Genomic DNA, 68672 nt, shown 5'->3' with positions numbered 1-68672 from the left:
CTTCTGTATAACTAAAATATGCATAGCTTATTTAGAAATTTATGCACTATTTATACGATATTAAATGTGGAATGAATTTTTTTTTTTTACAACTGTGGTGTCCGGGCTAGCTTGCGCGCACTTCGACTAATTCCACAGGATACCTGACACCTCCCACCAGCAACAGGGTTGGATAGATGGGAAGAAATCACTTAGTAATTGCATCTACTGAGATTTGATCCTGAAACCTCATGGTTCTCACCCACTTCATTGACCACTAGGCCACATCCTTGGGTGCAATATGAAATGAATACATATTTATTGGTAATACTAAAATTGAGCCTTCTGATTTGGTATTACAATATATGCAAAAGAAACTCATGTATATATTCATCTTATAGTATATATGTATTATTATTTATGACATAACTCCAAAATTAAAATTCACGCATAAAATGTAAATCACACAAATCAATAATGTATTACACTTCACTCTCCTTTTTTGTTTCAAGCCGAACCAAGCGAAGCCAAGCCAAGCCGAAACAAGTAAAGCCAAGTCGAGTCGAGCCGAGCCAAGCCGAATCGAGCCGAGCCAAGCCAAGCCAAATCAAGCTAAGCTAAGTTAGGTAATTAGTTTTAACTGAATAGGTATATATCTTAAATAATTTTTAAATAGGTGGAGAAGGATAATTATTTTAAGCTCGATGGGTATTTTACATAAATTGCTCACCAAATAGCAAAACCCAACCCTTGACCATTCCAGTCAGAGAAAACTAACCTATATAGCCCATCAAAATTTTAATAGCCCATGTTTTTGTCCATTGACACAAAATGGCCCTCCGGCCCAAACATATTACATCTAATAGCCCGAAATGTCTAATATGTATATTTTTTATATAGTAACAGTCCATTCTGTATAGTGACAATCTATTTTATATATTTTTTGTATAGTGACAGTCTATTTAGTATATATTTTGTATAGTGACAGTCTATTTTGTATATAATTTTGTATAGTGACAGTCTATTGTATATAAATTGTATAGTGACAGTCTATTTAGTATATTTTTGTATAGTGACAGTCTATTTTGTATATATTTTGTATAGTGACAGTCTATTTAATATATTTTTTGTATAACAGACTATTTTTGTATATATTTCAAGGTTATGCATAATGAATATTCAATGATATCCAGGTTTTTCTTTTTCATCTCCATATACAAACACACACTCATTCATCTCCAGATTCTTTGAAGCTAATTTGAGTTGAGTCGCCATTATCTATGTTATCTTATTTCCACTGAACAGCCTGCGCTCTATCGTCTACTTCTCTAACTCTCTCAAATACTTCCAAATTACTAAATGGAAGCTTTACAATCTTCATTTCTCTGCTCAACTCCACTGAAAAACCCCATCTCACAAAACCACCAAAAAACCCAAACCAAACCCCAACATATTCTTCTGCTCTGTTACACCATACCCATGGACACTCAGCGACGGCAATAACAAAAACCTAAACAAACAAAAAACCAAATCAAAACACGCCAAAAACTCACTTTCCGATGACAACTGATTTTGCATATGATTGGTGGAAGATTGGAACGCCTCGATGACAATAAAATCTACCGTATTTGAGCAAATTTAGGCTAGCCATTATAATTTATTTGGGGCTATAAATTGTATGACTTAATTCATGGCTAACGAATGATAATTGTTTTTACCGACGGGCTACCAATGAGATTTGCTCTTGCAGTTAACCAACTATCCACAGGCCCATGGTCTAAACAACTACTAGTCTTAGCGCCCACTTGGTCTTGACCCAAATTACAGGTCCATGGTCTAAGTAACTAGTGGTCCAAATGCCGGGAAAAAATAGAATAGCCAGATTTACAATTGGTAATTGAGAAATAGTCAAAATTTCAAAAGTAATCGAAATTTAATCATTTTTTTATGTAAAAAATAAAATTTGAATAAAAACACCCTTACAAATCCGAAAAAATTCCAGCATAATATGTTGGAGTTCAAATTTTTTACATATGAGATTTCAGCATAAATATGCTGGAATTTTATATTATGTTGGAGTTCCAAAATAATATGCTCGAAGTTTATACAAAAGAGCTCTATAATCCACCATATTATGCTGAAATTTTTCGTGTGCTGGAATTCCAACATAATATGCTTGAAGTTTATACGCAAGAGCTCTATAATCTAGCATATTATGCTGCAACTTTCTATGTTTCAGTAAAATAATGGCTATTTTTTAATGACTTTGTAAACGCTAGCATTTTTCAACTACCGGTCTGAAAACTGGCTAGTGCGTGCTATTTTCACTTAAATGCCCACTTGGTCTTGGCCCAAAATGCACCTCTTTTTTTAGGGAGTTTGGGAGCTTTACCCATAAAAATCAAACTAATTACCCTTACCTACTCATTTACTTTTGTACCTATCAAATTAACTATCTTTCCTACCAATTGTAGCTTTTATGGGTAGTTGACTCTCTTTTTTTAGTTATTTTTTGCTCTATCTCCCTTTCTATTATGTTTTTTCAATCATATTATTTTTTATTTTCTTTTTTTTAACCATAATTTGATTCCATACTCAATTTTGGCTCCTTTATTTTTATTTTGTTTCTTTCCCTTTGTTCATTTTTCTCTATTTCTTGTCCCTTTTCTAATTTTATTTAATTCTTTTTTTCCCTACATAATCTAATCACATTCAATTTTTTGGTTCCCTTTCTTTATTCATCTTTATTTTATACAATAATAAAAGATAACTAATATAGTAAATATTCATTCACTATTTTTTAATATAACTGATATAATATACCTTATGTCTTTTATCTCATTTTTTTTTTCTCTAAATCAATTATTATAACAACTTATACATAATACGTGATTTTTCTTCTCTTTTTTCATTGCACTTTTTTCTTTTCTCCTTTTCTAATATTATTTTTAAATTATTATTTCCTATTTTTTCTCATAATCTATTTCTACACATCTTTTGCCTCCTTTATTTTTGTTCTTTTCTCTCTCATTTTTTTACTACATCAATAAAAAAAAATAACTGATATAGTACATCATTTTATTTAATTTAATTTTTATTATACTAATTATCAGAAAATAACTTACTTTAGCATATAGTATACGAAAAATAGTATATTAGTAGCAGTTGAAGTGTATTGTTGTAGCATACTATGATACTCACATGTTATATTATCATACACTGACAGGGTATCATAGAGGCCTGGTTCATTCCTTCTAGAAATACACCCAGTTCTCTATGATACTTATATGGTCTATATCATATACTGACAGGATATAATGTGGAATTCCTTCCAAAATAACACTTAGTCTCGATGATACCAACCTGGTATATAGCATATGCTAGCATAGTCTTATAGAGGACTTGTTCATTCCTTCAACTAAAAAATACTCGCCAATACTCAATGATACCCACATGGTATATATTATATACTGACAAGACAGAGTTCCGGTTAATTTCCTCAAAAAAGAGCTCAATCCTCTATGATACTAAACTGATATACAAGTATACCATTTTGGTATACAATATAAATTCTTCTACTTCGCTACCTCGACTTAATTTCAACCCAAATTTCACAACTCTAGTGCAAAATTTTCACCAAATTAGCTTAAAATTTAACCACATCCTCCCTTCAACATTTCAAACTAAGTATTTTTTTTTAAGAAAAAATAAAATAAAAAAGGCATGAAAACTGTATTGAAACATTGAAAAAGGTTCCAATGAAAAAGATACCAACCTGGTATATATCATATACTAACAGAGTATCATAGAGGACTAGTTCATTCATTTAACAGAAAAAATACTCGTCAGTCCTCTATGATACCCACATGGTATATATTATATACTGATAAGATAGAGTTCTAGTTAATTCTTTCAAAAAAGAGCCCAATCCTCTATGATACCAAACTGATATACAAGTATACTATTTTGGTATACAATACAAATTCTTCTACTTCACTACCTCAACTTAATTTCAACCCAAATTTCACAGCTCTAATGCAAAATCTCCACCAAATTAGCTTAAAATTTAGCCACAACCTCCATTAAACATTTCAAACTAAGTATTTTTATTTAAGAAAAAAAAAAGGCATGAAAACTCGATTGAAAAATTGAAAAAGGTTCCAATGAAAAAGATACCAACCTGGTATATATCATATACTAACAGGGTATCATAGAGGACTAGTTCATTCCTTTAACAGAAAAAATACTCGTCATTCCTCTATGATACCCACATGGTATATATTATATATTGACAAAATAAAGTTTTGGTTAATTCATTCAAAAAAAAAGCCCAGTCCTCTATGATACCAAACTGATATACAAGTATACCATTTTGGTATACAATACAAATTCTTCTACGTCGCTACTTCAACTTAATTTCAACCTAAATTTCACAGCTCTAGTGTAAAATCTCCACCAAATTAGCATAAAATTTAGCCACAACCTCCATTTAACATTTCAAACTAAGTATTTTTTTAAGAAAACAATTTAAAAGGCGTGAAAACTCTACTGAAACGTTGAAAAAGGTTCTAATAAAAAAGATACCAACCTGGTATATATCATATACTAACAGAGTATCATAGAGGATTAGTTCATTCCTTTAACAGAAAAAAAGAATATTTGTCAGTCCTCTATGATACCCACATGGTATATATTATTTATTGACAAAATAGAATTTTGGTTAATTCTTTCAAAAAAAGAGCCTAGTCCTTTATGATACCAAACCGGTATACATGTATACTATTTTGGTATATAGTAAAGATTCATCTTCTTCGCTAGTTCAAGTCAATTTCAATCCAAATTTCACAACTCTAGTGCAAAAAATTCACCAAATTGGCTCAACATTTGACACAACCTCCATTCAACATTTAAAAGTAAATATTTTTGTTTAATAAAAATTTGAGAAAGGCATGAAAACTCCATTAAAATTTTAAAAAGATTCCAATGAAAATTTTCAATAAATTTAAAAAGGACCAAATTATAACGGTATAATATTACACTATACTGTATATTATAAGTGTATACTGTTGGAATAAATTGTATAAATTAAAAATTATATACTAAAGTGGTATACATGTATACCATTTTGTTATACAGCACAAATCCATCATCTTCGCTAATTTAATTTAATTTCAACCCAAATTTTACAACTCTATTGCAAAATCTCCATCAAATTGGCCAAACGTTTTCTACAACTTCTAGTCAATATTTCAAACAAACCCCAAGCAGAATCAGCTCAAAACAAGTACAAACTATACAAGCCCACTACATGAGTTTTCTGCTTCAAGGTCCTTCAATTGTGCATTTGATTTTTCCTAATAATAAATCTTCAAAAATCTCCGGTATGAACTTTCTAAAGATACTATAAATAACTTTTTAAAAATATCTACTTTGAATCAAACAACAAATGTTAAAGTTGAAATTTTAATTCAAAAATTTCAAACTCAACAATGGTGGGTCTCTAAAAATTCAATCCTAGGCACCTCAAATCAGCTCCAAATGAAACCAAATTTCAGTATGATTAATATTTTACTATAGCATAGCATCTTACTTAAAAATTACATTCGCGCTACAAGTATAAATGCTTAAATTCAGACCATTCCCTGTGAGAATTCACAAAAAGAATATATTTTCATCATATATGTTAGGACAGTAGTGATTTCTCCATAATCTCTAAAAATAGTTGTACTAATTAATGAATTAAGCACATAAGTGAGAAATGGGGGAAGATGGCCATAGCAACAATGGCGTCATGATTTGTGAATGCAACGCCTTGGCAAAAGATAAGTGAAGGGGCGGGTAATTATTTTTAACCGTATGGATAGTCTTTGTAATTAGTTTGAGGGTAGATAATTAGTTTAGATTTTATGGATATTTTATGTAGATTTCCCCTTTTTTAGAACACTATAAGTCCCAAACAAGTACTGACTTAACAAGAAAATGAAGTGTTCACAGCCATATCATTAAATACCAATAATAGATGAAATTGACAAAAATGTTGGTATTTTATGTTATTGTATTGGCACTTGGCAGTGAAGTGGAAAGAATCCTTTTCAGGAAATTAAATTACGATCCACATTTCATAATCACATTGGAACGGTGTTACTATGATAGACCTATCATAAAATATCTTTTTCAAATATTGCTTTATTCTAGTTGTGGCTTTTATTTTAAATTCCAGTAAACATGGTGTAAGAAATATTGCAAGTTTACTCAGAAAAATAAAAATAAAAACAGCAAACCGAGAAAACTAGTAATGCATCAACTTTGTAGCTAACCTTTTTTTCTTGACAAACAAGGGTGGGGTAAGTACTCATTCATACTTAATCAGAGTCTCGAGTTCGAGTCTTAGGTATAGAGTCGTCTTTGTAAATGAGCGTTTTACCCCCAATGTGAGATTTTCCGGCGCGAATCCGAATTTAGTCGGACCCCAATGCGACTACCGGACACTAAGTGGAAAAAAAAAAAAAACTGTTCTCTTGGCTTCAGAAATGGCATCGACTTCATAATTTGCATGAATAAATCAGTCTAATTAAGTGATGCTTGGCTCTATAAAAATTAGCAAAAATACATTATTTAAATCCATTGTTCACTTATTATTTGTTTATAGTCATCAAAATCAGTGTATATCATGAGTTAGAAACAATGAACAATTAATCTAAGCATCTGCCCATTTAATCGCTTAATTTAAAAATAATCAATATATATATATATATATATATATATATATACCTAATTTGTATATACAATCAAGAAAAAGTAAAATGAATCCGAATGACTATTTATGTAAAGCTCTCTAAAACAATCATGAGTGTACGAATATAGTGGAAGTGTACTTCGCACTAGCATATGAAAATTGTCAAATCCATACATCTTTGGGCCCAAAAACTTTCTAATTCGGCAAAGTGTATTATTTTGATTTGTTCCAAAAAAGTAATTAAAAGTAGTCCTAATCAGGAAAGATATTGGTCTCTTAGTAAACCAGCACTAGCAACAGAAATGCATTATTCACAACTTTTTGCTTTTGGTTTTATTCGAATGGCTATTTTAAAAATTTGTGTGGCTAAACGTTGCTCTATCCTCTCACTTTCTAATATACACTACATGCAATATCCCATCTCACCCTTGCATTTTTCTAAATTAGACTCTGGATTTATAGGTGTGGAGACTAATTTAGAATTTGAAGTCAGTTTAAAATATGAACCAAGCAGATTCAAAACGAATGTATACTTGTATATGTATATATTGTTTGAGCTGAAAGTAAAGGGTTATATACCAAAAGTTGGACTCTCAAAGTAAGAATAAAATGGCTATTTTATCAAGTAAAAGAATCTTGTCATGACCCAAATTCCCTCTGTATAACGTCGTGATGACACCTAGTTTCTATGACTAGATAAGCCTAACAAATTGCGAAAATAATAGTACGAAAGTAAAACTTATTAACTAACTGCAATAGATACTGAATAACCAATAACAATGCCGCTCGGTATGTACAACAATCAAAACATTAGACGTACGCACCTTCCCAAAATCCGGAACAACATGAGTCACAAGCTACAGAAGGAAAACTAGTATCTCTATACACCAGAGTCTAATAAAAAAAGTACGGAAGGTAAATGATATAGGAGAGAATAGAAGGGGACTTCGAGGTCCGCAGACGCGGCGGATATACCTTGAAGTCTCCGTACAACAACAAATACTCTCAGCTAGTAGCGAGGTTGATAAGAAGTACGTAGATTTGCACACAAAATATGTGCATAAGAGTAGCATGAGTACACCATAACGGTACCCAGTAAATACCAAGCCTAACCTCGGTAGAGTAGTAACGAGGTCAGGTCCGGGCCCTACTAGGATATAATAACAAGATAAATGATATAATAAAATGAAGTAAAACGGAGAATTTAACAGAAGGAATTCACAGAGGAATAACAACACACAAACAATGTGATAACAACAGGGGCTATCCCGAGATACCGTCTTGTAGTCCCAAAAGTAAATATGCAAGGAGATCTCCTAAGGTACCGCCTCGTAGTCTCAAAAGTAAATGTATATGGAGAACTCCCGAGGTACCGCCTCGTAGTCTCAAAAGTAAATATGTAGGGAGAACTCCCGAGAAACCGCCTCGTCGTCTCAAAAGTAAATATGTAGGGAGAACTCCCGAGGAACCGCCTTTCTCGTAGTCTCAAAAGTAAACACACATCTCAAACCGATAAATACAACAATTAACAACACGATTTCTACAGTTATACTGATAAAGAACAAGGAAAAATAGGAAATCAACTAGGCATGCTTGATAGAGTTCAAATAAGCAATTAAAGCATGTAGACATGCGATATTAGACTAAACAGGATAGCTACACATATTGGAAATAGCTCAATTAAGAAGAAAAAACAGACTAATACTCATTTAAACGGTATAACTCAAATTAAAGGAAAACAGATTACTATTCAGTAAAATAAATTGGGTTTTTACAACAAATAGCCTGTGTACGTACTCGTCACCTCACGTACACGGCGCTCACATATCAGAATAGTACCAAATCCTAAGGGGATCCCTCCCCCCCTTTCACAAGGTTAGGCAAGTCACTTACCTCGAACCAAGCTCAATCAATCGGCAACAATGCCTTTTCATGAATATCTGACTCCGAATGGTCCAAATCTAGCCAAAATTAATTACATATCATAAATATAACTATAAGAAACTAATCTAGTTAATGAAATCAAAGCTAAAGCAAGAAATTAGAAAATCGCCCCAAAAAGTTTTCCCAAGCCCACGTCTCGAAATCGGGTAAAAGTCACAAAATACGAACACCCATTCACTCACGAGTCCAACTATACAAAAATTATCCAAATCCGATGTCAAAATCTCAATCAAAACCCAAAAATCTTAGTTGAAGAACTTCTTCCCATTTTCCCCAAAATTTCAACCCAAATCCGAAATTAAATGATGAAATCAACCGTAGATTAGTGGAATATAGCCATAAAGGAGTTAAGAATCGTTACCCAAAAGCTTTCTCTGAAAAACCCTCAAAATAATCGCTCAATCCGAGCACTCAAAGTCCCAAAATTGGAAATGAGAAATCAACCCTCGAAATCCTATTTTTTGCCTAGCAAAGTACCGCACCTGTGGAAAACTCATTGCATGTACGAAATGACTTAAATGGTTGGGACCTCATCTGCGAGCTTTGGGCCGCACCTGCGAGCCCGCTCTTACAGTTTGAATTCCGCATCTGCGACCCTTGCCCAGGCCGCCCATACCGCTACTGCGACCATCACTCTGCATCTGCGGCTCCCTTCTCTCACCTGCGCTCATAGACCTTCTTGACCAAAAGCGCACCTGCGCCCTTCACTCCGCACGTGCGATCCTGCACCTGCGGTCTCTCCACCGCAAGTGCGAAAACATCAGAACTCATATAGCTTCAATAATTGCATAAGTCCAAAACTCAATTTGTTAAGCATCCGAAACACACCCGAGGACTCCGGGACCTCAACCAAACATACCAACTAGTCGTAAATCACCATACAGACTTAGTGGAGCCCTCAAATTACACCAAACAACACTAAAACACCATTCACCCTCCAATTCAAACTTAATAAACTTTGTAACTTCAAACTTCTACAACCGATGCCGAAACCTATCAAATCATGTCCGATTGACCTCAAATTTTGCACACAAGTTAATTTCGATATTACGGACCTACTACAACTTCCGGAATTAGATTCCGACCCCAATATCAAAAAGTCCACTACCGATCAAAATCTCCAAAAATTCGGCTTTCGCCATTTCAAGCCTAAATCAGCTACAGACCTTAAATTCACAGTCCGGACACGCTACTAAGTCCATCACCTAACGGAGCTAACGAAACTGACATAACTCCATTATGGAGTCGTCTTCACACTGTTCCGACTACGGTAAAAAATACTATGGCTTAATAAGCTTCCGTTTAGGGACTAATTGTCCCAAAATACTCCGAAACCAAAAACAAAACCTCCCGATAAGTCACATAAGCAGAAAAAGATACGGGGGAATCAATTAATAGGGGATCGGATCTATTACTCTCAAATCGACCGTCCTGGTCGTTACATCCTCTCCCTCTTAAAACAATCGTTCGTACTCGAACGAGCATAAAGACATACCTTAAGTGGTGAAAAGATGAGGATAAAGGCTGCGCATCCTACTCGGTCTCCCAAGTCGCCTCCTCGACCGGATGACCCCTCCACTGAACCTTCACAGAAGCAATGTTCTTTGACCTCAGCTATCGAACCTGCCTGTCCAAAATAACCACTGGCTCCTCAACATAAGATAGATCCTTGTCCAACTGGACTGAGCTGAAATTCAGCACATGAGACGGATCACCGTGATACTTCTCGAGCATAGAAACATGGAATACCGGATGAACTTATGCTAGACTGGGAGGTAAGGCAAGCTCATAAGCAACCTCCCCAACACGCTGCAACACCTCAAAGGGACCAATGAACCTTGGGCTCAGCTTGCCCTTCTTCCTGAACCTCATAACGCCCTTCATAGGCAAAATCATGAGCAAGACCCGCTCTCCAACCATGAATGCAACATCGCGAACCTTCCGATCCGCATAACTCTTCTGTCTGGACTGGGCTATGTGAAGTCAATCTTTAATCACCTTCACCTTATCCAGGACATCCTGAACCAAGTCCGTACCCAATAATCTAACCTCTTCAGGATCGAACCAACCCACCTGACCGCCTACCATATAGAGCCTCATACGGTGCCATCTGAATGCTCGGCTGATAACTGTTGTTGTAGGCAAACTCCGCAAGTGGAAAGAACTGATCCCAAGCACCCCAAAAATATATCATACAAAGCACAGAGCATATCATCTAGTATCTGAATAGTACACTCGAACTGTCCGTCCGTCTGAGGGTGAAATATTGTGCTCAACTCAATCCGAGTACCCAACTCCTGTTGTACAACCCTCCAGAACCGTGATGTAAACTGCGTACCCCGGTCAGAGATGATAGATACCGCTACGCCATGAAGCCTAACAATCTCACGGATATAAATTCGAGCCAACTGCTTGGAAGAATAGGTAGTCATCACAGGAATGAAATGAGCTGACTTGGTCAGCCTATCCACAATCATCCAAATTGCGTCAAACTTCCGCTAAGTTCGTGGAAGTCCAACAACGAAATCCATAGTGATCCGCTCCCATTTTCACTCTGGAATCTCTATCTTCCGAAGCAATCCACCTGGCCGCTGATGCTCATACTTAACCTGCTAGCAATTTAGACACCGAGCCACAAACTCTAATATGTCCTTCTTTATCCTCCTCTACCAGTAATGCTGCCTCAAGTCCTGGTACATCTTTGCGACCCGGATGAATGGAGTACCGCGAGATGTGAGCCTCCTAGAGAATCAACTAACGCAACCTATCTATATTGGGCACACATAGCCTGCCCTGCATCCTCAATGCACCATCATCTCTAATAGTGACCTCCTTAGCATCATCGTGCTGAACCGTGTACTTAAGGACAAGCAGATGGGGTTATCATACTGACGCTCCCTGATACGATCATAAAGAGAAGATCGAGAGACTACACAAGTCAATACTCGACTCGGCTCAGAAATATCCAATCTCACAAACTGGCTGGCTAAGGCCTGAACATCCAACGCCAATGGCCTCTATGTTATTGGTAGATATGCTAAACTCCCCAAACTCTCTGCCCGATGACTCAAAGCATTGGCCACCACATTGACCTTCCCCGGCTGACACAAAATGGTGATATCATAGTCCTTAAGTAGCTCCAACCACCTCCGCTGGCGCAAGTTAAGATCCTTCTATTTGAACAGATGCTGCAAACTCCGGTGATCGGTATAAATCTCACAACGGACACCATACAAATAGTGCCGCCAAATCTTCAAGACATGAACAATAGCTGCTAACTCAAGGTCGTGGACATGATAGTTCTTTTCATACACCTTCAGTTGTCTGGACGCATAGGCAAATCACCCTACTGTCCTTCATCAACACCGCACCGAGACCAATCCGCGATGCATCACAATATACAGTATAAGGCCCTGAACCTGTGGGCAATACCAATACTGGGGTTGTAGTCAAAGATGTCTTGAGCTTCTGAAAACTCTCCTCACACTCCTTTGTCCACCTGAACGGAGCACTCTTCTGGGTCAGCCTGGTCATAAGTGCTGCAATAGATGAGAATCCCTCTACAAAACGACGGTAATACCCCGCCAAACCAAAAAAACTCCAGATCTCCGTAGCTGATGACGGTCTAGGCCAACTCTGCACTGCTTCCACCTTCTTCAGATCCACCTGGATCCCATCACTCGATACTATATGACCCAAGAATGCCACTGAGTCTAGCTAGAACTCACACTTTGAAAATTTTGCATATAATTTCTTTTCTCTCAGGGTCTGAAGCACAATCATCAGGTACTTCTCGTGATCCTTCTGAGTCCGGGAGTACTCCAGAATGTCGTCAATAAATACAATGACGAATGAGTCAAGATAAGGCCGAAATACACTGTGCATCAAGTGCATAAAAGCTGCTGGGGCATTGGTCAACCCAAATGACATCGCAAGGAACTCGTAGTAACCATACTGAGTCCTGAAAGTAGTCTTCGAGATATCTGGCTCCCGAATCTTCAACTGATGATAGCCTAAACGTAAGTCAATCTTGGAAAAAACCCTGGCACCTTGTAGTTGATTAAATAAATCATTAATACGAGGTAATGGATACCTGTTCTTCACTATAACTTTGTTCAGCTGGCGATAATCAATGCACATACGTATAGAACCATCCTTCTTCTTCACAAATAAGACAGAAGCACCCCAAGGTGACACACTGGGCCAAATGAAGCCCTTATCAAGCAACTCCTGTAACTGCTCCTTCAACTGCTTCAATTTAGGAGGAGCCATACGATATGGAGGAATAGAGATGGACTGAGTGCCCGGTAACAAATCAATGCCAAAATCAATCTCTGTCGGGCGGCATGCCCGGAAGATCAGTTGAAAATACATCTGGAAAGTCCCTCACTACTGGGACTGACTCAACTGTAGGGGTATCAATACTGACATCTCTCACATAAGCTAGATACGCATCACACCCCTTCTCAACTATTCGTTGAGCTTTAAGATATAAAATAACACTAGTGAGAGTATATTCTAAGGTACCTCTCCACTCAAATCACGGTAAACCTGGCATAACCAGCGTCACGGTCATAGCGTGACAATCAAGAATAGCATAATGGGACGACAACTAGTTTATGCCCAAGATAACATCAAAGTCTATCATGATGAGTAATAATAAATCGGCTATGGTCTCAAAACCATTAAGAGCAATCAAACACGACCGATACATGCGGTCCACAATAAGAGAATCTCCCAAAGGAGTAGATGCATAAGCATGGGAACTCAAGGAATCCCGAGATACGCCCAAATACGGGGCAAAATAAGATGACACATAGGAATATGTAGAGCCTGGGTCAAATAATACCGACGCATCTCTATGACAGACCAGAACAATACCTGTAATGATAGAGTCGGAAGCAACTGCCTTTGTACGAGCCGGAAGAGCATAATATATGGCCTGGCCTCCCCCTCTAGGGCGACCTTGACCTCCCCGACCTCTACCTCGAGCTGGCTGAGTAGGTGGGGCAGTAACTGGTGCTGGAATCATAGCCTGAGGACCCGGTGGGATACGTGGTGGCTGAGAATTCTATGGAGGTGCACCCCTCCTAAATCAGGGGCAATCCCTCACCACATGGCAGGTGTCACCACACTCAAAACAACCCCTCAGAGGGCATGGCTGATGTGACTGACTCGGGCCAGGTCTGCTGGACTGGCCGCTAAAAGCACCCCAAGCAGGAAGCACACTAGATACTGGCGGTGCATAATAAGGCTCCTGGGGCCTAGATGGGGCCGGAATACCATTGGCGGCTGGAAGTGCTGAATGGACGGGGAGACTCTCATAGCCCCTACCATGGCGAACTGTAGCTGGGGCACGAGTACCGCTGTAAGTTCCAGACTCTCGAGACCTCTTGGCCTCCCTCTCCTCTCTATCCCGGGCAAGCATGCCCTCCAATCTCCTGACAATACTCACAACCTACTGATAAGAAATATCCATCTCCAACTCCCTGGCCATACTAATCCGGATACTGAGGTGGAGTCCCTCAATAAACCGACGAATCCTCTCTCGAACTGTGGCAACCAAGGCCGGTGCATGTCGGTCCAAATCACTGAAATGAACTGCATACTCTGACACAGTCATAGCACCTTGGCGCAGCTACTCAAACTCCATGCGCCATGCGTCCCTGAGGCTCTGAGGGACATACTCTCCCAAAAATATGTCCGAGAACTGAGTCCATGTAAGTGAGGATGCCTCGTCCGGACTACTCAACTCATAAGCATGCCACCACCGATAGGCTGCTCCTCTAAGCTGGAAGGTGGTAACAGAAACCCCACTCGTCTCCGCTACGCTCATAGTACAGAGAACACGATGATATTCCTCCAGAAAACCATGAGCATCATATGTAGCCAATCCGCTGAAGGTAGGTGGGTGGTACTGCTTGTACCTCTCAAGTCTGTGCTGCTCCACCTCAGAAGCGGTTGTCCTAGTCTCGTGCTGAACCGGAGCTACCGACTGCATAGGGATGAACTCTGGGGCCTGGTCGACCTAAGCTCGCTGCTCTAGAGTATCAGCGACAGGTGTCTATGCTCCTCCCCTAGCCTGAGATATGGCAGGAGCAAGTGTAATCAATCCGTCCTGAGTTAAGGAGCTGAACATGCTCAGAAACTGAGCTAGAGTCTCCTAGAGAGATGGTGCAGCAATAGGCACCGGACTGGAGCTACTGGGGGCTCCTCTGTAGCAGCTCGTGCGGGTGCTCTGGCTGCACCGCGTGGACGTCCTCGGCCTCTACCCCGGCCAGAGGCCTCTCGCGGCTCTAGCAGGGGGCGCGGGTGCCTGGTCATCAGATCCGCCTGTACGTGTCCTCACCATCTGTGAGAGAACAGAATATAGAAGTTTAGAATTTTTGATGTCAACAAATTTCGCACGACAAGGAATCAAAGAAGTATATTTTTTCCTAATAATTCCATAGCCTCCCAAAGATAAGTACAGACGTTTACGTACCGATCCACAAGACTCTAATAAACCGGCTTGTGACTCACGACACCTATGAACCTAGAGTTCTGATACCAACTTGTCATGACCCAAATTCCCTCTGTATAATATCGTGACGGCACCTAGTCTCTACGATTAGGTAAGCCTAACAAATTGCGAAAATACCAGTACGAAAGTAAAACTTATCAACTAAATGCAATAGATACTGAATAACCAATAACAATGCCGCTCGGCATGTACAACAATCAAAACGTTAGACGTACGCACCTTCTCAAAATCTGGAACATCATGAGTCATAAGATACAGAAGGAAAACTAGTATCTCTATACACCAGAGTCTAATTAAAGAAGTACGAAAGGTAAATGACATAGGAGAGAATAGAGGGGGACTTCGAGGTCCGCGGATGCGGCAGATGTACCTTAAAGTCTCCGTACAACAACAAGCACTCTCAGCTAGTAGCGAGGTTGATAAGAAGTATGTGGATCTACACACAAAACATGTGCATAAGAGTAGCATGAGTACATCACAATGGTACCCAGTAAATACCAAGCATAACCTCGGTAGAGTAGTGACGAGGTCAGGTCCGGGCCCTACTGAAATATAATAACAAGACAAATGATATAATAAAATGAAGTAAAACGGAGAATTTAACAGAAAGAATTCACAGAGGAATAACAACATACAAACAATGTGATAACAACAGGGGCTCTCCCGAGACACCGTCTCGTAGCCCCAAAAGTAAATATGCGAGGAGATCTCCTAAGGTACCGCCTCGTAGTCTCAAAAATAAATATATATGGAGAACTCCCGAGGTACCGGCTCGTAATCTCAAAAGTAAATGTGCAGGGAGAACTCCCGAGGAACCGCCTCGTAGTCTCAAAAGTAAATATGTAGGGAGAACTCCCGAGGAACCGCCTCGTAGTCTCAAAAGTAAATATGCAATGAGAACTCTCGAGGAACCGCCTCGTAGTCTCAAAAGTAAACACACATCTCAAACCGATAAATACAATAGTTAACAACACGATTTCTACAGTTATACTAATAAAGAACAAGGAAAAAGCAATTAAAGCATGTAGACATGCGATATTAGACTAAACAGGATAGCTACACATATTGAAATAGCTCAATTAAGAAGGAAAAACAGACTAATACTCATTTAAATGGTATAACTCAAATTAAAGGAAAACAGATTACTATTCAGTAAAATAAATCGGGTTTTTTTACAACAAATAGCCTGTGTACGTACTCGTCACCTCACGTACACGGCGCTCACATATCACAACAGTACCAAATCCTAAGGGAATTTTTCCCATAAGGTTAGGCAAGCCACTTACCTCGAACCAAGCTCAATCAATCGGCAACAATGCCTTTTCTACGAATATCTGACTCCGAATGGTCCAAATCTAGCCAAAATCAATTACATATCATAAATATAACTATAAGAAACTAATCTAGTTAATGAAATCAAAGCTAAAGCAAGAAATTAGAAAATCGCCCCAAAAAGTTTCCCCGGGCCCACGCCTCAAAATCGGGTAAAAGTCACAAAATACGAACACCCATTCACTCACGATTCCAACCATATAAAAATTATCTAAATCCGATGTCAAAATCTCAATCAAAACCCAAAAATCTTAGTTGAAGAACTTCTTCCCATTTTCCCCAAAATTTCAACCCAAATCCGAAATTAAATGATGAAATCAATCATATATTAGTGGAATATAGGCATAAAGGAGTTAAGAATCGTTACCCAAAAGCTTTCTCTGAAAATCTCTCAAAATAATCGCCCAATCCGAGCACTCAAAGTCTCAAAATTGGAAATGAGAATTCAACCCTCGAAATCCCATTTTCTGCCCAGCAAAGTACCGCACCTACGGAAAACTCATCACATGTGCGAAATGACTTAAATGGCTGGGACCGCATCTGCGAGCTTTGGGCCGCACCTGCGAGTTTAACTTCTGCATCTGCGACCCTTGCCCATGCCGCCCATACAGCTCTTGCGACCATCACTCTGCATCTGCGGATGCGTAGATGCGACTCCCTTCTCTCACATGCGCTCATAGACCTTCTTGACCAAAAGCGCACCTGCGCCCTTCACTCCGCACGTGCGATCCCGCACCTGCGGTGCGAAAACACCAGAACTCATATAGCTTCAACAATTGCATAAGTCCAAAACTCAATCTGTTAAGCATCCGAAATACACCCGAGGTCCCTCGGGACCTCAACCAAACATACCAACTAGTCTCAAGTCAAATCACATCAAACAACACTAAAAATACGAATCACCCTCCAATTCAAACTTAATGAACTTTGAAACTTAAAACTTCTACAACCGATGCCGAAACCTATCAAATCATGTCCGATTGACCTTAAATTTTGCACACAAGTCAATTTCGATATTACAGACCTACTACAACTTCCGGAATTAGATTCCGACCCCGATATCAAAAAGTCCACTACCGGTCAAAATCTCCAAAAATTCGACTTTCGCCATTTCAAGCCTAAATCAGTTACAGACCTCAAATTAACAGTCCAGACACGCTCCTAAGTCCAAAATCACCCAACGGAGCTAACAGAACCGACCGAACTCCATTCTGGAGTCTTCTTATTGTTATGACTACGGTAAAAAATTCTAAGACTTAAGCTTCCGTTTAGGGACTAAGTGTCCCAAAACACTCCGAAATCAAAAACAAAAATCTTCCGATAAGTCACATAAGCAGAAAAAAATACGGGGAAGCATTTAATAAGGGATCGAGGCTATTACTCTCAAAACGACCGACCGGATCGTTACAAATCTAAACATGCAAGATAATGCGTAAAATAACCCTAAACTTTTTATAGAACCTTTGAATGCTCTTATATAAAATGTGCAAATATTGTATATCTCCAATACTTCTACATCTTCCCCGTGTATAAAAATTCAACTTGCAAAGGACTAAGCAACCGAAGAATCTGCAGATACTTCCCCTGAAAAACCTTCAAACCAAACACCATAGCAACCTAATTATTGCAATAACATCTGGATTTGTGGGGATGCAAAATGAGTTTAAATTTTATGTACCGAATCTCTCACACACACACACACACACACACACACACACACACACACACACACACACACACACACACACACACACACACACACACACACACACACACACACACACACACACACACACACACACACACACACACACACACACATATATATATATATATATATATATATATATATATATATATATATATATATATATATATATATATATATATATAACTTAAATCCTTTAAAAATGTCCAATCATTGGATATGCGTGATCATGTTGGTAGCACAAGCAATGGAACTGAAAATACTCTAAAAATATTCTCAAGACATTTATACGCAGTTTTCTCTTAAAACTTGAGTATTAATAAGGATCTTATCATTGAAGATTTACCATAAGAAAATTTGCGTTTAAGAAATAATACTTCAACTTCCTAGTAAATATCCTTTTAAGCTATGATCAAAAGAAAATACTCCATAACTATAAGAAAATACTATTTTTTGGTTGAAAAAGAAATTACTCTTTCTACAACATGAAAATAAAGTAATCATTTTATTGAAATAAAAGAAAATACCTTTTCATACTCATTTGTTGAAATGAAAAAAATACTTTTTCTACATCATGAAAAAAAATTTAGTTTTTTTGTTGAAAAAGAAAATATTTTTTCTACATCATGAAAAGAAAATACTTTTTTTTATTAAAATAAAAAAAATACTTTTGTATATCATGAAAAGAAAATACTCATTTGTTGAAATGAAAAAAAAAACTATTTATAACATGAAAAGAAAGTACTATTAATAATATTTTTATTTAGGGTGTGGTGGGGAGCGAGGGTGGGGAGGGGGAGGGAAGGGTGGGGTGGGTTAGGTGTGGGTGTGGGGTGGGTTCGTGGGAATGGAGAATAGAGTGGGAAGGTTGATAAAGTATTTTAGAAAATATTTTCTTTTCTCTTGGTAGGGAAAATATTTTTCTCCAATTGAAGAAAAATGAGTTCACGAGGAAAATATTTTTTAAAACATTTAAGCCAACCAAACATAAAAAAATTAAAAAAATCTTCCGAAAAATATTTTCCTTCGTACCAAACACACACTATATATCAAGTTTGCTTATTTCAAAGCTTTTGGTCATCAACTTGGACAAGAAGGAGCGATTTGGAAATTGAAAATATAACACTCGATTTTTTTTAATTTTTGAGTATGTGATATTTTTTTTTTTTGCCAATCATATATTAAAAAACCAAATACATTTAATCAATGATAAAGTACAATTGAAAGACAATTCTGGTGAAATGACCAAAAATCATATCCCAAGTGGGGCAAAATCAACTTCACTTTTTCTTCAATATTCTTGACAAATTTTCCCCCTGAAACTTAAATGAAACATGTTCAATGCACACTTACATAAATTTCAAGAAAACAAAAGTAAAAATCCACATTGAAATCCTTTGGAGACTTGGACGCTTCAACTACTCTTTCCAACTATTCATCGGCAACAAGTAGGACCATCTCAAGGCACTCCAAAACAAAATCTCTTCGTTCCTTTTATTTATGAATTTAACTTATATTCACTTACAGTATGAAATTTTATGCAATTTACTTTTTTTCTTTTTACGAATCGTACTAACACTCAGGAGTGTGAGTATGGTCTCTCCTAGGGTCCCGACAATAATCATACACCTTATAGTTCCTCTGCACCCATAGCATGGCCGCTATTTGTTGGCGGCTCAGCCCACCAGCTCTAGACGGAGAGCTGGAGGGCGAGCGTCCGCACCAGGGGTTCTCATTAGCTGTACAACCAGCAATTTTAAAATTGTTATATTTTCCGACGAATGGTTGGTACCGATAATCGGCTTTAATTCTTCCTTCCTCTGTTGCCCAAGATGAAGCATCCCAAATTGAACCATACACATACATAGGTCTTTGTGGAAATGTAGCATCATTTTTCCTAGGGTATCTTCTGATTGGAACATCGTCGACAAAAAATCTACAAGTCAAAATCAAAGAAAACAATAGCAAAGACACGTTAGAAAAAAAACAACTAGTAAAAGAAAACATTTGCATGGGGCCTAAAGTGAGTTACATTAATGAATGAGAATACTTTTTGATATTTGACAAAAATAGCATAACTATATATTTTATGGATAGATACATATCAATATCTCTTGGCTTGTTGCTATTGAGTTTTACTCAATTCTATGTCTAGTTGAGTAGTTGCTTGTCAATCTTTAAATTAATCTCAACCATTTTGTAGTCGACAACATACTGTTAAACACACATGAATTACACCTTTATATGGAATTATATATGTTGTTCTTATCATGTGATAATTTTTGTTTGTGGAGTTAATTACTATACACTGAAGAATTTTTACGCTATCATATCACTCAAACGTTGTAAAGATTCTTTTTGCCTATCATGTATGAGACGAATCAAATACGTCATATGAATTATATATGTATATATACATGCATGCATGATGTTGATTTAAAGTTGATAAAAACGATATGGAAAAAGAAAAATATAAAAAAGACTAAAATAGACAATTAAATAAAAGACTAACATGATCTCATTGGGATCCCAAAGGATAGCATAATTGTGGTAAGCTTTAGTTGGATCAAACCAAAGGTGAAATTTCATTTCTCTCCCAATAATATTTCCATCTCCACTTCCTCTGATGTATACATTTGTTTGTAAAGTATAAGGCTTATTTGGCGTTGTTCCAAGAAACTCAATATCAATTTCATCATGGTTCCCTGGATAATCTTGATTGTTTGAAAGCTACCACAGAATTCAGGAGGAAAAAAAAATAATGACTAGTATTATATATATAAAAAATAAAAATAAAAATTTATTAAATTTGTTCTCACATAGAAAGAAGTAATAATTCCAGCAGTGTAACCAGGTTGTAGCTTCACAGAAGTGCCAAAATAACCGGAACGATAATTTTCCAGAGATTTAAAGCCACTTCCCCCTGTAATTAAAATACACGAGAAAATCCAAGAAATTAGAAATATGAGAGGCTATTCAAAAAAGATGTGCAATATAAAGGAAATTGAAGATGTGATTAGAAAAATTCTAGTGGAGGGCTATGTTGTGGGTACCCTCTAAAATGTTGTTACACCCATATCGAATCCTTCAAAAATATACCCCTTTTGGAGGATCCAACACGCGCTCGATGATATTTTTGGAGAATTCGAGCAAGGATGATGAAAAGAGATATTTACACACGATCAAATATCGCTTATAATGTAAATAAATCTCTACGATAAAAGTGATAGTTAGTATATTATGACAGGTTAAACAGCATTGATCATGATCGGTGTATATAACTTAGTTGCAAAAATTAATAAGTATAATAATGCATACGAATATATAAAAGAGAGACAAGAACTAAAGACCTGAGGTTTTATCAAGCCATATTGTTAAAGCACTTTGGTCCAAAGATTGATGTTGAGGACCCCAAAGGTTTCTAAAACCCTGGTTAAACCCTAACGATTGAACCTTAGAACTAGGATAGTAGCCAGGAGAAAGGGGACCCTGAGCATTGCTTGAATTGAACAAGAAAATGAGAAGTAAAGAAAGAAGGAATAAATTAGCCATAATTAGAAAGGGAAGAAATATAATCAATTAATGTGGATAAAAATGAGTGCTTTAATTTAGAGACACTGGTGTTGGTGTTGGTGTTGAGATGATGATAGAATTGAAGTGTTGTAAGATTGAAGGGAGAAGAACACATAGAGATGAGTATAAATAAGAAGATTGAGGTCCCACTAAAGAAAATGAATTGATAAGGAGTTATGCATAGAGACAAATATAAAGGAACAATTTTGTGATGCCTTTTCATGAATATGCAAAATCAAGCCATTTTTCAAGTATATAAAGTAGGAATATCTAAAATTTTACCTGTACCCGATATTTATATTAAATTATATATTTCTTACTTTCTTATGATTAAGTAATTTAATGGGGTGAGTACGTATATGTTGACATAAACATTAAATGTGTGTAAGTTCACCCGTTTAACACTCATAATCTAACGAATCACCATGAATTTTTCACAAAACAAGTGTGGTTTATTCAATATTTACTATATATCCCTCTTTTGTTCCTTCCCTTTTCTCTTCCTTGAACCTCTAATATAATAGAAACCTCTTCTTTTAAAAAAAAAAAAAAAAGTGATATGCGTAGTATATCTTTTTTTTTTCCTTCTTAAATTCATCAGCAAAAATTAGTTGGTTAGGATTTCTCGTTATGGGAAGCTAAAAAACAAAGAAGATGGAGGAGGAATTGTCATAAGTGGTATTCTTCTTTTTTCTTTTCATTTTTCATTTTCATTTCCTCATAATTACATTTTTATTATTACCCTATATATATATCCTCTTTTTCGGTTTCGATTTCTTCTTTATGGCACTGCCATTTCTTACGGCGACAAACATTTTACATCAACACTCTTTTCCACATTAAACATGACTTTCATTTAGCTTTGCCTTCTATCCAAATTAAACATACTCACATTTCTTTTTCTTTTTTCCTTTTCAATATTATGCTTTAATTATTATAACTCGGAGTTGACATTATTTTGTATATATCCATTTGGTGTATCCTCTACCTTTTTTTTTTTCTTCAAAAGGATATAGTATTTTTTTTTTTGGGTGTATCCTCTATCATTATTTTATTTTATCATAATCTGAACAAATAATTGGTAATTAATGAAATTGTTGTATAGTGCTACTTTCAATTTCCTTCTCTCATTCTAAAGTGTATGCCAACATTCTATCCGTTGATCCATTATTTTCTTGTGCTGTCCCATTTTGGAACATTGTGTAAAAGCAACTCCTTAATATCAATACTAAATCTATATCATTATTGAAAAAAGCGAAATCTAATTAACTAAGAAGAAATATCATTGAAATTTCGCAAATATCTTTTGTCCACATATATTCAATCTACATAATCAACTGATCAATCCTTAAATGTGGAGCATTTATACGTTCTACTGATCATATATGCACTTCAACAATCTTCGTCACATTGCTTTGAAAAGCATGTTTAAAATGCATTTTCCTCCTCTCTTTAATGACCTAACTTTAGATTAAACTAAGTGGTTGTATTACCTGTAGAGATTGAAACCCAATATATTGTTCAAAAAATTCATCTCCAAACGCCCAAATGATGGGGATCTAATTAAGTTGCCTGTCTATACGGAGCATTCACCTGGAATTCAGGTAATTTGCTTCTAAATGAGACTAGAGATTTCGTGGAAGTATTGATTAGAACTTATAGTTTGTTAGCTGCAAAAATAATTTATTTTGAGATTTTTTTTTTTCAAAAGTGTTTTTCACAAAAATATTTTTGGTGAGAAATAGTTTGTGTTTGGCTAATTAATTTAAAAAATATTTCTGAGCAACAATTAGTGTTTCATAGAGCTTTTAAAAACTGCTTCTAAGTGTATTTTTTTCAAAAGTATTTTTCAAAAAAGTGCTTTAGGAGAGAAGATATCTTTTTTGGTTCTTCAAAACTGCTTCTACTTCTACTCAAAAATATTTTTTTCCTTCTAAAAGTTTGGCAAAACTATTTAACTTTGAATTGGAGAAGCTTAATCGAACATGGTCTTAATTAGTTTTATAGTCAATAATGGAACTAAGGATTTTACAACAGTGATGTTACTCAACTTGGTCCCCCCTCCACCACCCCCCATTAGAGAGGGGGGTGCCTATTTTGTCATTAAATATTTCGGGATAAAGTTGATAATCAATTTAGTGGACATGAATTTCAACATCCTAGGTTAAAATTTTTAATGCAAGTGGTGCAATAACACAAGACCATTACACATATTTCTTGAATTTATTAGGCGAGCAAGTCTGCCTACAAAAGCTAAATTTCCTCTGCATGGACAAAAAAGAACTTGTTTTAGCTCAGGACTAATGTCTAGTGACAGAATTAGGCAATTTAGACTAGAAGTTCTGAGCTAATTAATTAATTCCATTTTCTTTTTCCAGTGTGCCAGTGCAAAAATTGCTATAAAAAGGACGAAAAAGCACAACAATACCCCAGAATTTTCTATGCATAGACAAAGATGCCCTAATCATAAATAAAAGGATCTTGGATTATAATTGTTTTAGTACGAAAGTAGCATCTCAGAATGATTAAAATCATTGAATTTGGTGGGCTATACCTTTCAAAACACTGTTAAATATGTATAATTTTTCAAGAGCATACACAGCGACAGAGGGTAGTGTAAGGATTGAGACAAAAATGGTTTGTTCTAGCAATGGCCTACTTACACTGATTTGCTACGAATTTGGGTCCTCCTTTGCCGACACTTCTAGAGGCCTTTTTGGCCAAAAATTATATAACTGTGTTCAGGACAGCTTGCACTAATCTCGATTATTCTATCAAATATTTGTTATTTTTTACCGGCATAAATATTAAATAGTTTGCCCGCCAAACTTTGATAGACGAAATAACATCACTTTAATATTTTTTTTGTCTACGATGAGATTTGCGTTTTGGCCATGTTTACTTGCTCAATTTTTATCAACATATTATCAAACTTGGAGTGCCAACTGAATTGAAAAAAAAACCCAGGGGTTTTAGGTCTTCATGACTTTTTACAATGTTGAATTTAAGAAAATATTTTTTTTAGATCTCTTACGTGTAAAAGAAAGATCTCTTATGTGTAAAAGCAAATCTCTCATGTATAAAAAAGATATGGGGTCATAAAACTAAATACAAGTTTGTAATGGGCTACAAAACCAATTGACCCTGGAACTTATCATTTACAAATAAAAAATTAAATGAATTATTTATAATAAATAATTAAATTTATTTCTCTCTTTTAAATAATACTAATTGTTAGTTGTATATTTACTGTCATTTTTCGCAATTTGACACTTAAAAATACTTTTTTAAAAGATTGGCAAACATAAGTTGCTTATTAAATATTACAAAAAATATTTCTCAAATGAATTAACTAAACACAAGCTGCTACTCTCCAAAACTATTTTTTCAAAAATTACTTATGAACAAAAGTACTTTTCAAAACAAGCAATTGTTGAGAGTTTGGCCAAACGGACTCTTTGAAATGGAGAAACTTCTAGTAAACTGAGAAGTTAAACAATAAACAGCTCTAAAGGTTGAAATGGCAATTTTTCCTCCTATTTCCACTTACATTAATATAATGGATCTCTACATTTATGACTCGAAAGTAGGGCCTACGAATGAAACCGACAAATCGCACCAATTCGATAATTCGAGTCAAACCGAAAAAAATAACCTGACTATGGTTTGGTTTGATTGGTTTGGTGTTGGAAAAAAAAATCCGACGATATTTGGTTTGGTTTGGTTTTAACTAAAAAAGTCAAACCGAAACTAAACCAACCCGACATTATATGTATAGAAGTTTTAAATATATTTAATACATGAAAATATTTATTGTAGTATAATTTATAAATACTATTTCTTAAGTTTTTTCATAATTTTATCTTTTAACGTATTATTTCAAGCTTGGACTAAAAATTTTTGGATGCTCCATTAAGCTTTATAGTCCATAAATATCAGTAACTCAAATAAATTCTAAATTAAACCAAAATCAAATCAATACTAATGATAATAAAAGACATTCAATTCAATTGTATCTATTTTTTTAGTTTTTCCATGGTTTAGATAAAATGCATAACTTATTTTTCTTTTAGTGTTTAGTCATGTAAATAATAGTACTTATTAGTTGTACTTATTTTAGCAACTTATTAGTAATTTTAAATTATGTTTGTTTTCATTATGGCTTATTAATAATATTTATTTTATGCGATTCTTATCTTTATTGTTGAATATTTTAGTACAATGCCATGAATCATCTCATGTTTATGTTATTTTATTAAAAAAATACCTTATATAGTTCTGTCTTACTAGGATTAAAGAAATATTTGGAGCACAAATTCTATGTTTTGTGCTATGAAGACTTTATGAAGAAAAAAAATCCGAAACAACGAACCCAAAAAACCGAGATTTAAAAACCCGGATTTTATTGGTTTGGTTTGATCTTTATATTTAATAACCCGATATAATTAGTTTGGTTTGATAACTAAAAAATTCGAACCAACCCGACCTTTGTATACCCCTACTCGAAAGTATGCGACATCCTTTTTAGAGCCTCATCTTCTTAGCTTCTTCCTTTTCCTTTTTTTCTTTTTTCTTTTTCTGTTTGACTTTTTGTGAATTTATATGGGGAGTACGTCCATGAAATTTCCATTAAAGGATTTTAATAAAAATATAGGTTTTAAGGTTATATATTAGTCGTGATTTTAGTAGTACAAATTTACTGCATAGAATGTAAAAGCGCATCTAGAAAAGGTGAAGGTTTAATAGGAACAACTACGATATGATCACACATAGCATACTAGTGTGTAGATAGTTTCTACAAAATTTAATTATATATATATATATATATATATAATCCTAGTAAAACTCATTTATTATTTTTTAGTATTAACTTGAAGTAGTTATAGGAACTCATATAGAATATTTCTGGCGCACACAATTGACGCTGAAATCTCTCTCATTTTTTAAATTATAACTGTAATTGAAAAATATATAAGTATAATATGTATTAAATATGTTTATTAAATAAATATCACTTGATATATAATATTCGAAAATAGTACTTGTAGGATGTCGATTGATGTAATTCGATCAAACTAGCCATTTGTGATCTTATACCCTAGAAAAGAAAAGTTTTTTTAAAAAAAATAAAAGAAATAAAAATGAAAGATTTTTTGAAAATTCATTGATCGTGATTCTTTAATTTTCTGGCATACATATATATATATATATATATATATATATATATATATATATATATATATATATATATATATATATATATATATATATATATTCATCATTACATCGTGGGGCTTCAGAAAAGATTTGATTTGGAGCAGACAAGATTTGCAGATAATCAGCAAGAATTAATTGGTGAAAATGTCTCTATATTGTATTTAGGCGAAATCTACGGAATGTTATGAAATGAGACAAAGGTATAGAAGCTTTCCGATTATATTTATTGATGTTAATTATAATTTTCCTCACAGAAGCTTTAATATATGATTGCTTTAATTTGCTCATATATATATATCATACTTAAGATGGTGCAGGATGCTAAAAAGATTCACGGCATAAAGCCTAAATTTATGTTCATCAAAAACCTAATAGTATATATTTAAAAGGTTAATCATAACTAGTAAATAATTGTGAAAAGCCTAACATTTCGTGATTTATTTATCATTATATATAAGGACAATGTGGAGGAAAATCTTTTGAGAAAAGAAAGAAGATGGATTTAAATTGGAAGGTTGCTTTCACGTAATCTACTAAAGATTTAATGTAAATCACTACTTAACTTCATAAATATATGATCTTTCCGAATCTATACCTCATCATTATATGTTTCTGTACCTGCAGATGAGTCGTAGATCAAATTTCAAACATAATAGTAATAGGTGTAATCGCACCTACTAGCTTCAACTTATATCGTCTCTAAATAGATGTGAAAAAGTATAAAAACAAAATGTATATAAATGCATGCGTGTAGTAACACTTACTCCAAACTTATTGACTCTAAATTCTGAATTAGTTCGTTGCAACCAGGGGCATATACACCTTGTTCTATGCGATGTCACGGGACACCGCTTCGCCGAATTTTTTTACTAGTTATGTATAAGAAAAATAAAAATATTAAGGATAAATATAGAAAATGACACCGCTTACAACTACAATAATTTATTTATTTGTTCATTTCTTCAAATTGTGACACCGCTTATGAAAAAATCAGCGTACACCACTGGTTGCAACTTTGCTATATTTTCTTGTGTTTCTTTCTTTTTCATTGTATGCTTCTAATCCTTGCTAATTCCATTTGTTCCTATAACCAAAAAATAAAAAAAATAAAAATAAAAATACAAAATTGCCTAAATTTTGAAATGATGACATGTGTGGGCCTTCCAACATTTATATAGGTGATACGCTCTAATTCTATATAGTAGATCTTACATATTATTCAGCTCTATTGACGATACAAGAATAATAATTTATATAGAGGTTAGAATTGTTAGGTCATGACGTATTAGGCTACTGTCAGTTTTGGCAGGTGCACTATTAAGTTTTATCATGAACACCTTGCAATTTAATTACCTCTTCAATCATTTGGTATTTGATTTTATATATTATTGTATATAATATTAACAAATAAATAATAGCGACGAAAAAAGAAACAAAACCCTACTTGACTGTTTTTTCTTTTTCTCCCGGTAGTAGGTGACTATTAATTATGCATGGCTCATGCAATAGGCAAAAAGACTTTTTTGGAGTCTCAATCGATGACATCGCGTCGTATAAGGCTCGTTAAATGAGAAATCACCTCCTATTGGAATTTAATTTTTTCATTCTCAGAACGAGAACCGAGAGCTTTCATTAACAGTAAAAAGGGCTCAACTTTCCTCTAAAGCAACCAAATTAAAGTACAAGACTTGATTTTGTTATTGTCTTCTTTTTCTTTGTCCTTCTCTTTCTCTTGATATTTTGGGGGTGGCAGGTGGGAGTGGGGAGAGGAGATATGTAAACTTGGATTCGTCTGTTGCCCGTTATTTCACTGAATTCATTACTTTTGCCCTATATATATCTAATGAGTATGATTTTATTTCCCAATTTGCATTTATGAATGAGATGTCGACGGAATACAAATAGGCCCATGCATAGAAAATATGTAGTACGTACCATTACCAATTCAATAACTTGGAAAAACATCATTTGACTTTCGATGATATATAATGACTAAAGAGATCAAAAGTTTCTTTTTAAATGCATGGCATGACATGCATATTGCATAAAAGAGATATGGAAGTCAAACAAAAAAGTTGCTAACAAAGTTTCTTCATTTTTCTTTTCTTTTTTTTTTGCTGAGAAAAGGATTAGATAAAGAATTGGATGTATTTTTTTGGGGTAGTTTCTGTTATGTATTTGTATTTGTCGGTAGAGGGTTTGAAATTTCTTTTCTTTTTTTTCTTCTTTTTACATGGGGAGAAGAAGTATATAAACAAATCCCAAATGAGAGGACGAGAAAGGAGCATGTATGCTGCTAGAATTAAAAAATGACATGAGATCAGAAAGAATAAAAAGCAAAAGATGATGCTCTAACCAACTGAAATTTTGTAATTGAATAAGTTTTTTAGTTTTAAGTTTTGTCTTTCTCTTAGATTTCTTTTTTGTGGAAGTTGGAAGAAGATTCAAAAAATTACTAGTAAATGCCATTCTTCCTAAGAATTAACGTTACCCAAAGTTGGAATAAGATTCAATTTGCTATACTCCCTCTCCTTTTTAGTTTCGTGTTTCCCTTTTTCAGAGTTAATACGATTAAACTTCAAAGTTAAATTAGATTAGATCAATCTAATATTTTAAAATTAAAATTAAAATATTTAAAATAATTAAAAAACAATACATAAGTTAAACATGTATCACTCGTTTTCTTCTTATGTTTTTATGCCATAAAATTTTCCGAAAAAAACTTTTATTTCGATTGAAGCAATTCACAGGTCGATAGCCCATTGTTTCTTTAGGGCCTTGTTGCGCAGCCCTTCTTGTTGTTTCTAATTGGTTTTCAAGTTATTAGGCTTTTATCCTTGGAAATTCAAGTAGAGATTGCCCCTCTTGTATAATTAGGCCTGCGTACATTATTTGGGCCAATTCTATCAAGGATTTGTGAATCAAAGTTCAGGTAACATGAAGAATTGACCTAAATAGCCGTTCACTCAACCGTTTAAACTAAAAATAATTGATATATGTATAATATATGTACGCTTGATAAATTAATAATAGAGTATATGTATAACTATGTATAGTTAGCATATTCCATTAGCACGAAAAAATAATAAATTCGACCAGTTATTTGTGCTTAGATCCCAAAATAATACCAGGGCAAGTGCATAAATAGCCGTATTTAAGACGCATGTTTAAAGAATAACCGAGTTTTATAAAAAAATTGAAGTCTAATTGCTTCAAGTTCAACTTTAGACTCGTGGGTCGGAAGTTAAAAATTGCGGGTCTGAAGTTCTAAACTTTAGACATACGGCTCATGTTAGTATTTTGTGTATAATAGGTATACTTTAAGGGTGTGTTTGGTATGATGGAAAATATTTTGCGGCAAATATTTTTTAATTTTTTCATGTTTGGTCGGTTTAAATGTTTTGGAAAATATTTTCCATATGAACTCATTTTCCTCCAATTGGAGGAAAATATTTTCCTCATCAAGAGAAGGGAAAACATTTTCTAAAACTCTCTTTTTTTCCTTTCAAATTTCAGTTTTTTTTTCCGTCACCACCCACCTTACACCCCACCCCACCCCAAAAAAATATTTACTTTTTTTTAAAAAATTTTAATTTTCTGTTTTTTTTTCCTGCACCACCCATCCCCACCCCACTGCCCCCCACCCCGCACAAAAAAAAGTTTTGTTTTAAAACTTTTTTTTTAAAATTTCAATTTTCTGTTTTTCTGCACCCCTACCCCACTGCCCCCCACCCCGCAAAAAAAGTTTTTTTAAAACTTTTATTTTGTAATTTCAAATTTCTGTTTTTTCGTTTTTCTGCAACCCCCCTCCCCCTCTCCCCCCTCCCCCCCGCGGAAACGGGAAAAATATATATATTTTCAGTTTTAGTTTTTTCATCTTTCGGTTTACAGGTTCGAAATTTTACAACTTCCAAAGTTATGAGTTCGGAGGTTTATGTGTTTGGAAGTTTACGGGTTCGAAATTTCACGTGTTCGAAAGTTTAACGGTTCGGAAGTTTATGAAATTTGTGGGTTCGAAAATTTGTTGGTTCGAAAGTTTATGACTTCATGTTTATTGTATTTAAATTATTTATGAATACTCTTGAGAAGTTATTCTTCTTAATTTGTGTACTAAACACCGAAAAATGAATAAGATTATTACTTATTTTTCAAGAAAATATTTTCTCGAAAAATATTTCCTACTAAAAATATTTTTCGTTATACCAAACACATCCTAAATCGTATTGAAGTGTCTAATGAATATAAACCTTAATTATGATATTAAATTGAAAGTTGGTGACAACTTTAAGGATATTTATGTATTTGGCCTATAGAAAAAAGAAAAAGTTGAAACCCACGCGTGAGATCCAAGCGAGACCTCTCATCACACGACTAACTTTGCCTTCCTCCACCGCTACAGCCTTCTATCTATTGGGTTAAAGGCAATCACTTTTTTTTGTCCACTTTTTATTCAGCGAATCTAAGCGGGCGTTTGGACATAAGAATTACTTATAAATTTTAATGAAAATGATATTTGAAAGTTAGAGTTGTGTTTGGACATGAATACAATTTTTGGCTGTTTTTGAATTTTTATGAGTGATTTGAAGTAAAATTTTTGGAAAACAATCTTTTGGAGTTTTTAAAATTTTCGAAAAAATCTGAAATTCATCTTCAAGTGAAAATTTAAAAAATTTCATGGTCAAACACTGATTTCGAAAAAAATAATTTATTTTTGAAAAAAAGTGAAAATTTTCGTATGTCCAAACGACCTCTTAAATAACTGAAAGGGAAAAGGGCCAAATATACCCTCTACTTTAGTATATTGTTCATATCTACCCTTGTTATACTATGAAACCATATTTACCCTTACCGCTAGCCAAACTATTTTAAAATACCTTTCACCTAACGGAAAGCCACCAAATTAATAAAATAATCATTTAAAAAAAATCATTAACCCAAACCCGTTAAACCCATCATTTAAAAATACAGAACCTAGATTTCTGAGACATCTTAACACATTTTATTCATTTAGAGAGAGACCGAGAATGATGGTGGAAGTAGGATTAGTAAGAACTTATATTTTTGGTTATTAGTTATTCATGGTGGCATTATGACGTCGTGTTATCACTTTTGGTTGTTTTTTGTGTGTGATTATAATATGGTATCCCTTTGTCTAATGTAATTCACACTTAACAGTTGGTTTATATGTTGGTAACAACTGATATATATACTTTAATAGTACTTGTGTTTGGTTAATACATTAAGTTAGTATACTTAGGTTGTTAAGTTGCTTTCCAACTTGTTGGTGTACTTTCTTTCATTCTTGATGGATTCCTCGCACTGTAGCTTGATATTAAATTGAATCTCCTCTAATTATTTTTATAATTTTTATTCATTATAAGTTCAGTTGTTACTAAGAATTTTGACTATCCCATCCTATATCTTGGAATCTAACTTTGGTTCGTAAGGGGTGATTTGGAAATAATTACTTGTTGCCCAAATGTTTAAAGCAGAATAAGAAAATCATGGTGCGTGAATACTCGTCAACAAAGGCTCACTGTTGGAGGAAGAAATACCTCGATGGCTACCTTAAGACTTCAGAACTGTCAACCTAATAAGATGCTTTAAATATTCAAGTCATAGTGGAAAAAAAATCATGGTGAATACTCGATACAGTGTGACATGGTGGAAAAAAATAAAGAGAGAAGCTAGAAGAAAAGAAAATTAGAAAAGGTAGACAAGTATAATCCCACTAGTGGGGTCTGGGGAGGGTAGTGTGTACGCAGACCTTACCCCTATCCTGAGGTAGAGAGGCTGTTTCCGATATACCCTCGTCTCCCTCCCTCCAAGAACTCCCCACCTTGCTCTTGGGGTGACTCAAACTCACAACTTCTTGGTTGGAAGTGGAGGGTGCTCACCACTAGAGCAACCCACTCTTGTCAGAAGTTAGAAGAAAAAAATAAAAATTAGAAAAGGTAGAATATAATAAACACACAATTAGAATATTAAAAAAATTGGGACTCAATGTATAAATGAATATATGGTTATCGATATTTTTATGTCTTTTAACTTCTTGAATTCAACAAGTGACTACGAAAGAGATGACTAATATGTGAGGAAAAAGTACAGTAAATAAAAATGATTTAACGGGTTATTAATGAGTTTTAAAAATAAATAAATATTTTTTTAATAGGGTATTTCTAAAAAGTTTGACAAACGGTAGAATAGATATGTTTGGATAATATACGAGAGGATAAATGCGAATAATATACTAAAATTGAGGGTATATTTGACCATTTTAAAGATTATTCTTTGATCACAATATCTATTCAGAAGAACAAATTCGCGATAAAGAAAAGTTCTTTGTTTGATCAGAATATCTATTCAGCTTCATCAATCCTTGCAGCCTTTTGATTTGAAGGGGTTTTCACAAAAGAAAAAAATGGAGAAAGTAATGAATATATTGAAGCCAAAACCGAACCCTCAACAGCTTTTAAGGGATTGGCAACGTAGGCTCCGACAAGAATGCCGGAATATTGAACGTCAAATCCGAGGTAAAAGTTTTTCTTTTCCCCCTCACATTCTGTTTAATTTTTCATAGTCAAGAAGGAAAAGGGGTTTTTTTGGGTGATTGTAAATTTCGATTTTTTTATCTTGGGTTTGTGGATTTTTGGCGCTTTTGATCAGATATACAAAGAGAGGAGAAGAATGTGCAGAAAGCAATTAAAGAAGCTGCAAAGAGAAATGATATGGGTTCTGCCAAGGTGATTTACTGCTCTCACTTGAACTCTCTAATTTAAAACAAAAAAAAAAAAATTCACATAATTATTTGCTGGTTATGACTGCTATTTTTTCTAAGCTGATGTTTATTTGAGGACTGTAGCATTATAGACTGAGAAATAGTTGAAATTAAGCTCTTTAAATTTTGTCATTTTAGAACCTTACTCTATCAAAAAGAAAAAGGTTGATACTTTGGAAAATATGTTGGTAATTGGTAAACTGAGAAATAATCTAGGTCTATAACATTGGTAAACTAAGAAATAGTAAATAAACTTAATTATATGTTTGAAAATTTGTTATTTCAGATCAGTAGATGAAGAGTAATTTTTCTTTCCAATACTTTTAAATGTTGGCGAAATGAGAAAGAGAAGAAGCTTCTCTTAAATTTTGTTTTGGATCATCGAAAGATTTCTACGTGGTTGATAAGTGCTTTGTCTTGTGTCATTAGGAGCTTTCTTAGGCAGCTTATGTGACAAACCACTATGCTTTTTTCCAGACTTTTAGGAACGCCTATTTAAGTAGTTGGTTTAGTGCTTATCCATGATTTCTTTTTCTTTTTTACGGTAAGAGCATATCTTGAATTCAGACTGATATTGTATATGGTTATGAGGCATATTTTGGTGTTTTTTGTATCTTATTGCTTATTCATATCGGACTGTTGATGTATTTACCGCAGTCACTTGCGAAAGAAATTGTGAGATCTAAAAGAACTGTGAACCGATTGTACGAGAATAAGGCGCAGTTGAATTCAATATCAATGCACCTTGGAGAAAGTGTCGGTATGATCATAGTCTTGCTTCACTTTTTGTATATATGTCTATCCCCCTTTTATATTCAGGAGTGTGCATTTGGTCCTCTAAGTTCTTCTTGACGAGCAAGCTGTCAGGGAACAGTATGCATCGATTGAGAACATGAACAGTATGCATCGATTGAGAACATAACCTGATCAAGATTGCTACAATCAATATCTAAATAACAAAATACATACATTATGCCTCTTATATTATATATTGAACAAGAGACGGAGCATCCATTGAGAACATTGCATATAATGTATGGAGTTTTTTTTTTTTTTTGTGGTGGTGGTGGTGGTTGGGGGGGGGGGGGTTAATATAATGTAATGTATGGAGTTTGAAGAGGCATAGTGTGTGTAGTTTGTTATTTATATAGATGAATAGAAGAAGTAGGATTGCTTAGGTTTTTTGTCCTTTTGATTTTCTGTAACAACAGATGAATATTTCATTTTTTGCTGGACAACTGGATGCTATTATGGCTAAACTGATAATAGAATTCTGCCTTTTCAAATGATTCTATGAAATAGAGGCAGCACCTAGGAAAGTTGCACCTATTGGACTTTCATTTTCACAGAATAACTGGATAAAATAAAATATCTTGATGTCGTTTTGGCAAAATCGATTGTATTCTATATTTAGGTTGTTAGCAGCAGCTAGGAAAGTAGCACCTATTAGAATGTCTGTAGCTAGACAACCATATACTGTTGCTGGTTGGACGACAAATTGAAACCAACCCTCTTGATTTATACTTATTAGTTTATGTGTTGGCTTCTCCAGTGTCCCATTGACTTGTAATTGGTTTTGCAGCTATCGCTCGAACAGTGGGACATTTATCTAAGAGTGCTGAAGTCATGAAGCTCGTCAATAATCTTATGAAGGCTCCAGAAGTGGCTATGACAATGCAGGAATTTAGTAAAGAAATGACCAAGGTATATATCTATTTGGCTTTATCATTTTGAGCTTCAATGATATTCTTGATCTTTTCTCCTGGTTGCGAATCGCCTTTAAACCAGTTTGATTCCAATTCTTAAATATTGCTGTATGCTAGATAACATAACAGAATCATTGTTTCTCTGTTTGCTATTGGCTGTATTTTTTTGTGTGTTCATACTATATGGAATCCATTACTTCTTAAGGAAGTTTTCTAGTGAGTCTATTTCTAGGTGTCAGATTTTATACTCTCATCAAGTGTACCCCTTCGATTATTTTCAGCTTCTTTATGTGTAAATATGCTTATACTAGTTTTTGAAAATCTTGTGTAACTTGATCACAAATTTGTGTTTTAGATTATAATTGTCTTTCTTAAATGGGGATATATATTTAGATATCACATGTCAAGTTTTATTTCCTTGTTCCTCGTGCAAATTAACAGCATATGACCTGTGTTACATGGACAAGGGTGTGGGTATAAAATAAGGATACAAATCTAGGAGTCAGATTTGTCATCACATAAATCTTAGAATTCAGGGATATGTTAGAGTTAAAGGTACGGGTGCTAAGATACGACTAATTTTTTACATTATAGAATATTTATCATATACTCTCTCTGCTTCATTTTATCTGATGTCATTACTATTTGGAGAATCAAACAATCTTTTACTACAATTATTTCAAACTTATCTTAAATGTTTTTAATTAATTAAAGAATTATGACTTATAGTACTTGTTGATGTAGTGGAGTATTAGATATGAAAATATTAATTTTTTTGTTAACTAAGAAATCCCGGAGGACTAGAGGTGCACGGTTCAAAACTCGGTTGATAATGGGCTTGCCCCTACACCCTTCTAAATACGAAAATATTACTTTAGAAAATGAAAGAAATAGTTCCAATTGAGACCGTAAATGAGAAGGCTTGAGACCTTCGTTTTCAGCCTCTTCATTCTGTTTGAAATGGATGGAGTATATATGTATGTTGTGTGTTTATATTTCAGTTATTAAATAAAAGTCTTTGAACCAAAACAAGTATAATTAAGTTCCTTTTAAATGCCTAATATTAATTCCATAAGTATATCTCATACAATAGCAAAGTTTTCGAACACTTTATGTGAATATATATATATAATTTTTATAAAAACTGAAAATCAAAACCAAAAAACCCAGCGTGAGCATGAAGTCAGCCAAATTATGTACGTTATTCCTTTCCCACACCTAGATCGTGTGAGATTGATGTGGATGCACCTGGCTTTTGATGGTTTCATTTAACATAGTATATGACTATGAATTCCTTCATAATTCACAGAGCATGTGCGCTTATTCTTTAGGAGTTCCATGGAGAAACTAGGTGTTTCTTGTGTGGATTGGGATATTGTATGAATTATTGTTAACATGAATGAGAATACTCTCCGAACAGTTAGACGAGCTTGTTGATATTACTTGTAGGCCTTTCCGGCCATTTTGGGTTATTTAAGATCTCAGATGCATGAGTATCCAATAGTTCGTTCCATAAATATGTTGAAGATAGTCAGTTCTACCCATGAAAATATTGAATTTATACTAAAATCTTCTTTGTGCTGAATAAAACATTAGAGGGCAAGTAGAAGATCATAGAAGTTGCCAAAGCATGACTCTTATTTTCCTTTCAGTGATTGGTTGTATGCCAAATTGAATGCAACTCACGCTCACACGTTGCACAGTTGTCTGTGGAAGAAAAACGAAAGCTGATCTCTATATGATAGACTGTCCTATTGCCTGCCTCCCCCGCAAGAAGCTTCTCTCTCTCTCACACACACAACACGCGTGCGCGCACACACGCACATTTTCTTTTTAACTAGAAATTACCCGATCTCTTGGTATTGCAGGCTGGTGTGATGGAGGAAATGGTAAATGATGCAGTGGACAGCGCCCTGGATTCAGAAGACATAGAAGACGAGATTGAAGAAGAAGTTGACAAGGTTTTGACTGCAATTGCTGGTGAGACTACTGCACAACTTCCTGAAGCAGTCCGAAAGCAAAAGTTAAAGCAACCCGCGCAGGCAGTGGAGGAGGCAGAGGTATGTCCTCTCATCTTGTGACGTATTGTAGTGATCAACCGAACTAAATTGATTGACCATTGGTTTGTTATTTCTTGCAGGGTGCTGATGACGAGGAAGACTTAGAAGAACTAAGGGCGCGTCTTGCTAAAGTTAGATCCTAAGTGATTTTTAAACTGACTTCCACTGCTTAAGGCGTCGATGTATAGTAAGTTTGTATGGGAAGCACAGACCTCTTCTATAGCGCGCTGCATTTTCCATCTGGAAGAGAGAATAGTAGAGTACCTTCTGTATCTTAGAATCAGTTAACTCATGATTTCTTGTATTAATTATCCGATGTGAGTTATTATCTTCTTACTGTTATTTCTTGCCGTTTTTCTTTTCATTAGTGTTGTGCTTAGGCTTTCCTCAGCCGAGAGTCTATTGCAAACAACCTCTCTATCTCCACAAGGTAGGGATAAGGTCTGTGTACACACTATCCTCCGCAGACCCCACTATGTGGGATTATACCGAGTATGTTGTTGTTGAGTTCTTATCTTTTTCTCTTGTATGGAAAATGAAATACTATGTTAACAACATTTCCTGCTATTTAGTTGAATTGGTTGACCAATATGTATTTATGTCGGATGCTCTCTCTTAAATTGTAATCTTAATGCACTTCTATTTTTTATGAAAAATAGTTACTCCATTAAAATAGCAAATTTTCAGATGTTTCAAATTTTGCATAACTATTCATATTATGCTTCGGTAGTTTTCATATAACTAAAATAACATTTATAATGGATCATAAAGTTAAATCTCCAATATTCTATAAATTATACGTTACAACTAATAAAACCATGTGATAGTGTAAAAGCTCTTTATAAACTTAAATCTTTTTCTTATATGCATTCCTTTTCTTTTGGTCAAAACTTTGATTTATTAACCAAATATTACTAATATTAGTCAATTAGCTATTTGTAGCCAAAACATGTCAAATTTTTGCTTTCTTTTGAGTCGGTGTATTAAAATAGATTGAGTAAATCTTAAGGAGCTTGAATCTCAGTTTTGGGATGATTTGGTGGAGTTTTGAGGTGGTTTGAATTGAAAATTCGAAATAAAAAATGATATGTGTATCACACTGTGTATCATTTGTGTATCACATATGTATCATATTTATATCAAATGTGTATCACATGTATATCCATGTATACCTGTGTGTGAGATACATGCGTGATACATGTTTGATAAGAATTTTTTGTACTCGATTTTAACTACAAATTTTGATACCAAATCAGTCCAAATCACCTCCAATCTTCCTTAAAATTTGTATATTGACTCATCTATATGTTTTCAATGAATTTTAACCATACCCATTGAAAAAAGGTCATTTTTTGCTTAGATTATAAAATTTACTTTTTTACTTAGATTTTTGGAATCTTGTATATATATATATTTTGTATTTCATCACCTTATTTGCTACCTCATCCATGAAATTTCCTTTTCGTCTTGCATCTAATGTTGCTAATCACGCTTAAAAATATGGAAGGAGATCTTTGTGTGTGATTCTTGGAGAGAAAGAACCTTTGGGTTTATATGTGTTTGGCTAGTTTTGATAAGTGTATGATTGATTAATAGCTAGACGTTGATAAGTTTGGGATTTATTTGAGAAATTTATGTAAGATTCTAGTAAGTAATGGGTTATTTACCTTCCTTTTCATGTTTATTATCACTCCCGTACGCTGTAAACAGTAACATGCTGACTTTTAAGTAAAATAATTGTTTAAAAATAGTCAACCGATAACTAAAATAAAATTTTATAAGTACCTTGATATAAGACAGGATAACATATTTTTACTAAGAGAAAAAAAAAATTTCCTGAAAATATGTATATGAATTTTCTTTTCCTCTTCGTAACCACTATGTATATATAACAAACAAAAGGATCATATCGTCTTCTAAATATGCAGATTGTCCTCCTAAATTATGGCTTTCTAAAACAAACAGTTGAAATTAGATCATGCTGCGGTTGCGGCCTGTTTCTTGTTTTATTGCATTATTTGAAAAAAATAAACAAAGCAACTTCCAACACGATGTCACGATCCCCACTCCCCTGACGAAAAATAAAGCAAATATTCCATTTTTATCTGACGGACTTGAATAACAACACCCTTTCTATTATACTAATATTTTATGGTCAAGAATGAATGAAATAGAGATGAAATGATATATTTATTGAATCAGAGATTGACGAGCCTCTAATCCACAGCTTCCGTCTTGACCGGGCAATGCTTTAACTGATTGAACTACAATTTCAGGAATATTAAGTGTATAACCGAAAATCAATATATATATATATATATATATATATATATATATATATATAGTTAGCACTTGAAGTCGTTTTAGAAATTTATAATCCATAAAGTTAAAATCTTGAATTCGACTCTGCAAGAGAAATTTATCAAGCACTTTAAGCAAGAGCGGATGATCTGCCATGTTTAACACCGTGTAAAATAATAGATAAATCAAGATGTGATCAAAATTTCAGGGATATGTGTGAAATTAATCACCGATAGAGCAAATATAATTAATCCAATTAGTTGACTATGTGGGCATCAATTTACTAGCTAGTGGAATTATGAAACATGAACACACTTTTGTCCATGTTTAAGGTTAGGTGGTTGATCAATAGTTGTAAGCAATTCAAAAACACGATCATTAAGTCAAAAAACATCACTAATTATATTATTTACTGACACCCCATTTTCATGCATGAAAGAAGACTACATGTAGATGCTGTCATTTATAATTCACTACAAAGACTATTTTTAACAAATTGGGATATTTTAGTCATTCCTTTAATTTCTTCAGCTTAATTGTTTATAATGAGCCGAAAAGTAGATGTTTACCTGATACTATTATTCAATATATCTCGGCGGAGCCATGTTTGAGTAGTACTCTTTGAGCCATGTTCATCGCCTTGTTAAACTTACAATTCCTTCTTCAAGTTCAAAATAAGTGTCACTTTAGGACATCAAGAAAGCATTATTTTTTCCCCCAAATCTCTCCTTAGTACTCCAAAATTAAATGATTTGAAAACTCTGAGGAGAGATAAAGTATAATTTGAGAAGATATAAAAAGTAATTCAGTAATTTTTAAATATTAAATGACACTTATTTTGGACAGGATGAAGTATTTCGTTTCGCTTTATTCTTTTTTTTTGGGGGTACTTGTTACAAGTGATGAAACCTTTTGGTCATATTGTAGTTGGCTTGGTACTATTATTACCTTATAATTTCTCCCATATGAAATTGCGATCTGAAGATTTCTGCAAGGGGTTTGTTTTAATCTAAAGATGTGCTAATTGCAGAACAGATGCTGGAAATATTTATTCCCGAAAGAAAATCTGAATTTAGCAATATGATTAATTTCATTGTTCCTACTAAATTGCTTTTGATATATTCTAAAATATTGTATTGCAATTGAGATCTGGTTATTCATCATATATGAGGATCACAAAACTGCTAATTAATTTCCATGGCTGGTGAGTCATGGTTTTTGCTAGGGGATAATAACACTTGTTTAATTTTATGTAGACTATAGCTTTCAGTACGAGACATATTGTGAATTTATAGTGTTCGTCCGTGAAATTAGTCGAGGTATGCATAAGCTAGCACAAACACCATGGTCGTAAACATCAACTTTCTTGCTACAGAACATTGGATAAGGTTTTTCTCAAACATCATTGATGCTTTATACTTCAATGCCACACAGGGGGGGGGGGGGGAGAGGGGATAATTTGTGTGGTGTCCAATTTTCGCGAGCAGTGATTATAGAAGGAACTGGTTCTTCTATGTGTTCCTTATGCTACTGTTGTGGAAATAAAAAATGCGAAAAGTAAAGAACACAATTATTTTTACGTGAAAAATACCCGGCTCAAAAAGTGAAAAAATCACGACCTACTACTCAGTAGGATTTTTCCTAACACTTCACTAAATCACTGAGCCAAAACAACATTTACAAATTTTTTTGTAAACCTAAGGATTACCTCTAATCCCGTTGTGGCAACTAGTCTCTAACTGTTGTGACAACTTCAAGTTAACTCTAACTTGAATACTCAAAGTACCTAATACAATTGCCTCTAAAAGTTGAAAGGTACAATTTGAAAAGCCTTACTACAATTGAACTAGAATAAAAGACATACACTTGGAACTGGTTCTTCTATCTGGTTCATGTAGCTTCAGATTCGCACACTTGAATCACACAAGAATTGCTTGCAAAATGCCTTGCTATTTTCCTCTCAGCTCACGTTTAACTTCAGCTTTTGTGCGTACATGTAGAATAAGAACATCCTGTAATTTATAGAGTTAGTAGAGTAGGAATTAACTAGAGTTCTAATGCTATACTCTTCCAAGGTGGAAGAGTTCTAGTTATCTTCAACTTCTAACTCCTTCCTTATCTTGGATAAAGTTCTCTTCGAGTAAGGAGTCCTTCTCCTTATCATTTATGCAACCTTTTCGATAAGGAGATATCAAATATAACAACTTAAGCTTATCTCCTCCACGTGCATCCCTTATGCTCGAATCTGCCCGTGTCTGTGTACACTGTGTATGGACCTGGTTCACGCCTGAGTTCTTTTGTTAATCATCAAAACAAATTTTACTTGGGACAATAAATTTTCCCTTTTTGATGATGACAAACTCTGTGCTTTTTATAAGCATAGGCCCTATGTCAACTCAGCTCAACATCAACACAATGTTAGAACACTTTTCATTTTAAATTCACAAATCATCGAGGACCAGGTTCATTAGGTTATAAACATCACAGTCTAAAGTAAGAAGCAACATATCTTCTCCTTTTTTGGCATCATTGAAAAGTTGCATAATTATGTTAGATAACCAAATTTTAATAGAAATTACGCATGGCCACTGAGGCTACTTCAAATGCAATAATGGAGTCAAACATCATTTATCAATCTAATGATATTAGTCAACTAAGAAGCATCAACAAATAGTTAGAGCACAAAAATAGTTGATTATCATTGATACTAGTCATCCACACAGCATAAAGAAAAATACAAACACTGGATCATGAGCAAAAAGATCAAAAAGAAATTCCATCCAGGTCACTGGTTTGTCTAACTAGGCTAGGAAGATTTTAAGGCTGGGAAGGACCAGGTTCTTGGTTCTTGGCTTGAAGCAGTTTCAACATATCATGAAGAATTCCATCATTCTTCTCCCTTTCCTTTGCAAGCTCAGCTCTAAGAGCATCTCTCTCAGTTTCTACTTCTGCCAACCTTTTTTTCAGCCTTTCAATTTCAATATCCTTAGCCCCACTTTCTTGCACCAAGGCTCGCACTTTGCTATTCACAAGTACCTTTTTGGATGAACCAGGTTCTTTAGGAGTGGTGTGGACTTCATAGTCACAAGCAGTCAAAGTGTTTGCCCCAAAGTGATTCTTGTTTGTACCAACTTCCCATTTCTTGATGGGTAATTTGAAGTGTGCAAGTACAACTGTGAGAATGAAACCATAGGGTATGTCATGAGTTTTGGTGCCAGTTAGAATCCTATCAAGAAGCTGGATGATAAACCCAGGCCAATTGATCTGCCTCCCACTATCCAAGCATACATAAGCACCAGGTCCGTAAATGTGGCAATATGCCTTATTTCCTGTCCGGGAAGTACAACCTTATTAACAAATTCAAACAACACTTTGTGGGGTGGTTTCATCTCACTTTTGTATATAGCCTTGGGATGGAGCTCTTCTTCATTGTCACCAAACTTTCTTGTAATAGCAAGGGAGGTAGGGAGATTCTCTAAACTTGGCCATTTGAGTTTCTTGTAATCATTGTACCCTTTAACATGTACACCTAAGATCTCTCCCAGTTCCTTGTCATCAAAACTTACTATCACCCTCTTCACCACACTGGTGACTCTGCTATTTTTGATCTCACAATTTTCCATGAACTCCACAATCTCAGTTCTGATAAGTTTTCCATCCATATGAAGGACCATGTCCTTCCAACCCTACAGTTGTAACTTTTCCAGCAACATCATCATGCCTTCCTCCCCCAAGTACCCGATGAGTCTACCTTTCGAGATGGTTCTTTCCCTAAACTTATCCATCTTGTCCTTCTCTGCATCCGATTCTTCTTCTTCTTCTTCTTCTTCTTCTTCACTCTCTTCTTCTTCCACCATTTTTACTTTTCTAGACTTCAAGGCAGACCTGGTTCTTTTAGCCAAGGTAGAGGGCTCTGCATACTCTATCTTTGAAACAAACTTCTTTGTGGAAGTCTTGATTTTATTTGCCTTTGGAGTCAAAACCTCCATTTCTTCTGCCTCCTCTTTATCATGAAGAACAAGGTCCATCTCCTCAATTTCAACTGCCTCAACAGGCTCAACCACCTTCTTCTTTCCCTTTACAAAATCTTTTCTCTTACTTTCTTCTAGGGCCTTTTCTAGTTCAGCCTCACTCTGCTTCTTCTGACTCCCTGTAGCTCTTCCTCTTATAGGACGAGTTACTACAAGGATAGAAGAGGCAACCTTTCTTTTCTTGTTTGCCCTCGCAATACTGGGAATTTTAACTCCCCAACTCTTTTCCTTTTAGGATTGTAACTGTCAGACACTCTTATCAATAGGTCTTTGAGGGGTTCGTGCACAGACGGAACAAGTTCTTGGAACCTCTTCCTCAACCTTACCAACCCCTCATCAGCTTCTCTAGACCCACTTCCCCATTTTTCTCTCACACTTTCTTTTTCTCCAGCAGATTCCTCACTCCGTACTACCATAGCTCCTGTTTCTTCAGTCAAACCAACAAGAGTGAGTGAAGATTCAACCACTTATTTTGCCATTCCCCTCACATCTCCTTGAGAACCCTCACTCTCTTTTTCTTTATTCTTTTTATTTTTACCACCCAATTTCCTAGACTCAGTTGTTTCAACCCCAGCCATGGTTCCTACCAACTCAAACCTATTTTTCAGATTCTCAGCAACTTCAGAGATAGTTTCAGATGTAATATTTGGATCAGATATTACCTCCTCTATTTCAGACGAAACAGTTTCTTCCCCCCCGTTGCATACTTGAAGAAATCTTTAGATTTTTTCATCTACATGACTTGCCTTCAGTTGCTCATTGATTTTCTTGATTTGTTCTCCTCCAACAACTACTTTTAGATCAATCATCTTAAATCTACCTTTCTTAGAAATAGGTGTGGTTGACGGTGTGGTTGAAGGAGTGGGTATGGATTCTTTGGGCGGTGATGAGAGATTTTCAAAAGTGTTATCCATTTATGGTTAGAGGATGAGAGAAGATGATTATGTGCGTTTGGACGATAAGAGAAGATTAGAGAGAATTGTTTGGCGGTTGTGGATTGGAAGTGAAGAAATGACTTAGGCCAAATCAATTTATAGAGATATACTTTGATTGGGTAACGATAACTTTTTCAGAAGTTCAGGAGTCTAATCAAACTGGGAGTCAGTTTGAAGAGAAGTTGAGGACTCTCCCTAGAATCTATGCACTTATTGCGTTTTGGGACTCTATTTGGATGAAACAAGTTCATTTTTAACGGATAAGCTCAAGGAGGTTAGGATTAAATGGGACTCTCCGTTTGATCATAATCCAAATATAATTATTTCAAAATATGCAGAGTGGAGAGTACGTACCATGTAATCTTGATGAACGAGGTTCTTCATTGAGAAATCTCTTGTGTAAGTCTGAATTTCCCAAGAAAATAAAGATAATATCATTAGAGATTAATGAGACATTTTATCACATGGCACAAGAGTATACTTGAAAAAATATGAGACTGAGCAAAATCTAGTCTAATTAAATACAAAATTTACAAATTTCCTAACCATATTTTTGAGTTAGAACTGGTTCCTTTTAGGTGATCTTAATCATCCCCAATTCTAACACGTTCCTTTCAATGTGATCTCTACTTAGAGCTTTTATGAAGATGTCAGCTATTTGCTTGTCAGTAGCATAAAATTCAACAGTTATCAAACCCTTTTCATAGTTGTCCCTCAAAAAGTGATGCCTAACATCTATGTGCTTAGTTCTCTTGTGATGAACCAGGTTCTTGGTCATACTAATTGCACTAGCGTTATCACAAAAGATGGGGATACAACCTACATCAATTCCAAAGTCCATTATTTGTTGTTTGATCCACAACAATTGAGCACAATATGAGGCAGCAACAACATACTCAACTTCAGCAGTAGATATGGCCACATAATTTTACTTTTTGGTGGCCCAAGACACAAGACATGAGCCAAGAAAATATGCCATACCTGAGGTGCTCTTTCTATCAACAAGAAAACCTGCATAATCAGCATATCCACTAAGTTGAAATTACTACCTTTTGGATACCATAGAAAAAGGTTAGTGGTGCCTTTTAGGTATCTCAAAATCCTCTTGATAGCAGTCAAGTGAAACTCCTTTGGATTTTTCTGAAATCTTGCATAAAGGCCTACACTGAAAACATTGTCAGGTATGCTAGGAGTGAGTATAACAAAGAGCCTATCATTCCCCTATACATCTTCTTATCAACAAATGAACTAGGCTCATCTACATCCAATTTTGTGGTTGTTGCTATAAGAGTGTCAATTTCTTTGGAGTCTTCTATTTTAAACTTTTTAAGCAACTCTTTTACATACTTCTGCTGATGGATCATAGTTCCATTTGATTTTTTTTTAATTTGTAAGCCTAAAAAGAAATTAAGCTCACCCATCATACTTATTTCAAATTCACTCCCCATTAGTTTAGCAAATTCTTTACTTAACTTATCAGTAGTTGCTCCAAATATTATATCAACAACATATATCTAAACTACCAAGAGATCTTTACCTTTTTCTTTCAAGAATAAAGTATTATCAATTTTACATATCTTGTAGCCATGCTCAAGCAAGAATTTTGATAATCTTTCATACCATGCTCTTGGAGCCTGCTTGAGCCCATAAAGTGCCCTGTCAAGCTTGTACACATGATTAGGACATTCCTTGCTTTCAAAGCCCGGAGGTTGCTTGACAAACACTTCTTCCTTTAGATAGCCATTGAGGAAGGTACTCTTGACATCCATCTGATGGAGAGTCTAATTGCCTCCAATCTTACAACTGGAGCAAAGGTCTCATCATAGTCTATGTCATCCTCTTGACTATATCCTTGAACCACCAATCTTGCCATGTTCCTTGTAACTGTTCCATCTTCGTCAAGTTTGTTTTTGAATACCTATTTTATGCCAATTATTGATCTGTCCTTGGGTCTTGGTACCAGATGTCAAACTTGACTTCTCTCAAATTGGTTGAGTTCATCTTGCATTGCATTCACCCAGTCTGCATCATGCAAAGCCTTAGCAACAATTTTAGGTTCAATGAGAGATACAAAAGCATCAAAAGCACAAAGGTTCTTCAAATAAGATGTGGTTTTGATTCCATAGGTTGGATAAGTAATTATGTTCTCAATAGGATGTGAAATTTGATACTTGTAAGGTTTCACAACCAGCTGGTTTCCCTTAGATGTTCCTTCAATGTTTTGTTGCTGAGGAACAAGTTCATGGACAGGTTACCTTGAGGTTTGAGGATCAGTTCCCCTTGTCAAGTTGCCCTGGGTGGTAGGACCTGTTCCATCACCCGTTCCTTCCTCTGGTGCATCTTCAGTCTGAGCTGTGGTTTAATTTGAGATTCTTACCAGCCCAATTGCTTCAACATCATGTTCCTGCCTCTTAGAAACAATGCTAGTTTCATCAAAAACCACATGTACACTTTCTTCTACACACATAGTTCTTTTGTTATAAATCTTATAAGCTTTACTATATGAAGAATATCCCAAGAATACTCCCGATCACTTATGGTATCAAACTTACCTAGGGAGTCCTTACCATTATTGTGCACAAAGCACTTGCATCCAAATGCCCTAAGATGGGACATATTTAGCTTTCTCCCTTTAAGTAACTCATAGGGAGTCTTCTTAACAAGGGATCTAGTCAAGCACCTATTTATGATGTAGCATGCAGTGTTCACAGCTTCTGCCCAGAAACTATGGGACAGTTTATGTTATATCCCGCATTTCATACATTAAAGTTTCGCCGTAAATTAATCGACGTAAGCTCGGGGATGAGATTATTTTTGAGGTTATAAGTATTATGCTATTTCAAACAAGTGATAAGTAAATTCGGGAAGGGTAAAGGGTAAGCGAATCGAAGAAAATGAGTTTCGTCGAAGTTTGACAATTTGGGATAAAATACGGTCCAAGCCATAATACCCCGTATTTATGGACTATTGCTATATAAAGTACTACATGACCATGATAGTAAGTGTATAAAGTATATTAAAAGTAATTAGTATTTTAAGTAAATTAATATATTACCTAATTATGTTAATAATGGGTTAATTTTTTATTTTTAGTGGGAGATTAATTAAGTAATTAGAAGCTTTAAATAAGCTTGATAAGCCTTCCAACGTGGCAACAAATAGAGTCTTACTCAAAGCCCAATTAATGACTCTTAATTCATGTAACTTGCTGGCACATTTAGAGAATTTTGTGGCTAAGTCATCACATAAGTGGGCCCCACACCCACTAGGATAAAAGACCTCTCAATTTCACAAAATTAAGATGCTTATATCTACAATGTAACGGAGGATAGTTTCAGCAAATTCATACGAGATTATATTACACAATAGCAACGAGATTTGCAATTTTACGGGAGCCCGGTATAACCTTTCTCAAGAATATCATACGGATGTTTCTCTACTTTGATCTCGCTGTTACGTGTTTTGTCGCGATTGACGCACGTTAGAGGGATTGTCAAGAGAATCGGTTCAGGTATGTCTCTATTCATAGAAGCACTAGGGGTGCCTATGTTCTTGAATTCCCATATGTCTTATTATTATATCTTCTATTCATGGGTCTCGGAAAAATGCTTAATTGATAAAGTTTATCCGAGGACATATTGGTCTTATGACATTCTGAGAAATTTTATTAACTTACTTCTTATGCATTTCATTCATTTACGTTGTTTTTGGTATGTAGATATGGGCACAGAGATATTACTTGTTTTTGTATGCTATTTTTGGTATGTAGATATGGGTACGACGGGCCCCAAACCTGTCCTTTATACAGTTATACACTCTATTAGAAGTCTGTAGACTGTCATGTATAGTTGAATAGTATGTGGCCTTGTCGACTTTTAAATTTTGGATAAATAGTTATCTATTGCATCCTTGTCGGCTCGCCTACTATTTTTCGCATGTATATGTATATATGTCTTTTGGACATGTTTTTCTCACGTATGTTATTCACGTGATTCAGCAGTTAAATGACAGATGTTATTCATGACCTACCCTTAATTCATATTTATATCTTAGACGCATGGTTAGGGTTGTTCGACAGGTAGGACTCGGGCATTCGTCATGTCCCATCTGTTTGGATCGTGACAAAAGTGGTATCAGAGCAGTTCTGTCCTATAGTTGTCTATAGACCGTGTCTAGTAGAGTCTTGTTTATGGGTGTGTTGTGCACCACACTTATAGACAAGAGGCTACATGATATTTAGGATGGTTACTTTTCTTTCTGATCTAGATTGTGCGATAGAACCGAGTCGTAAGTATTCATTCATAATCTTTACCTTATTTATGTTCTTAGTGATGCTTATTACTACGAGACGACATACGCAAGCCTCTAGCACTGATCAGAAGGCTATGAAAGTGTTAGAAAGAGATATAAGTTACACTATGGAATCAAACCCTTCAGAGATCATGGGTTCTATTGAGGAGGATCCTTCAGAGGATCCATATGAGTCATCCGTTCGAGTAGTTTCGATTTCGCCGATAACAGATGGGGTGAGAGGAGTTCCGCCCTCACCAAGGCCCTTAGTTCCATTATCAGGGCCCATTGATCACAGTATAAGGGGAGTGGTGCACATATTGGGACAACCGGGTTCCCCTCAGGCTCAAAACTATGTCAGGGTATTTACAGACACCATCTCTTTTGAGGTTCCAGATAGTCCACAGTATTGGGAGTTCGTCAATCAAGGTTCGTTTGTGTATGTTATGGGATATGCAGAGGAGGAGGATAGTAGTCGGGCCAAGAAGAGAAAGGTAGCTGATAAGGATATGAAGATTCTGCTTCGAAGTGTGTCTGATCGAGTCTCTCATATAGGACGAGGCGAGGACCCTATACTGTAGGCTTCCTCCAGATATCAGCTTTTGGTTGGTGAGCTCCACTTCTTCTTAGAGTATTACCAAGTCAGGATTTTGTATATGTTATGTTGATTTATGAGGACGTGGCACGCCGTCCACTTATATATATATATATATATATATATATATATATATATATATATATATATATATATATATATATATGGTCATGTTTTCTTAGAGGTTTTACAAACATTACCCTGTGTATAGTTTTGGGTATGACATGTCTACGGCCTAGTCGTCCCCTATGTATCAGTATAAACTTTTTTTTGAATTAGTTATGCGAGTTAAGTCCTAATATTGTTACTTATATATATAGATGTGGCCCGTAATGGCCCTTGATAAGTTTTATAATAAACAAGGATAAGGTACATGGTGCTCGGTTGGGTAGAATTTGATGTTATAATGGGTATGGATTGGTTGGCTTCTTGTTATGCTAACATTGATTGTAGATCAAATATGATTCGATTCCAATTTCCAGGGGAGCCTGTTTTGGAATGGAAAGGTAATACGACATCGCCGAGAGGCAGATTTATTTCCTATCTCAAGGCAAGGAAGATGATCAGAAAGGGATATATTTAACACTTAGTTCGGGTTCAGGATGTGAAAGTAGAGTCACCAACCATTCAATCTATCCATGTGGTTAATGAGTTTCCCGATGAGCTTCCGGGTCTTTTGCTAGAGCGAAAAATGGAGTTTGCTATTGACCTATTACCAGATACTCAACCAATATATATTCCTCCATGTAGAATGGCACCCGTAGAGCTGAAAGAGTTGAAGGAACAACTAAAGGACTTGCTTGAAAAAGGCTTTATCAGACCTAGTACATCACCGTGGGGAGAACCTATCGTATTTGTGAGGAAGAAAGATTGGTCCTTGCAGATGTGTATAGATTATAAACAGTTGAATAAGGTGACGATCAAGAATAAGTACCTGCTCCCGAGGTCCGGGTACCATCAAGTAAGGGTTAAGTAGAAGGATATTCCGAAGACAACATTCAGGACCAGATACAGGCACTTTGAGTTTCGTGTTATGTTATTCGGTTTGACTAATGCCCCAGCAGTATTCATGGACATGATGGACCATGTGTTCAGACCCTTTCTAGATCTATTCGTGATTGTATTTATTGATGATATATTGGTTTACTCCCGTTCAGAGGCTGAGCATGCATATCATTTGCGTATGGTGCTCAGAGTTCTATAAAAAGAGAAGTTGTATGCCAAACTATCTAAATATGAATTCTGGTTGGATTCTGTAGCTTTCTTTGAGCATATTATTTTAGGTGAAGGTATCTGGGTTGATACAAAAAAGTTTGAGGTAGTAAAGACTTGGCCTCGACCTACGACACTGACGGAGGTTCATAGCTTCCTCGGCTTGGCAAGTTATTTTAAGAGATTCGTAGAGGGATTTTATTCCCTTTCAGCACCATTGACAAAGTTGACTCAGAAGAGAGCTAAGTTTCAACAGACTGATGCTTGCGAACGGAGTTTCTAGGCATTGAAGGACAGATTAACTTCAACACCAATTCTAACGCTCCCAGAGGAGACCGATGGTTATGCTATCTATTGTGATGCTTCGGGAATTAGATTGGGTTGTGTACTGATGCAGTATGGTAAGGTTGTAGCTTATGCTTCTAGACAACTAAGAAAGCCCGAGAAGAATTACTCGACCCATGATTTAGAGTTAGCCGCGGTGATTCATGCACTAATGATGTGGAGGCACTACTTGTATGGCATTCATGTTGATATCTATACAAATCATAAGAGCCTTCAGTATATCTTCAAGCAAAAGGAATTGAATTTACGCCAAAGGAGATGGTTGGAGCTACTGAAAAACTATTACATTGATATTTTATACCATCTAGGGAAGGCGAATATAGTAGACGATGCCCTCAGCCGTAGATCTATGGGTAGCATATCATATTTACAACCAGAGAAAAGTGGGATAGCCCATGAAATTAATTATCTAGCTAGTATTGGAGTTCGATTACTGGACTCAGGTGATACTGGAATTACTATTCAGGACACGGCAACATCCTCTTTAGTAACTGAAGTGAAGAAACGCCAGTACGAGGATCTTGTGTTAGCTCATTATAATGATACGACCCCTCAGAAGGAGAAGACACCATTTGAGATTACAGAAGATGGGGTCCTCAGGTATCGAGGATGATTATGTATCCCTAATATTGTAGGGTTGCGTCGGCAGGTTATGGGAGAAACTCACTATTCGATGGAGAAACAAAGATGTATCATGATATCAGGGAAATGTATTAGTGGGACGAAATGAAAAAGGATATAGCGGAGTTTGTTGCTTAGTGCTCTAACTGTCAGCAGGTTAAGATTGAGCATCAAAAACCTGGTGTATTATTGGAGGCTATAGAGATTATGACTTGGAAGTGGGAAGTAATAAATATGGATTTCATCATAGGCTTACCTCGTACCCAGCGTAAGTTCGATTCTATATGGGTGATTGTTGATAGACTTACAAAATCAGCCCATTTTCTACTCGTTAGGACTACATATTCCACAAAGGATTATGCAAGGCTTTACATTAAGGAGATAGTATGACTTCATGGTGTCACTATATCTATTATCTCGGATAGAGGTGCTCAGTTTACATCTATTTTCTGGAGGTCCTTTCAAAAAGGATTGGGGACTCAGGTAAGTCTTAGTACATCATTTCATCCCTAGACAGACGGACATGCTGAGCGTACTATTCAGACAATTGAGGATATGTTACGGGCTTGTGAGATGGACTTCAAGGGTAGCTGGGATGATCATCTGCCACTTATTGAATTCGCGTATAATAACTATCATTCTAATATTTAGATGGCTCCGTACGAAGCTATTTATGGAAGGAAGTGTTGTCCGCCTATATGATGGTTCGATGTTGGGGAAACTAAGTTAGTAGGACCAGAGTTGGTACAATAGACAATAGAGAAGATTAAGCTTATACAGAAAAAACTATTAGCAGCTCAAAGCCATCAGAAGTCTTATGCGGATAATCGACGACGAGACTTGGAGTTTCAGGTTGACGACTGGGTATTCCTAAAGGTATCATCGATGAAAGGTGTTATGAGGTTTGGTAAGAAAGGAAAACTTAGCCCTCGGTACATTGGACCATATAAGATCATACACAAGGTAGGCTAGGTAGCATATGAGTTAGACTTGCCTTCTGACTTGGAGTTTGTACATCCAGTCTTTCATGTGTCTATGCTTCGTAAATGTATTGGAGATACTTCCAGAGTCGTGTCAGTTGATGATGTTCAGGTCATAGAGAAGCTATCATATGAGGAAACTCCCATTGCTATTCACGATGGAAAGGTTCGGAGATTGAGGACTAAAGACGTAGCTTCGGTGAAAGTACTTTGGAGAAACAAAAATGTGGAAGAAATGACTTGGGAAGCTGAAGAGGACATGAAGTCTAGGTATCCTCACTTGTTTCCTCTTCCATAGGAGGATCCGACTAAGACATCACAACTTTAGGTGCGTGTATGGATTCATGTGTTAGTTATTGTCATTGGTCGTGTGAGGCTATTATCGTTAGTGATGATTGTGGCCCTATGTGGCATTGGATTATCTGCCAAATATTTATATAGATCCCGGGGAGTTAAACATTCGAGGACGAATGTTTCTAAGGGGGGAAGGATATTATATCCCGCATTTCGTACGTTAAAGTTTTGCCGTAGGTTAATCGACTTAAGCTAGAGGGATGAGATTATTTTTGAGGTTATAAGTATTATGCTATTTCAAACAAGTGATAAGTAAATTCGTGAAGGTGAGAGGGTAAGCGAAGCGAAGAAAATGAGTTTCGTCGAAGTTTGACAATTTGGGATAAAATACGGTCCAAGCCATAATACCCCATATTTATGGATTAGTGCCATACAAGGTACTACATGACCATGATAGTAAGGTATATAAAGTATGTTAAAAATAATTAGTATTTTAAGTAAATTAATATATTACCTAATTATGTTAATAATGGATTAATTATTAATTTTTTAGTGGGAGATTAGTTTAGTAATTAGAAGCTCTGGATAAACTTGATAAGCCTCCCAACGTGGCAGCCAATTGAGTCTTACTCAAAGCCCAATTAATGACTCTTAATTCATGTAACTTGCTGGCACATTTAGAGAATTTTGTGACTAAGTCATCACATAAGTGGGGCCCAAACCCACTAGGATAAAAGACCTCTCAATTTCATAAAATTAAGATTCTTATATCTACAATGTAACGGAGGATAGTTTCAGCAAATTCATACGAGATTATATTACACAATAGCAACGAGATTTGCAATTCTACGGGAGCCCGATATAACCTTTCTTAAGAATATCATACGGATTTTTCTCTACTTCGATCTTGCCGTTACGTGTTTTGTCACGATTGACGTGTGTTAGAGAGATTGTCAAGAGAATCGGTTCAGGTATGTTAAGACTATCCCTTCTTTCCTTTTGGAATGATCCATATGATACAAACAAAATGAGCAAATGCACAACTTTCATAAATGTCTCTATTCATACAAGCACTAGGGGTGCCTATGTTCTTGAATTCCCATGTGTGTTATTATTATATCTTCTGTTCATGGGTCTCAGAAAAATGCTTAATTGATAAAGTTTATCCGAAGACATATTGGTCTTATGACATTCCGAGAAATCTTATTAACTTACTTCTTATGCATTTCATTCATTTATACATGTACATTGACCCATGACCAGATGGCATTATATATGCGTATATTATATGTATATGGGATATGGAAAAAGGTTACGACGTTATATATGCACCACCACCTGATCAGTTGGTATAAGTTAATGATTTCGCCCATAGGTGCCGAGATGATATGATGGGATGCCCTCAGAGGGTTGATGATGTTATGTACACATATACCTATGCATGATACGACATTTATATGCACATGCATGGACTTATAAATATTTAAGGATTCACAAAGTTATTTAGACATACATGTGGATTCATTTACTCCATATTTCTTTTATGTCTTTTATGTACTGATTTTCATGCCCTACATACTCGGTACATTATTCGTACTGACGTCCCTTTTACCTGGGGACACTGCATTTCATGCCCACAGGTGCAGGTAGACAGGCTGACGGTCCCCCTTTTTAGGATCCTTAATCAGCGAGAGTTGGTGTGCTCCACTTGATCTGGAGCCGTTACTAGTTTTTGTACACTATTTTTGGTATGTAGATATGGGTACGACGGAGCCCAGTCTCTTCCTTTATACAGTTGTACACTCTATTAGAGGTCTGTAGACAGTCACGTATAGTTAGATAGTATATGTCCTTGTCGGCTTTTAAATTTTGGATAAATAGTTGTCTATTGCAGCCTTGTTGGCCCGCCCTACCGTTTTCTGCATGTATATGTATATTTGTCTTTTGGACATGTTTTCCTTACGTATGTTATTCATGTGATTCAGTAGTTAAATGGCAAATGTTATTCATGACCTATCCTTAATTTATGTTTATATCTTAGACGCATGCTTAGGGGTGTTCGACATGTAGGACTCGTACACTCGTCATGGCCCATCAGTTTGGGTCGTGATAGTTTACTAGAAAGAAACATAGTCCTAGCCATTTCTTCCAATGTCCTATTCTTTCTTTCAACTACTCCATTTTGTTGTGGAGTCCTAGGTGCAGAAAAATTATGATTTATGCCATGCTCATCACAAAATTCAGCAAATTTAGCATTCTCAAATTCAGTACCATGATCAGACCTAATTGATGCAAGTTGATTACCTAGTTGTTTCTAAGTTTTCTAATAAAATAAGTGAACGTTTCAAATGCTTCATCTTTAGATGTTAAAAACAATGTCCACGTAAACCTAGAGTAATCATCAACAAGCACCATAACATATCTCTTACCACCCCTGCTCAATGTTCTCATTGGTCCACAAAGATCCATATTGACCGGTTCCATCGTCCTGGTGGTGCTTACCACTTTCTTGATTTTAAAAGAGGATCTTACCTTCTTCCCCCTTGCACAAACCTCACAAACTTTATCTTTCTTGAACTTAATGTTAGGCCGCCCTATCACCAAGTCCTTGGAGACTAGTTTATTGAGTTGACTTAGACTAGGATGTCCAAGTCTCTTGTGCCAAATGAGGGGATCATTATCCAACACACTTAATCAAGTGAGTTCATTTTCTGAAAGTGTGGACAGATCCACAACATATATGTTGTTCACTCTTTTTCCATGCAAAACTATCTTGTCAGTGGTAAGATTAATCACAAAGAATTTTATAGAGGTGAATGCTACCATGTTACCTATTTCGCACAATTGTGATACACTTATTAGACTGTAATTCAGTCTATCTATCAAGTAGACATTCTTAATAGAGTGAGAATCAATCTTACCTACTTTTCCAACCCCAATGATCTCACCTTTCTTCCCATTTCCAAAGGAGACATTACCTCCTTTAAGGTCCTCAAGTGAAAGGAACTGGTTCTTGCTTCCTGTCATGTGCTATGAGTAGCCACTATCCATGTACCATATTTGGCTGATCCCCTTCACTTGAACCTGCAAAAGGAAATCAATGGTTAGTCTTAGGAACCCAAACTAGTTTGGGTCCCTTTCTATAGGCAAAATGATGAATCAAATTCTTTTTAGCCCAACTTGGTAGCTTATTCTCCCCTTGAATAAATTCTTTGTTATTTTGACTTGCCTTTTCTTTTGCAGTGCATTCACTTTTATAGTGACATGTTTTACCACAGTTTGTGCAAATCTTGTTCTCAGGAAGTGCGAGGTACTTGCTTTTGGGATCCCACTTAGGTGTTAGGTTCCCAAAGCCAAGTCTTCTTCTATTGCTACTATGGTGTTCTTGTAGCCATGAAAGTGCATCGGAGGACCTGTCCCATTTACAAGTTTTGTCTAGCTCATGATTGACCTTGCTTAGACCCTCTTTTAGGATTATTACCTGGTCATCCCTTTTATACAACTCATCTTTCATTTTTTCTACATTTTCTTCTAGAGTGAGTTGTGTGCGATCAACTGTCTTTTTACCTGTTCCTAATTTCAGTTTTAGATTTTCAGATCTAAGCTTTAGGACAATTGAGTCAAGTTCATGAACCTGGTTCTTCAACACAGTATTTTCACTTACAGTTTCACTAACCCTAAGTTTCAGCTTTTTTCACTTAGCCTTCAAAATAACACATTCTTTAGACAACTATTCTTTTTGATTGTTTACATCCTCAGATTCATCAGTTAGTTCTAAAAGTAAATCAGATAACCTTTCTTTATACAACAATTTAAACTTATTAGATGAATTACACTTACCTCAGTTTCTTCATCAGATTCTCCAATGACCATAATTGCTTGTTCATCCTTATCATCATCATCTGAGCTTTCATCTAAGCTTTCTCCCCAAGAAACGACCATAGTCTTGGTTGATCCTTTGTTGTTGCTTTTCTTGGGTTGAACCTGTTCCTTCTTCCTGTTCCTTCGTTCAGTTCTTTCCTTCTTCCATTCAATTTCCCTTAAAGGACAAATCTTGATATGGTGATCAGTCTTTCCACACTTGTAGAAGCCATCATTGGTTTGCTTTTCATGAGCTTTTGACTTGCTATAGCTTCTACTTATTGAAGAACATTTTCCTCTTCTCAGGTACTTCTTGAAGTCCTTGGTGATTATAGCCATTTCATCATCTTCTAGATCATAACTTTCAGTGATTCTGAGTGCCAAGATCCTTTCCTTCTTAGGTACATCCATTTTCATGGTGTGTCTCCTAAGTTCATAGGTAATGAGATTTCCAATTAATTCATCCAGTGGGAGAGTGGCAATATTATTTGATTCCTGAATGATAGTGATTTTGCTCTCCCAAGTGATAGGCAAAACCCTAGTTAGTATCATCTCGACTCTATCTTCTTCAGGAATAATCCTTCCAAGAGACTTTAGCTCATTTGTCAGTGTAGTGAACCTTGTGTACATCTCTTGAATGGTTTCTCCTTCCTTCATAGCAAAGTTCTCACATTGAGAATACAGTTGATTTTCTCTGGATCTCTTCACCCGAGGTGTTCCTTCATGAGCCACTTGCAATATGTCCCAAATTTGCTTAGCAGTGGTACAACTTTGGATTCTGTTGTACTCATCTGGACCAAGTCCACAAACAAGCCATTTCTTGGCTTTAGCATTCTTCCCATTTCTTCAAGTCCTCAGCAGTGCAATTCGCTGTTGTCTTTGGCACAACTACTCATTCAACATTTTTCTTCAAGGAGCCAGTGGACCATCGGTGACATTGTTCTATAGCTCATAGTCCTCTCCTATAATGTGATCTCTCATCATGTTTTTCCACCAAGAGTAGTACTGACCATTAAAAAGTGGTGGCCTAGCAGTGGATTGCCTTTCCCAGTTTTCAAGTGGTGCACTCATGTTGATCTTCTCCTAAGGTGTAAGCCTCTTCAGGAGAACCCACTATGATACCAATTGATGTTTTATACTTCAATGCCACACAAGATGGGGGTAATTTTTGCGTGCACTGATTATAGAAGGATCTGGTTCTTCTGTGTGTTCTTTATACTACTGTTGCGGAAATAGTATATGCGGAAAGTAAAGAACACAAGTATTTTTACGTGGAAAACACCCGACTCAAAAGGTAAAAAAATCACGACCTACTACTTAGTAGGATTTTCCCCAACACTTCACTGAGCCAAAACAATATTTACAAAACTCTTTGTAAGCCTAAGAATTACCTCTAATCCCGTTGTGGCAACCAACCTATAACTATTGCGACAACTTCAAGTTAACTCTAACTTGAATACTCAGAGTACCTAATACAATTGCCTCTAGATAAAGCTGAAAGGTACAATTTGGAAAGCCTTGCTACAATTGAACTAGAATAAAAGACATACACTTGGAACTGGTTCTTCTATCTGGTTCATGTAGCTTCAAATTTGCACACTTGAATCACACACGAATTGCCTGCAAAATGCCTTGTTATTTTGCTCTCAACTCAAGTTTAACTTCATCTTTTTTGTGCGTACCTGTAGAATGAGAACATTCTGTAATTTATAGAGTTAGTAGAGTAGGAATTAACTAGAGTTCTAATGCTATACTCTTTCATAGTGGAAGAGTTCAAGTTATCTTCAACTTCTAACTCCTCCCTTATCTTGGATAAAGTTTTCTTTGAGTAAGGAGTCCTTCTCCTTATCATTTATGTAACATTTTCAATCAGGATATATCAGATATAACAACTTAAGCTTATCTCCTTCATGTGCATTCCTTATGCTCGAATCTGCCCGTGTCTGTGTACAATATGAATGGACATGATTCATGCTTGAGTTCCTTTGTTAATCATCAAAATAAACTTCACTTGGGCCAACAACCATTTTCTGTTATATAGTTATTGCTTCATTCGTTAGTTCTCCTGCGTACTTCCTTTTCTTTTTTGACAAAGGAAAAAGTTCTTCAATTTACAAAACCAAGAGTATAGGTTTTGCCTTCTAGGTGAGGAATGGTCAAGCCGTTCATAAATCCTATCGTAGACGCTATCAACAATCTAATTATCCAAGTCCAATAAGGTTAATTTGGTTCAACCATCAAATTGCATCCACATGTTTATCCCTAGAAACAAATTAAATCTTCAGTACATGCCATTTACATTCATATATTTATAGCACATGCAAAATATTATAGTTTGTGTATATGGTCGAAATAGATTTTGGCCTTCTTACATTCGATCGAGTTCAAGTGGTAAGAAGTCGGAGTGTGATTTTGGGAGTGAGCTCCGAAGATAGTACTAACGAGCCTCGAGTCCGAAGGCTGCTCGAGGAGTCGGCTCGATAATCTTATCGAGCCCGTGACCAAATTGATCCGCAAGGCATTGCTCCGAGGTCGGAAATGCGCGACGCCCATCCCGAAGGTCGAACTCGAGCCAAGACCGAAGGGCTCGACCCAGTAATGAGTTCGAGCCAGTATCGAGCTCACAGACAATAACCGTTGCAACTGCATCAAGAGAGAGAATCTTGGCGGGAATCGAGGAAGAGACAGATCATCATGGGTCCTCCACTATATGCTTTATTTTATTATTTTTTGTTATAAATAAAGTAATGACCCTCTACTATAAAAGGAGGATCCTTGTAAGCTATGGAGACACTGAATACACTGGAACAAAAGATACCTCCTTATGCTTGTTTTACTTCATTTTATCCGTTCTTTTTGATTCATTATTCCTATTGTCATAGTCAAGAATATTCATATTGCTATCTCTCTATACGATTTGTATCAAAGGGTATCACGTATCCTTAAAACCATACATAAATTTAACATTATCCGATTTTTCGGGTAAACAGTTTGGCGCCCACCGTAGGTCTAAGGATAACAGTGATTGTTTGACATAAATCTGCAGTACACACCAGTTTACAACTTCAAATCAGCAATGGCTTTACCTATCGACCACGAAGCCGGCCTTCAAGATGAAACCAACAACTTGGCTCCCATGGGCGGAAGGCCACTTGATGATGGCACTGAGGCTCGAATCGAAGTACCCGAAATTCGAGCCGAAGTACCATTGGATGTTAATTCACGAATAGCTCTGGAGGCGAATCAGCTTTCCGAGCCAGAAAGAAGCATTCAGGGCGGTACTCGATCCGTAGCCCGAGATACCCATAACGCGGGGGAAATCGGAGCCAGCTTACGTATGATCTTCAAGATGCCACAAGCCCAACAAGTAGCGATAACCTAGTTACAGAGCCAAAATCATATACAAAGCAGGCTGGATCCCAATCCGCTTCGAGAAATCACCCCCAGAACGGAGCCCGCCATAGTGAAATCAAACGAGCAAGAATTGGGGACCACTCCCGAAATTACTAAATTACTCGAGGAACTCACAAAATGAGTCGAAGCCAACGACAAGAGAGTGGAAATGTACAATTCCTGGGTCGATCAAATCCCGGGAGCTACACCAATGATAAAAGGGCTTGATTCGAAAAAATTCATACAAAAGCCTTTTCCCTTGAGTGCGGCCCCAAAACCAATCCTCAAAATATTCCGTATGCCCGAAATTCCCAAATATAATGGTACGACCGATCCTAACGAACACGTCACCTCTTACACATGTTCCATCAAAGGTAACAATTTGGAGGACGATGGGATCGAATCCGTGTTGTTGAAAAAGTTCGGGGAGACCCTCTCGAAGGGAGCAATGATCTGGTATCACAATTTACCGCCTAATTCCATCGATGCTTTTGCCATGTTAGCAGATTCGTTTGTAAAGACACATGCTGGTGCCATAAAGGTTGCAACAAGGAAATCAGACCTCTTCAAAGTAAAGCAAATGCGTAATGAAATGCTGAGGGAATTCGTATCCCGATTTCAAATGGAACGCATGGAATTTCCACCGGTCACAGACGATTGGGCCATACAATCTTTCACCCAAGGGTTGAACGATCTGAGTTCGACAACGTCACGTCGGCTGAAGCAAAATTTGATCGAGTATCCAGCAATAACTTGGGCAGATATACACAACCGATATCAATCGAAAATTAGGGTCGAAGATGACCAGTTGGGAGCTCCATATGGACCCGTGCATCAGAAAAGGACAACTACTAAACACCAAAGGGATATCGACAGAGAACAAAGGTCGAAAAGAGACCGATATCAACCGTACATCACAGATGGGATGGATAACGGTCCAACACGCAATACAGTTCGGAACAATTGAAGGATTGATCGAGGGAAAAATTCTCGGGGACTTATGAGTGAGAGCGACTTTGATAAATATGCCGCTCCTATAGAAGCACCTCGATTATCAGAGTATAACTTCAGCGTTGGTGCATCCGCCATCGTGTCGGCTATCGGACGCATTAAAGACACCAAGTGGCCTCGACCCATGCAGACCGATCCCGCCCAAAGGAATCCCAATCAAATGTGCAAATATCATGGCACCCATGGTCACAGAACGGAAGATTGCAGGCAATTAAGAGAGGAAGTAGCCCGCTTATTTAACAAAGGGCACTTTCGGGAATTTCTGAGTGATAGGTCGAAGAACCATTTTAAAAACAGGGATTTTGGCAAGCAAAACGAGCAAGAAGAACCGCAACACGTCATTCACATGATCATCGGCGGCACCGATACCCCTCAGGGACCAATGCTTAAACGTACTAAAACATCGATTGTGAGGGAAAAGCGATCTCAGACTCAAGATTACGCACCCACAGGTACTTTGTCCTTCGATGATAAAGATGCAGAAGGAGTTATCCAACCTCATAACGATGCACTAGTAATATCAGTACTCATGAATAAAACTAAAATTAAGCATGTGTTAATAGATCCAGGTAGCTGGGCCAACATCATCAGATTGAAGGTCGTGGAACAGCTCGGCCTGCTGGACCAGATCGTACCCGCAACCCTGGTTCTAAACAGATTCAATATGGCATGTGAGACCACCAAAGGCAAGATAATCCTACCAATAAACGTGGCCGGAACCATCCAGGAAATGAAGTTTCACGTGATCGAAGGCAACATGAGATACAACGCCCTTTTCGGAAGGCCATGGATCCACAACATGAGAGCTGTACCTTTGACCCTACACTAGGTCCTCAAATTCCCAAAATTGAGAGGTGTCAAGACAGTGTACGGAGAACAACCGGCCGCAAAATAAATGTTCGCCATTGAGAAAGCGAAATCAATATCCTCGCCTTCGCCGATAAAGGGATCGGGCTCATAAGGAGAACAAAATACCAAATAGCAATCACAGTTGTCGGCTTCGACCCATCCAGATAACCAGTAGATCGAATAAGACGATGATTAGAGGATCCCTCGATCCTTCGTGATCCCCGATGATTCCGACGCCACCAAATCAACAATTGAGGAACTGGAGCAAGTCATACTAATCGAGCACTGGACCGAACGAAAGGTTTACCTGGGAACGGGATTGAGACCCGAACTTCGGAAGAAACTTGTTCAATTTCTTATCGATAACATTGATCGTTTTGCCTGGTCCCATTTAGATATAACAGAAATCCCACCGGACATAACGATGCATCGGTTAAGCTTGGACCCTAGGCTCATACCGGTGAAGCAAAAGAGAAGACCCCAGTCCGAGGAAAAGCACGCATTCATAAAGGATGAGGTAACCAAACTTCTCAAAATAGGGTCCATTCGGGAGGTGAAATATCCCGAATGGTTAGCCAATGTAGTTGTAGTGCCTAAAAAAGGGAACAAACTTAGAATGTGTGTAGACTATAAAGATTTGAACAAAGCATGCCCCAAGGATTCCTTTCCGCTGCCCAACATCGATCGCATGATCGATGCCACGGCCGTCCACTAGATCCTCACTTTTCTTGATGCCTATTCCGGGTACAATCAAATCCAGATGAACCCGGAGGACCAGGAAAAGACTTCATTTGTCACAAAATATGGAACATATTGTTATAATGTGATGCCCTTCGGGCTAAAAAATGCAGGGGCTACTTACCAACGTCTAGTAAATAAAATGTTCTAAGAACAAATAGGTAAATCAATGGAAGTTTATATTGATAACATGCTAGTTAAGTCCCTGTGTGCAGAAGACCATTTAACCCATTTGCAGGAAACGTTCGAGATTCTGAGAAAATACAACATGAAGCTCAACCCCGAAAAATATGCTTTCGGGGTCGGTTCGGGCAAGTTCCTCGGCTTCATGGTGTCAAATCGGAGAATCGAGATTAACCCCGATAAAATCAAGGCCATCGAAGACATCACCATCTTGGACAGCGTGAAAGTTGTACAAAGGTTAACGGGATGGATTGCAGCCTTAGGCCGATTCATTTCGAGATCATTAGATCGAAGTCATAAATTTTTCTCTCTACTAAAAAAGAAGAACGATTTCGCTTGGACCCCGGAATGCCAACAAGCGTTAGAGGAACTAAAACGATATCTATCGAGTCCACCACTACTTCACACTCCAAAAACAGACGAAAATCTTTGCTTATACTTGGCAGTATCGGAAATCACCGTAAGCGGTGTCCTAGTTCGAGAAGAGCAAGGTACGCAATTTTCCGTTTATTATATGAGTCGGACCTTAGGAGAAGCAGAAACTAGATATCCGTACCTAGAAAAATTGGCACTTGCACTGATAAGCGCCTCTAGGAAGTTAAGACCGTACTTTCAATATCACCCCATATGCATATTAACCACTTACCCGCTTTGTAATATTTTGCACAAGCCCAAACTATCAGGCCGGTTGGCCAAATGGGCCGTCGAACTCAATGGGTACGATATCGAATATCAACCTCATACGGCCATCAAGTCTCAAATTTTAGCAGACTTCGTGGCCAATTTCACGCCGAACCTCGTACCCAAAGTCGAAAAAGAACTCCTGGTGAAATCGGGTACATCATCGGGAGTATGGATCCTTTTTACGGACGGGGCTTCGAACGTGAAGGGGTCCGGGTTGGGAATAGTTTTGAAACCACTCACGGGTAACACTATTAGGCAATCTATTAAAACTACCAGGTTAACTAACAACGAGGCCGAGCATGAAGCCATGATTACAGGTATCGAGCTAGCTAAAAACTTGGGAGCAGAAGTCATTGAAGCCAAATGTGATTCTTTGCTGGTGGTGAGTCAAGTGAACAAAACCTTCGAAGTTCGAGAAGGTAGAATGCAAAGGTATTTAGACAAACTACTTGTCACTTTGTACCGTTTCAAACAATGGACTTTACGGCATGTTCCACGAGAACAAAACAATGAAGCCGATGCACTTGCGAATTTGGGATCGTCGGTAAAGGAAGATGACTTGAGCTCGGGGACTGTCGTCCAACTCTCGAGATCGGTAATCGAAGGAGGTCACGCCAAGATAAATTCTACAAGCTTAACCTGGGATTGGAGAAATAAGTATATTGAATACTTAAAGAGTGGAAAGCTCCCATCGGACCCAAAAGACTCTAGGGCCCTACGGACTAAAGCTGCTCGATTCACGTTGGCTTCAGATGGAACGCTATATCGAAGGACATTCGATGGACCGCTGGCAGTATGCTTGGGTCCGGGAGGTACCGATTACATCCTACGGGAAGTGCACGAGGGCACTTGTGGGAATCTCTCCGGTGCCGATATATTAGTTCGAAAAATAATCAGAGCAGGGTATTATTGGATCGATATGGGAAAAGACGCGAAGGAATTTGTTCGTAAATATGACAAATGTCAAAGGTTTGCGCCAATGATCCATCAACCCGGAGAGCAACTTCACTCAGTCCTATCCCCATGGCCGTTCATGAAATGGGGAATGAATATCGTCGACCCTCTGCCATCGACCCCAGGTAAAGCCAAATTCATTTTATTTATGACTGCCTATTTTTCTAAATGGGTTAAAGCGCATGCATTCAAGAAAGTAAGAGAGAAAGAAGTTATAGACTTTATTTAGGATCATATCGTATGCCGATTCGGGATACCCGCCGAAATAGTATGTGACAATGGGAAACAATTCGTTGGCAGCAAAGTAACAAAATTCCTCGAAGCTCACAAAATAAGAAGGATACTATCAACACCATACCACCCCAGTGGGAACGGACAAGCCGAATCAACGAACAAAACTATCATTCAAAACCTAAAGAAGAGGTTGAACGACGCTAAAGGAAAATGGAGAGAAATCCTGCCCGAAGTCCTTTGGGAGTATCGGACAACGTTAAAATCCAGTACGGGGGCGGCCCCATTCTCCTTAGTGTATGGGTCCAAAGCATTGATACTAGTCGAAGTCGGTGAACCCAGTACCAGATTTCGATTCACAATGGAAGAATCAAATAACAAGGCTATGAATACCACCCTCGAATTGTCGGATGAAAGACGAGAAGCTGCTCTCGTCCGATTGGTCGCCCAAAAGCAGCGAATCGAAAGATATTATATTTGAAGAACCAAGCTCCGCCATTTCAAGCCCAGGGACTTAGTGTTAAGAAAAGTCACCATAAATACCTGAAATCCGAACGAAGGAAAACTAGGACCAAATTGGGAAGGACCATATCAGGTTCTCAAGAACGTCGGGAAGGGATCGTACATGCTCGGCATTATAAACGGCAAACAACTATCAAGCAGTTGGAATGTGTCACATCTAAAACGATAATACTACTAAGGTACGACCCTTCCATATTCATTTATATTACAAAACTGACCCCTGCAGAAGTCCGAACAAGAGCTAAGATAGACCCATTGCTTGAAATCATGCGTTGTACTCTTTTTCCCTTAGACCGGTTTTATCCCAAATGAGTTTTTCGGAAAGGTTTTTAATGAGGCAACCAATGATCCTGCTGCACTTACAACAAGTATCCGAGGCCTCCGTACAATCGACCTCGAATACTGGAGGGGGGGGACATTAGCCCTCAAATATATCAAGTTTTGATACAAGAAAGTTATTTCGCAACAACGGGGTTCTAGTAGGAAAAGTAGTAAGAGCCAAAATGGTCAAAACGAACCATGCTCATGTCGTTGTCCCGAACCCAGACGCAAAACATGAACACATGTATAACGACTTATATCCAAGAAAAATTCCTCTATTTTGAGATTTATTATGCAATCAGAATTAAGATAAACTCGACCATTACGCCCACGTGCTACTTTCATTTAGAGTTCGAGCAAGCACTCACTCGACCATTACGCCCATGGGCTACATTACTTCGAGTTTAAATCATTCACTCGATGACTAAAGCCTACGGGCTACTTTCATTTCGAGTTCGATCAAGCACTCACTCGACCATTATGCCCACGGGCTACATTACTTCGAGTTCGAATCATTCATTCGATAACTAAAGCCTACGGGCTACTTTCATTTCGAGTTCGAGCAAACACTCACTCGACCATTAAGCCCACGGGCTACATTACTTCGAGTTCGAATCATTCGCTCGATGACTAAAGCCTACAGGCTACTTTTATTTCGAGTTCGAGCAAGCACTCACTCGACCATTATGCCCACAGGCTATATTTCTTCGAGTTCGAATCATTCGCTCGACGACTAAGCCTAAGGGCTACTTTCATTTCAAGTTCGAGCAAGCACTCACTCTATAATTATGCCCACGGGCTATATTTCTTCGAGTTCGAATCATTCACTCAAGGACTAAGCCTAAGGGCTATGTTTATTTCGAGTTCGAGCAAGCACTCACTCAACCATTATGCCCACGGGCTACATTACTTCGAGTTCAAATCATTCACTCGATGACTAAAGCCTATGGACTACGTTCATTCCGAGTTTGAGCAAGCACTCACTTGATCATTACGCCCACGGGCTATATTTTTTCGAGTTTGAATCATTCACTCGACGACTAAGCCCACGGGCTACGTTTATTCCGAGTTCAAGCAAGCACTCACTCGACCATTATGCCCACGGGCTACATTAATTCGCGTTCGAGCAAGCACTCACTCGACCATTATGCCCACGGGCTACATTAATTCGAGTTCGAATCATTCACTCGATGACTAAATCCTATGGGCTACTTTCATTTCGAGTTCAAGCAAGTACTCACTCACTCGAATATTACGCCTACGGGTTATATTTCTTCGAGTTCGAATCATTGACTCAACTAGTAAGCCTAAGGGCTACGTCACTTCGAGTCTGAAAAAACAATCAATCATAGAGACTACGAAGTCCAAATTTGATTAAATTATTAAGATCCTTGTGAAAACATTTGTAAGGCACGTATAAAGTCTTCACAAGTCGGCCAAGTTGTGTATATACAAAATTTTCTACATAATTGATTACAAACATAAAAAATTAAGAACTAAGCTCCCTGATCATCCTCAGGGGCGTTTGCTTCCCTATCAGGCTCTTCCCCGTCCTTGGATCTGCTCTTGCTACCGTTATCATCATCATCATCGCCATCAGAAGCCAAGGCTTCAGCTTCAGCTTTGAGCTCTTTAGCCTTTTTTATTTCTTCAGTAAGGTCGAAACCTCGAGCGTGTATCTCCTCGAGGGTGTCCCTCTGAGACCTACATTTAGCAAGTTCGGCATTCCAATGTGCTCGAGTGTCGGCAATATCCACCTCCTCTCGTTCCTCCATCTGAGCAGCCTCGGCATCAGTCCGATACATGACAATGGACTTATCCGCCAAGATTTTCGACGACTCAACCTCCGCCTTGGCCTCAGCAAGCCGAGCTTCAAGCTACTCGATCCTCTTAGCTTGAGCCGAACCCTTTTGCTTGATGTTTCGAAGCTGAATATCGGCCGATAATGAGTTGGTCAAAATGGTCTCTTTTTCTGCAGCCAATCGGTCGATAGTCTCCTTCCACTGATTACATTTAGCTTTGATTTGATCATCTTCTTCCTGAAGTGACCCGATCTTTTCAACCTTTTGCTGTAGATGAGACAACGAAGGGTTAACTTCCACAGTCGAGTCAAACCCATACTTTAACAGAACGAAGCTCACCTGCTTATCGAGTTCGGCCTCTTCTTTACGAGCCTTAGCCAAATCCGCTTGGAGGTCCTTTATAGCCTCGTCCTTTTGGCTGCAAAGAAGCCACAAGGCGTCCCTCTCCCCCGAGACCTTCTGAAGCTTGACCTCACACTGGCTAAGGTCGACTCGAAACCTACTAATGGCCTGCACAGTAGGGAAAGAACACGAGTCAAGTTTGGAAAAGAACAAAGAAACCAAGTATAGTAAAATCATTACCCGAGTAATGAAACGTTGAGCCTCTTCTAGTAGAAGAGAAGCTTCCCCAATATCGGAAGCATCATCGACTCCAGTAAAGCAATCCCGAAAGGGATCCCCTACATTAGAGCCTCTGCCCGTATCGGGGGTTTTCAATTCTCGAGCTTCCTTTAATGCCTCCTCAAAAAAGGTTGGAAGGGAAGGCGAATGACTCACTGTCATAGCCCCAAGCGAATCACTCGGGGCGCTCTGATCAAGACTCGGGATCCCGAGGCCAACCTCGATCGGTACAGCCGCCATCAGCTCAGGAGCTTTGGTGACCTCGATAGCCCTCGCAGATCGGATCACCAAAGCCGAGGCACCACCTTCTTCTTCTTCTTCTTCTTCTTCTTCTTCTTCTTC

The 68672-nt window shown here is 36.8% G+C and overlaps 2 protein-coding genes across 2 annotated transcripts; one reads left to right on the top strand and one right to left on the bottom strand.

Annotated features, from left to right (window-relative positions):
- Positions 1-19401: 19401 nt before the first annotated feature.
- Positions 19402-21943, bottom strand: LOC107817239 (xyloglucan endotransglucosylase/hydrolase protein 31-like). Its single transcript, XM_016643035.2, has 4 exons — positions 21573-21943; positions 21042-21145; positions 20735-20952; positions 19402-20158 (listed from the first exon to the last, which is right to left on the bottom strand). Exons 1-4 carry the CDS (start codon positions 21772-21774, stop codon positions 19795-19797), a joined length of 888 nt encoding a protein of 295 aa, XP_016498521.2. The 5' UTR covers positions 21775-21943; the 3' UTR covers positions 19402-19794.
- Positions 21944-33301: 11358 nt separating this feature from the next.
- Positions 33302-37898, top strand: LOC107817238 (vacuolar protein sorting-associated protein 24 homolog 1). Its single transcript, XM_075221997.1, has 6 exons — positions 33302-33545; positions 33679-33755; positions 34448-34550; positions 35373-35494; positions 37365-37556; positions 37637-37898. The coding sequence occupies exons 1-6, from the start codon at positions 33434-33436 to the stop codon at positions 37697-37699; spliced, it is 669 nt and encodes a 222-aa protein (XP_075078098.1). The 5' UTR covers positions 33302-33433; the 3' UTR covers positions 37700-37898.
- Positions 37899-68672: the final 30774 nt, after the last annotated feature.

Source organism: Nicotiana tabacum, chromosome 9 (assembly GCF_000715075.1).
Source record: "Nicotiana tabacum cultivar K326 chromosome 9, ASM71507v2, whole genome shotgun sequence".
NCBI lineage: Eukaryota > Viridiplantae > Streptophyta > Magnoliopsida > Solanales > Solanaceae > Nicotiana > Nicotiana tabacum.
The sequence above is the reverse complement of the archived record's forward strand: the minus strand, read 5'-3'. Positions and strand labels throughout refer to the sequence as shown.

Bases quoted from the DNA above. Each gene is read 5' to 3' on its own strand.
- LOC107817239 (XM_016643035.2), bottom strand. From the start codon at position 21,774: ATGGCTAATTTATTCCTTCTTTCTTTACTTCTCATTTTCTTGTTCAAT. The intron at 21,146-21,572 runs GTCTTTAGTTCT...TTTTAATTACAG, and splicing joins ATGGCTTGATAAAACCTCAG to GGGGAAGTGGCTTTAAATCT. The intron at 20,159-20,734 runs GTTAGTCTTTTA...TTTGACTTGTAG, and splicing joins TGGGATCCCAATGAGATCAT to ATTTTTTGTCGACGATGTTC.
- LOC107817238 (XM_075221997.1), top strand. From the start codon at position 33,434: ATGGAGAAAGTAATGAATATATTGAAGCCAAAACCGAACCCTCAACAG. The intron at 33,756-34,447 runs GTGATTTACTGC...TATTTACCGCAG, and splicing joins ATGATATGGGTTCTGCCAAG to TCACTTGCGAAAGAAATTGT. The intron at 37,557-37,636 runs GTATGTCCTCTC...TATTTCTTGCAG, and splicing joins AGGCAGTGGAGGAGGCAGAG to GGTGCTGATGACGAGGAAGA.